The 60,948-nt window shown below is 40.2% G+C and overlaps 1 protein-coding gene across 1 annotated transcript; it reads right to left on the bottom strand.

Moving 5' to 3' along the window:
- Positions 1-15,749: 15,749 nt before the first annotated feature.
- On the bottom strand, positions 15,750-20,468 carry irx1a (iroquois homeobox 1a). The gene is made up of 4 exons (XM_083902036.1): positions 19,965-20,468; positions 17,506-18,592; positions 17,295-17,370; positions 15,750-16,305 (listed from the first exon to the last, which is right to left on the bottom strand). The coding sequence occupies exons 1-4, from the start codon at positions 20,205-20,207 to the stop codon at positions 16,230-16,232; spliced, it is 1,482 nt and encodes a 493-aa protein (XP_083758162.1). The 5' UTR covers positions 20,208-20,468; the 3' UTR covers positions 15,750-16,229.
- Positions 20,469-60,948: the final 40,480 nt, after the last annotated feature.

Here is a 60,948-nt window from a genome sequence, read left to right as displayed (position 1 = left end):
GTGGAATGCTTGAGAAGGGACCTTTCCCCTGTGCTGTGTTATTCTAACAAACAATGTCAATGAGATGGCATCCTACCTCTCACCAATTTGCATGGTTGTCAGAGGAGTGAAAGCCAGTTTTAAGGTACATCCTTTATGTGCCGGAGAAAGGATTAGGGCCAACCTCACAAAGGGGCTTTGATTTTCTTGCAAATATGTATAAGAAGTTTGGCTGAGAAAAGTGAGTTTTCAAAGCTGCAACTTTTCCAAAGCTCTCTCTCTCTCTCTCCCTCTCTACTAAAGACGAAACACAAGTGATGAAAGTTCTCCCTTTTGTAAAAAAAAAAAAACGATATTAATTCAATAGTATACGATGTTTGGACTTGGATGTTCATGTAAACTTTAACTTGAATAAAAAAATAGCAAACGGCAAAAACAAATTATCTTAATTTGTACTAGCTTTGTGGTGAATCGTATCCTTCAGTCTGAGGAAGCATAGCCCTATTTCAATTCCAACATAAATTTCCAAAGTTTTGTTTTAGCTGTAATTCATCTTGTGATGCATTCCAGCCCACTCTTTTTGTTTTGCGTGGTTTCAGCGACTCTGACTGAAAGCTCCTCACCACTTTGGTTCAATGATCGACCTGTTGATCCCACGTAAACACAAGGAGCACGCCATATGCACTTAGGGATGAGGTGAGAGTGCACACCTCATTAGCATGTATAAACTCCCCGAGTCAAGAGGTCGCCTTTGACCCCGAACACACAAATTCTCAAAACATGGCCGACACAAATGTGGTTAAGACATGTGCACTGTGCACTTCTGCTGGTGGTTGTCTTTTTTTTTTTTTTTTTTTTACATACGCAGTAATTATCCATAATGTCCAACTAATAGTTTTGGAGCAAAAAAGTATCCCAAACTGCCTGCTGTTTGACAAAAAGTATACAGACATTTCAAATTATATGTAGCATCACTGTACAGGTTAAACAAAAATGTGGGTAAACAGGCGAGACTGCATATATGCTGCATATATACATATATACATAGAATCTCTGTTACTACAAACAAGATTTGTGTGACCACGTAAGGCTGCACTGACACTTGCTAACAGCAGACTTACAGAAATCCCCCACTGTCCGAGGGCTGCTTCACAACTTTAAGTCACTAATCTATTGATGGCAACATGCTATCAGGATTTCCAACTCTTCCAGTTCACATTATAGGGTTTAAAAAAATATATATATATATATATATATATAAAAAAAACATTGCTTCATGCTTAAAAAAGATCACCGGAGAGGCGATGTCCCTTCGGTGACAGTCCAGCACAATGTGTTCCAGTTCACTTTCATCATGTTGTACCAGCTGAACATGGTGTAGCTTTCAGCCCTGCCCTGTGGGAAACCAGCCTGCCTTTTCTCTCGCTGTGTGTGTGTGTGTGTGTGTGTGATGCTGTTGAGCTTAGTTGTCCAAGCTCTCAGCGGCACAAACTCTCTGTCCTAGGGCCTCTAGCGTGGATTGGCCACCAAGACTCTGTGTGGTGTGCTCGGATGAATGCTACACTGATTCTCTACCAGAATGCGACCAGTGCAACCCCCTAAGGATGTCTGTTGGACCTCACTGTGCTGCCAAGAGAGGGGCACTTTCAACATTTCTTGTTGTATTTCGCCATCTTTCTTCCTGTCTTTTTAAAGTCAAACAAAGCAAGTATCAACCTGAAAGCCATGTGATGTGGGTAAATCACCCCCACACACCCATTATTGGTCGGTGAGCAATCCGGTTTCCTTGTACGGTCTACTTTCCCTCCATTTTAATTCCCTTTATTTTCTTATTTGTGGACATAATTACACAACAGATGCAGAGAGACCGTATGATGACAAATATTTAAAAATAAAAACGACGCCACTTGGCCTCACACAGAGTATGCACACTGTATCTCTTACCATCCATCAGTTAATGAGCTTCATGGCCTATACATGAGAACCTTCCACTTGAAAAGAGCTTGTTAAAATGCTCCCCCTCATATGCTTGTTTATAGGTCAAACCATGAAACATGATCGTATCCTCTAATAATGGTAATTCTTCTGTTTATATCACATGACAGAGTCGGCATTGACACTACAGCTGACTGGAACAGTAGTCAACCCCGTAAATTGCTCCCCTGTAATTGTTAGATTACAGTAAACTGCCTGAGACACTTGATAATGTAATCATACTTCAATGAGGTCTTGCAAATTAATTTCTGTTTTTTTTTTTTTTTCCTTTCCCCATCTTTACCCCTGAGTTCTTGTCGAAACAGCTGCCTGGCATATAATACGGTCCTCAGTGCCTTGTGTCAACAGGTTTTCGAAAATAACAATGTTCTCATTGTTTAGATAGGCCGCCGCTCCAGACGGCCCAAATCTTGAGTTGTTGATGTTCTTGAATACTTTATGATATGAATTCTCTCCCCCAAGGTGACTCAAGATGACCTAATAACAAGTGCCCTTCTTTTTTTGTAAATATGAATGACAAAATTCAAACGTTCAACTTGATCCTGCTTCTCTGCATTGTTGCTCTAGCACAATAAATCAAAGCACTACATAACATAAATGGAAACAGGCAAACTACACAAAAGAGTATGTTCTTAAAGCGTAAATGGTGTAATCTAATTAGATTTTTTTTTTTTTAATATCAATCCTTGCCTGTAAAATTATTTATACAAAACTACAGTATATTTGTGGTTTTGGAGTCAAGTTTAGTCTTTAATCAAAACTATAACCACTGTCTGCATTACTAAATTACATATTTTGTTTACTTTTAGCATTTGTGAATTTCTACAGAGACCATAAGCAGCTGTGGTCATTCTGCCACTTCACCAGTTATTACGCACGGGCCAAATGTTATCAAGCCCGGGGGACTCAAATTTAAACAAATGCCAGGTTTTCCATTCCAAGCAGTCTTAAGAAAAAGAGGATGTGAAAGTCAGAATTAAATATCTCCTTTCAGATGTCTGGTTTGTTTACATTTTGTTTCCTTGTGTATTCCTTTGGGGAAGCTTGGAAATGGTAATAATGTCAAGAAGTGCTATGTCTTTAGTGGCTCAGGCAAGAAAGAGCCTGCTCTCCAAATGTCCATGCAAAACCAACACTGTGCTGCGGGTGTTTGTACGCAAAGCCTAATCACTTCTGAAGCTGATACGTAGGTAAAATAAATGAGACTTCAAACAAAGTAAAATAGTCCTTGAGGGATGAAAACAAGCCACAAATGGAGTGTGACATATGCAATGTTTCACCTGTGAGAAACACCAGAGATTTGCGGCCTGTTTAACGTAAACTCACAGAGGTTGGATTGTTTGGTGTCAAATCTCGTAAGTTATTAGCTGATTCAGAGCAATGTGGAGTTCTTCTGAAACCTAAACTCAGTGCTACAATAACCTGACAGATGTAAACACCTATGGCACTGGATGAAAGTATAGAATGTGCCGGGTGGAGTTTTTTTTTTTTTGCTAATGAAACTCCAAATGTTAAGTTTTGCAAAAAAAAAAAAAAAAAAAATGTATGGGACTCTGTTTCTAACCTTTATGCTATAGAATAATTGATCAAATTAATATAAAGACATCTGCAACAAATGATCCCATGGGCTAGTTTTCACTGGACATATCAATTTTTGTTCTTAGTATAACCTATTCAAATCTCATGGGCCTTTTTTTTTTCGAGCTGTTAATGTGGTTCAGTAATACTTAAACTTATCATTGTCCTCCACGATAACTGACTGGGCTCAGCTTGAAGTGGTGTGGTGCGAAGCGACAGGCATGCAAGGACCCAACAATAGCACAGGTGCTGCACAGCGAAAGCAAGTGAGAGCTTTTTCTTTTTTTTTCTTTTTTTTGTCAAAGCAAGTCGAGTTGCTGCCTTTATTAGCAGTGAAATCAGTCCTCAGAAATGTCTGCATGAGCCAAACATTATCTGTTGGTGATTATCTCGCACCACTGCTGAGGTAGTGTGATCCAGTGTGCAGAATTGGCCCCAGGAGTCCTCCCTTTCTTTAAGAACTAATGTTTACAATCATTTAAGGGCGTCCGTGGAAAGCATACAGGAGACACTGGCGTATGTTTGTCCCCATTTGAGGATTGTGGTTAAGCTGAAGCTCATCTGGCAGCCTTATGGGCTGTTCATCCACTCTGAAGCTCCTGTTGTTCTTCCCCCTTATGTCCTCTATCACTTTGTCTTCTGCTCGATTATATTTTGTTTTTCCCTTCTTAATCATCATCTGATCATACTGATGAGTGTTTTTTTTTTTGTACTTTTCATATCATTGTGTTTGTTTCTCGACACATCCGCTCCCTTTTTTGTGAAGCCTCTCGTCAAATCAGTTGTCTCTAGTCGTACATGTCATCCGCTGGTATGTGCTGATGGCTGGGTTTTAGTAGGCCTTTCATGTGCGCATCATGTGTAGCACTGGCTGGAATGGGATGTAGCTGGAGTAAATCAATTTGTCATATGAGTTAAATCTGCTGAGTGCATAGGTTCATGAACAGGTTTTGTGGCTCATCTTCTGTCTCTCTCGCACATCATTGTTTCATTTGCTCCCAGTGGACCCAAAAATCCACTGCTGCATCATATTAAGAGAAAGCAGGAATATCAACATTGCTAATATCTTGCTTTTGAACTGGTCCTGTTCTGCATTTATACAAGTCCAGCTCAGTTCCCGAGCTACTTGTTTAACGACAGACAGACGCAATGGTCTGAAGTCACTTATACATGTGAAATACTGTGCATGAGGGAAGTCATATTATGTATTTCACTCTGAATTGATACGTTTGGGTTAAAAAAGAGAGCTAGAGAGAGAGTTACTGCTGATATCACTGCAGCGTATGCAAAAACGAGGGGAGTGCTATAAAGATGGTGATTGGAAATGTTTGTCGCTGAGACTCAGGCTTCCTGGAAATATATATCTGTCAGGCCGCCACAAATTTGTTAAATTTATCTTTCGTTTATGCATGTGAATGCAATGAAACAGGACAAGCAGTGTAATAAAGTGAAGGACACAGAAGTAGAAGCACTATGACAATGAAAGAATGCATTGGAAAGTGAGGGTGCTGTGGTTTGGATAGTGGGAAGGCATCTACATCTGTTTTCAACTTCACAGAACTCTGATTTAGTTTCAGCTCATGCAAAGATGTTTTTCAGTAACTTATCTCTTTTTTTTCTTTCTTTTTTTTTTTTTTCGCAAGAGTCTCTCTCACTTAACCATAACAGAAACTTTGGGTAAGCATTGGCCAAAATTATTTTTGTCACTTGTTTGCAACCCTAAACTTAGCTGTTCCTACTTTTCCGCTTCTAACAGAATTTCAAGCAGGTAAACTGTTGGAGTTTCCTTTTAAGTTCATTAATTTGCATCATGAGTCGCAGATGCTGCAGTCAAACAAAAGTCTATATCTATACCAAGTGAACTGATGAAAAAAGTTTGAGATGTATGTTTTTTAAAGAAAAATCCCCAGTGAATTTGAAGCTGAATAGCAATATAATAATATAATAATATTACAAACATTTAAGCAGCATCTTATATTGCATTATTTCTTTAAGATTAAGAGGGTTTCAGTCCTAAAAATCACTTCAGTGATGTTCAGGTCAATAGGTAGGAAAAAAAGAACAACTTTAAGGATGGGATGAATACTACGTTGTTTCAAAAGGGTTGTCTGGAAAAGCTAATTATTGTGACACAGCACTGTTTGATCTCACAGCAGGACTTAGCAAACACTGCTAATATCAGCACCAGGTAAGACAGTGACACACACACACACACTCAAGAGAAAACACAGCTGAGGAGGAAATAGTGTCCTGGGGTTTTTAGTTGGACCAATGTGTTTATTTTCCTCCCATGGTGCACCAGGGGCAAAGCAGCTTATAAACAGAGGGCCGGGGGTTCCTGTGGGGCTGTGTGTAATGTAGTGTATGTGTGTGTAATTGTTTGCAGCCATGTGTGCATATGTGGTTAGTAACATTATTGCGTCTCTAATGTATTGGCAAATTGTGAGTGCATTACTACGCACCCGCAGTTTTTGGGGTGTTAGGTTATCAATGCCTAAATCACCCCCTGTTTAAGTAAAAGATTGTATTTGGATATGAGGCCTATAGACAATACAAATAAATAGTAGAGAGGACCAAGAGTGAACTTGGGACCCGAGTGTTGGACAAACGTTTGGTTTCCCCCACTGTCTCTGCCTGCATCTGGATTATGAAGGGTAGATATACAGCTCTTCAGAGTGTGCCAATTAACAGCCACAGCAGCGGTCGGCTCACAGGAGGGCCCCTCATAAAGACTCACCCTATGGTGTAAGCCCTACCACTTCCAAGTGCTTTATCCGGGGCCGAGCCCATACACACAGCTGTTAAACTGGCAGGTTTTTAAGCAGCCCCAGCATCGCCAAAAGGGCCCAGGAGTTCATAAAGATTTTCTCAGCAAGTGCTTTCCCAAGGAAACAGAGAGTGAGAGAGATGAGAGGAAGGAGACAGAGCGAGAGGGAGGGAGGGTAAGCACGGAAGCCAGGCAATCAAGGGCCAGACCTTGCTCAGAGACACGATACAGCGATCACACTTTCTGCCTTCATCCCCCTCTATCCCCTTCTATCCCCCCTCTGTCCCTCTATCTATCCATCTCTTCTTCCTTTCTTAACTGCACTCATCTCTCTTTCTTTTTTCATGTGAAGAACCAGTGATTGGGATGGTAAGCAAGCCAATAACAAGCAGGGGGTATCCTGCTGAGTACTTGGAAGTTGGGTTAACTCCAATCGTCCAAGCCACTGCCACTCCTGCCTGCCACATACCAAGTGCTGGCATTTGAACAGCTTTGATACATATTTTAAAGGCTGCAGTGCATCAGAACTGTTCTAATCTTAGTTAAAAGCAAGGCACCATATACCTTTTTTTTTCCCCTCCTGGCACAGGGTCTGCAAATTACTGTGGAGGAAGGACACACAAGCTGTGCAAGGATCAACAGGCTTTTACAATTTTAAACAGGCAGATATGTATATACTCATTAGCCAAAATATATAGATTAATCCAACATAGAGGTCTTATACTTTCAGCACATTAACACAAACGTTGTATATTGTTGCTCGGGCTAGGTATGGAACCTCAATGTTCCAACAAGGTATCAAACGTCCTCTGTGTCACGTAATAACAGAAATGTGTTGTCAACCAAATGTGATATCAAAGTTCTGTATCTAAAGGGTTAATCCCATCAGCGTCAGTAAGCCAATAAGCGTGCAGCACGCTGTTGGACCAATATCTAACGACAGTGCTTGTGATTGGCTGTCTTGAGGTGTGCAGGAAGTTACTACCGGAGATGGTTTTGTTTTGAGAGGCTGAGAAAACAGCCGTAAGTTTTTTAACTGCCATGTGTAATGTGTATTTTTATTAAATCAAAAAAATGAATTAATACCCAGCCATAGTTGTTGCTGTGAATATTATTGTATACGTAAACAGTTCAACAATGGCCTGATAAGACGACTTGCTCATTTACTTAACAATAATTGATAATAACTTAGCATTTTTGCTGCAGAGCAGATGTCCAGTGAGTATAATATGCAGGTTTGTGAGTGCATTCAGAGTGTGTACCATAATGATTACATGCATTTGTGCGTGTGTATGTGTGCCCATACAGCCTAGGGTCCAGTGCCATTGTTCCTAGTGCTGACTGAAGCAGAGATAAAGTAGTAGAAACTGAGCTAACCACATGTTAGAGTGTATTGGCCACAGATGTGCCCACACAGATCACAGAGAAAACGTGATGGCATTTCCTCAAGATGTGGATGTGTATTTTTAAACTTTGATGTGAACATGATTTGCCATGAAAAATGCTTTGTTCATATGATTCACATGGTCTCAATAACAGAACTCATACATATTGTATGCCTATCCAGAAGTTCTTCTTTTTGTGTCTCAGCAGTGTATGTTCATCGCGGGACGTTTAGTAGAATGAGTTTTCTTCTAAAGAAAATTATGTATGTGGTTGAACATTACTTTGGCGGCAGGGATAACATGTCAGTGGCTGCGACAGTTGGTATCACAGCTACAACAACACAATGAGATACTTTTCGTTTTGAGGTCAGGTCTTGTGGCTCGGGCTCCTCTTAAACTAACACAATGTAGAGATTCGCACTAGGGGGCCCCCCACAGGTGGGAAACGGCATTGTTTGTCACAACTGTCGGAAAATAAATATATGCCATGGTAACGTGGTGTTATGCGTTTGTTTACGAGGCAACGATACCGGTGAACTCTGAAGCAGGACTTCTAATTTACAATCCGATAACATTATTTTCTTTTGACAGGGTATTAGAATTGAAAACTAACCCCCGGAAAAACAAAATAATGTCGGTGTTTTAGTTTGCGTAGGTTTCATTTTCAGCCCGGCTTAAATGACCTCTGGCTCATTGTATGCTCATTGTTTGAATTACTTGATTTATGGACGGGTGAGAGGACGAGATGAATTCAATAACGCGGCCTATTATAGCGGTAACAGGACCGGGTCGCTCTCGGTCGAGCGAACAACAGCGAGTGAAAAGCTGAACCAATATTCTCTCCCTTGTCCTGCGTTTTCCTATACTTAACCCTCTTCAGTTTTTATGCTGCCTCTGCCACGATATCCGCTCATGGAATCGTACCACCTGTATAATTTTGTCACTTTGTTTGCGTCCTCGTTCGGGGGTGGGTTATATGCCATAAAGTAGAAAGGTATAGTTCCTTTTGTTGCATGCCGATGCAGACCTGTTCAGACTTTGACTTCAGGTGCTCATTCACCCTGTTGTATAAGTTCATGTACCATCAAAATAATAATACTTGCTGGATGAAGTCCTCCACCGTTTCCCTTTAAGCTGTGCAGTTCAACAACTTTATGTGATTTAAAAAAAAAAGAAAGAAAAAGTGATCAAACAAGTATTAACATTCTAAGTCTGTCATGCACATGCTACATCTTAACACTCGAGATGGATATTTTTGTTGGAAATGGACCAACGCTTGTTTGTTCATGCGTAAATACTTTAATGATTCTCTTGTGGCCATGTAACTTTACTTTTTTTTTTTTCTCCAGAACTTTGAGTAATGGATAGATACGATACGAGGACATTGCATTATGTCATCTGCATTTCTGCCGTGCTGCTGAATGTTTAAGAGTCGCTGCAGACTTAACTTTGAATGATTTTCTGGGGGAAAAAAAGAGACAAAACCAGAATAGAATATCATCTTTTCATACACCATTTGTATGACATGTATTACAGCAGCCCAGTGGCTATTATGGTGGATCGCTTCACAGTTAATATTTGACATAAATAGCTTCTGTTGAAACTCAACATCCTGTGCCTGTCCTGTCCTGGCTGACATGACATGAGCTACTATACAAGGGAATGGCAGGTATGAAGAAAGACCCTCCAGTTCAGGTAAATGAGAAAGGTATCGCTGCTAGGTATCCGAGCTGTTGACTGGGCAGCTATGCTCAGTTCAGGTTTTGCGTGAAGTGATCGCTCCAACACATTGTGTTCTCGCGCTGCTCTTCTTCTGTTTCAGCTTTGGCAGGTGACCCAGCATTGGATGTACTGGCTGTTACACTTTAGGTGACAGTTTTTGACATTGTAATTGTCTGCTTTGGGCAAGGGGGTGGAGGCTGTAATAGAGCTCATGTTACCTTTCAGTAGAAATTATTGATAACTGGCTGTGAGAGGTGGTGTTGGTATCACTAACCTGGTTTGAGCAAGTCTTGATTGATGATGGTAATTTGGGTTTACATGACATCCTGGACCTATACCGTCAAAATGATCTGTTCGGCTGTCACGGATATTAAGAGAGAGAGGCTTTTCAATAAAACCCCTCATGCTTAAAATGTAACCGATAATGCAAATGTAATCAGACCTGTTTTTGTAACCAAATATAAACCTAACAGTTTGGTCCTCAATCATAATATGGCACGCAGCGACAAAATCAAAACAATATATGGAAGACAATGTGTGCCAAGAGTAGAAGACTAATATAATAATAATAATAATATTAATTCATTGAATTTAAGGGCACTTTTCTGGGCACTCAAGAACACCTTACATTACATGATTAAAAGAGCAGAAAATACAATACACATAAAAAGAATACAGGAAGTGAAAAATATAAATTACGTTTTAAAAACAACAAAAGAACTAAAAAAAAAACGCTGCTGCAATAATGCTGACAGAGAAAGTTGTGGGGTCAGAGGGAGAAGGCAATTCTGAAGAGGTGGGTCTTGAGTTTGGTAGTAGACAACAATGACAGGTTTAACCATTTAAAGTATAAAAAATATTAATTCACACACACACACGCGCAAACATACACATGCACATGTGTGTGTGTGTGTGTGTGTGTAGAGAGAGCGATATTTCACATTAGCAGAGACAAAGATGGGGAGCTTTTGCATTTGATATCACCTGCACTGCACATGTGCTGTGCGAGTTCAGAGAGAAACGGAGAAGCATCCTCTCTGCTAAATGGAAATTCCTGTGCTTCAGCCACAGCTGCAGTATGACACTTCAGATGGCCGTGCTTCCTTTGTACAGCCCCCTGGAATTAGCCCAAACCACAATGGCATCACATCAGAAAAGCAGACGGGAAAATCAGACTTTATTATCTGTCACTGAGGAAATATTTGTGCAGGGAGGAAAAAGGGGGCACGAGGCCCTTGGCATTTTTTTTACCTTGTCATCCTGCATTTTATTTCTGAAAACACACACACACACACATGGTTGTCTTTAAATAAGTGTCAGCTAACCCACCGTTACGATACCTGTGCTTAGGGATTGGCTTGGCACCCTGCTGAAATGTAAACACTGGTACACTTATCATTTCCCTTACCTTTTCTTTCAGTAAGGCAGGGCATGTTCCAATGGTAATTTTTTTTTTTTTTTTTACTTTTTTGTGTGCGTGTTCAGCATTGCAATGTCAAACTGCACCCATACTGAAGAAACATTTTTCAACTGGTTCTTGAAAAACAAACAAATAAAACAAAACAAAACAAAACAAAGCAAAACAAAACAAACAAACAAACAAAAAAATGCGCTAATGAAGAGAAGAACAGAATAAAACTTTCCGTCAAAATTGTGTTGTGGGGAGGGGATTCACTTCAAAGAGATCCCAGCACCAGTGATGTCTGTCTGATTTACGTTTTTCAAGTACATGGCAAATGTAAAAACCCCAATTTTGAGGAGTGAATAATTACAGAGAGGCAATGAATGACTATAAATACCCCCATCATTACTCGTCCCTCCTGAAGAACACGATCCATACTGAAGGATAATTAAGGCAAAATATTTCTGATCCTCCAACAGACTGTATCAGGAATGTGTGCACAAATACTAGTCCTAGTGTGTGTGTGTGTGAGAGAGAGAGAGAAAGAGAAAGAGAAAGAGGGAGAGATGAGGGGGTGATTCAAGAGTCACAAGGAAATTCTCCCCTAAATATTGTGTTCTGGTGAAGCTATGTTTGGGTGCATCACAAAAGTCAGGACAGACTAGATTTAATTGGTTAGTGAAATCATTAATGGAACAGAGGCAAAAGTTGAGCACAAGTGTGTGTGTGTGTGTGTGTGTGTTGGACCCTGTCAATGCCCTTTAAACAACTACAGACACGAGGAAATAACTTTGATCAACAAACATGTAGCAAACAAGAAGATTATAATGAACCTCCATGTTCAACCGGGGTCTCTCAAAATAGACCATTTCAACTGGGATAAATCCGATTTGAGGATAATATTTCGAGATTAGGCCAGCTAATTAGTGCCACACGATTGGCATGCTACTTTGACTCGGCTCCAAATAAGCATATTGTCCTCGTAGCGGAGAGGAGTGAAAGAGCTGTTCTGTGTTTCCCACTCCGAGTCAGAAAGAATATTCAACTGAGGAAAAACTCCACTGCTCTCCCCGCCTCGCTTTGTTATCTCTCCCTCTCTTTCTTGCCCGATCAAAACACAAGAATGTCGCTTTGAGTGGCCAAATGAAAGAGAACCAGACAAGAGCAAGAAACCATGTTTATTTCTAGTATATCTGTGAGCCAGGCCAGGTTTTTGTGTCAGTAGGGGTCTGCATGGGTTGTCGAGTTTGTCGTGTGTTGTTGTTGAACCGGCAGCGAGTCAGTCAGCCAGCCAGTTGTCAGGCAAGTACCAGTTCCTTGTTGCTATTTGTGTTTGTGTGTAGCCATGCCGAGAGCCTCTCTCCCTATGTTTCCCCCCTTTCCAACCAGATTCACCAGCCTCCTCCTGAAGCAAGAATCATGTCTTACAGCAGCAGCCTATTGCTGTTGTAATGAAAAGTCAGCGACCAAGGCGTCCGTCCCTTTCACTGCCATTGTGTCGCTGAAATAAGAAGCAGGAGCAAAGTAGTCGGCTAAACAGCAGAGTTTGATGGTGGCCCTGCTGTGGCTGATGCAGCCTGGCTCCAGTGACTTGTTTTTTTTTTTTTTTTGTGCTTGCTGCTTGTGAGTTTCCCCCAGCTGGGGCCAGGGCCGGGGCCCGGGATGGCTTTTTGTGTCGGTGTACGACCAGTGCTGTTCTCATGAAACTAGATAAATGGATTAGAAGGGTGCGTGTATGGGTGGGCATCTTTGAGAAAAGACAACGGAGATGTTGAGGGGAAGCAGAGGAGGAGGAGGAGGGTGAAGAAATGGGAAGAGGCAAAGACATTTGTGTTGTTGGACTACAAGGGGTCGAGTCGGTTGTAAGAATAGCCTGCTTCTGCCAAAAAAGACAAGACAGTGATAAACTTTCCTCCACATGCACTCACCTCTCTCCCCCTCACTCTCCCCTTTTCACACACACACACACACACAAACACACACGCACACAGACTGTCACAGTGCACAATTCCCCATTAAAATGAATGGACTGCCACAGTGTGACACATCTCAGTTGCAGGGGGAGATGGTACTTGCTCACCAACAAAAGACTGTGGTATTATGGGGGGGCCACAGCCTGTGACAGAATGCTAAATTGTTTTAGGGTCAACAACTTATTGTCTTTGCATGAGCCACAATTTACATATCTTCCCGAGGAGTTTTCAGCATGATGAAAAAAAAGCAGAACCTCTTATGCCTTTTCAGTGGACATTTGATTTTAATTTTATTTCTTTAAAACAATAAAAAGGAAACTTAAGTATTATCAGTATATATGTGTAATGTATATATATTGCTTTAATGCATGGTAATTATTTTCAATTGAAATGATCTTATCACTGTAATTACCACTAAGCATTATTTACTGTTTCTAACCAGATGCAGTGTTTTAAAAATCAGATAATATTGTGCTTTTACCTCTGTAATCCCAATGAGAATGGGTGTTTAGCTCTGTATTTACATTTAATTCATTTATCTACTTCTTCTTTTTTTTTTTTTTTCTCCCCACCCTTTTGATTTCATGGTCTTTATTTCCTTTCCTCCCCTGCTCTGTGGCCCAGGGCATGCGGGGAAGAAATGGCTGGAAGTGACAGCCTAATTATCAGCTCCAACTCCGCTCATTACCCATTAGACAATCCACTGTACATCCACTTACTAAATGAATAATTTTGTATATATTATGGGAACACAATATTATGGCCTGCAGCAAACGCCTTGGCGCTAACCTCACGCTGTTCCAGTACAAAAGAAATAAATGGGACAGAGGGAGGTTATTTAATTTTAGCCCAAATGGCAGCTCATGAGAGGATGTCATGTGCAAATGGAGCTCGGAGGGAGAAAGAGGAATATGAAATTGACACACCTGCCTTTTTTTTTCTTTTTTCTTTTTACGCTGCAGTATTATAATAATTATTGTGTGTAGGATAAGTGAAATTGACAAAAAAAAATCAGCCGGAGCCTCACGTGGTTTAATATTATTCTTGTAGACCCACCGGTGTCTTAATGACTAGGTCTGGAGCGCGTCTTATCAAAACACACCGCAATAGTCTGGACCAGAACGAAAGAAAAAAAGTGACAGTTATGTTAATACAGGAACAGTAATATTAAATGTCCTTCTTGGACAATTAGAGTGAAATCATGTGATTATTTTTTTTTGTTTGTTTACCCCCCCCCCCCCCCCTCGCTCGGTTTGCTCTGTCCACATTTGCATCAAATGACTTCCCCGCGCCTTGATGCTGTGGGCGACGTGTTAATGTAACTATAAAAGCGGAATGACCCCGCTCCGGTCAACAAAACCGTAAATGACCTTTTGTTAATTTTTCAACACATGCAGTCCTGCACTGCGTGACTGTTTTTTAGCGCAGGCCCACTTAAGTGACGCGGATTTATGCGGCTCACATTCACGCACACGCGCACACGCACGGGATCTAGTCCTCTAAATATATATATATATAAAAAAAAATCAGGTTTGCCCCTTTTGTACATTACTGCAACACTTTGCGCTTGTGCAATTGTTTGCAACGACTTAATTTTAAAGTTCTGCTGTTTTTTTTTTCTTCTTTTATTCCATTGTCCACGTCTATTCAACAAATCTGTTGCACATTGCTATTTGAAAATAAAGGATGATTTAGGCCCTCAACGAAAATCATATTTTGCTTTACGAGGTGAACTTGGTGTCATACTATTCCTCATCAATAAAGGGACGTCTACTTTTTGTTTATTTATATTCCTCTATAACTTGTGATATAGCACAGTTAAGTGCAATGGGCTTAAATCAAACTATACAACATTAACTGCACTCTGTGTGTGTGTGTGTGTGTGATGGTACTGTTAAAGCACACACTGTGATTTATAGCTCAGTGGAAGGTGAGAGCTATACTTCAAGATTAAGCGATCTATTTCTTTCCTATAGAGGTCGCTGTTATATTACAAAACACACGAGCAGGAGTCACTCTACAGGTTTAAGTAACTTAAATCATTCACTCATGCAGCAGCGCACACTTCGCTTTCATACAATGCATCCTACTTCACTCTAAATGTGTACAATTTGAATAAATGTGTTTTGTTGTATTAGTTAAAAACGAGTAATGGGAAAATAGCATGTTCAAATGGGTTTAGGCCCTGGATAAAGGTGTAAAAATCACAGTGACAATTTATGTGAGGTCATCAAAAATTGTATCTATTTTTTTTTTTTTTTACTTAAAAGTGTTCCTTCAAATCCAGATGTTTACATTAAAAGGGAAAGCAACGACAATCCCCACATAGTGTCCTGTGCACTTTCTTTTATTTAAACCCTATTAGGCAGTTGTGCTAAATCAATATTTAGTTTTTGGTCACTGATTGAGGAGCAAAGACGTTGCTTTTAATGATCACTATCAGCCTTGGAACAGACAGCACACCCCCCCCCCCCTCCCAAAAAAAAGAAGAAGAGAAAAAAAAAAAAACACTGACCCGCAGGCTCCACGGAGCCGACAATGTCAGCCTCCTCCTCCCCTTTTCCAAAAGAAAATATTAATAATTTATCTTCGAATCGACTTCTCTCTCTGACAGATTAGATTTTAACCATTCGATTTTGTTTGGACTGGGCGTTACCATATTATTACTTAATGACCTTCCCAGCTGCTCCTGTCCATTTTCTGTCACCAGCAACCATCTGGACACTTATTAGCACCTCAATGCTTCCACGCCGCTTTCCCCCCAAACTTGAATAAAATTAAGGCTGGCTGCACACTGCCAACACATATAGTTTTTGTCCCATTTCCACCACTAGTGAAATAAAATTAAATTACAAAAAAACTCCCACGATTTATTCACCATTATTTGTAAAAAATAATAGACGGAGGAAAAAAAAATATATAGACTGAAGATACTCAATGTTTTTCTCTATAATTTCATTTAGTTTATTAGGCAAAATATACGATCTGGACAAATTCCTTCAACGTTTTATATTTACAAATTTAAATCACTTGGTATTTACATGAAAGAAAGGACACCAAAAAACACAAGATAGAGACAAATAATAATAATTATAATAACAATAATTATTATTATTATAAAGTAAAAAGCCTACCAAAATGTCCCAGCCTGTCTGGGCAAAGTGGAGAGAGAGAGAGAGAGAGAGAGAGAGAGAGAGAGTAACAATATAGGCGCGATTATAGGCTACACAACAATAGAGGAAGTAATCCATCCATCCACAGGATATTACCAAATTACGCCATTTGTTCTTTACCGACTGAATGCTACGCTGCATTATTATTCTCATTGTCCTTTTCGGAGAGAGTGGGGGGAGCGTAAAGTCTCTTTTCTTTTTTTTTTCTATTTTTCTTTTCCTTTCAAAGCACGAAAAAAAAAAAAAATGTCTTGATCAAGCCGAGGAGAGAGCAGTGAGGACCCGTTGCGTGGCGTCTTGTGGACTCCTGGTGCTGGAAGGCAGAGATGATCTGGATAAAGAATAATACAGGAAGGTGCATGAATATCCCCTCCGTGTTTGGACAGCGGGTTTCAATATGAGGCTCAAGTGTCTGGCTGAAAATCTGCAGCAGTTCTGATTTGAAACAGACTTCCCCCTGAATTACAATAATAATAATAATAATAATAATAATAATAATAACACAATACATAATTTTAATTTATACAATACATTGTCGAATTTATGTTTAAAATATTTTAGTTGATTTGAGGGTAAAATACTGTAATTTTTAATCCCTTTTAAATATCTATGATTTATTATTATTGTTGTTTTTTTTATTATTATGTCAACGACTGTTGCATTTAAACAGTGAGTAATACTTGAAACAGGAGTATTTTTTCTCTCTCTCTCTTCTGTAAGAGCGCTCCCCTGGGCTCCGGGTCTCCCATGGGTCTTTAGGGAAAGCACACAGCCCAGACTGAGCCCGTTTTACTCGGTGACTTGATAAGTAGCCACACTCTCCCAAGAGGGGAGGAATTAAAGGGGGGTGTGGGATGGGAGTCAAGACCCCTGTCACCCGCAAAGCAAACTGTGTTTTATTTGTTTGTTTATTTTCAGCATCATTTAGTTTTTTTGTATGTAGAAGAAAAAAACAAAACAAACATTGCGTGACATAAAGTTTAAATGTACACACTGTAATACGATAAACAATTAGCTTAAGGTTTTGCATCCTCTATAATAATGTTTATTATTTTTTTTCCCCCCTTATAATTACTGGGAGTTACAATTTACAGTCAACACACTGGGCCTTCTCCCTGACAAGCATGCTCAGTTTTTAATTACTTATTCATTGTTGAATGAATAATTAGTGTCTATAAATCGCAGCAACTTCTTTTGAGGCGATGCAAATCAGCACATATTTATTTGTAGATTTATAAATAAATGAATAAATTGAGTGTAGTCATTTTCTCCCCCTCTAAAAAAAAAATAAGAATCAACATTAGACAGCAGTTATCTCACCTGTCGTGAATGGGTCGAAAGGAAGACTTCAAGGTCTGTGATGGAGGCGAAACAGACCGTGCACCGTTTTCATGGTCTGGAAAGAAAAGGAGCATAAAAACCACAAATGAGCACAGGACAATATTCAATATAATATTCAATTATACCATATACTATATAAATATATATATTAATATACAGACATATGGGTTGCTTGTTTGTAACGACCTACCTATATGTTTGGGACTGTGGTTCTCTGCCTGGGCCTTGCTGTCATTGCTGAGTGCTGCTGCAGCTGCTACCGGAGACACCACCACTGACGTCGGCTGCTGCTGCTGCTGCTGCTGCAAGTGGTGGTGCTGATGGTGCTGGTTCACCCCCAGAAACGACCTCACATTGAGCAGGGAGTTCTGGCCTAGAAAAGCCCCGTTCGTCCAGTTGTGGAACTTCCCAATCTGACAAGTGTACAGTCCGTGACTGGGCAGGAAGGCCGGGTGGGTTTGGATCTGGTGGTGTGGGGCCGATGGATGCGTGGTGGCTGCTGGGCCACCGGGGGACGTGGGTTTCTGGGAGGAACTATCAGGAGTCGTCGCGGTCTCGGCTAAAGACCATATCTTAGGCTTGTTGTTAGACGGCAGAGGAAAAGTCCCGGATCTGTCCGGAGAAAAAACTCGCGTTGTGTTGTTGTTGTTGCCGTCAGAGTTCTCCTTACTCCCTGGGTGAACTGGAACTGTGATCTTTGATTTATCAAAGGCCTCGTGGGCCTGCAGGGCGAAGGCCCGTCTTTTCTCCAAACTGTCCAAGTCTACACCTGCGCCCACACCGCCTCTGTGTTCCCTGCCCCCCTCTGTCGATTTATCGTCGTCGTCCTCGTTGCTTTGATCCCCGTCGTTGTCGTCGATTTTGTCTATGTCTATGCTCTCCAAATCAATCTCCTCCTCGTCTTCGTTCTTCTCCGCTTCGTCCCCGCTGCCGAACAAGTTGCCGTCCTCCCCGTCCTCTTTGCTCCTGCTCCCCCAGGTCACCTTGTTCTCCTTCTTGAGCCTCCTCCTGGCGTTGGCGAACCAGGTGGAGACCTGCGTCAGGGTCATTTTGGTGATGATGGCCAGCATGATCTTCTCGCCCTTGGTTGGGTACGGGTTCTTCCTGTGCTCGTTGAGCCAGGCTTTCAGGGTGCTGGTGCTCTCCCGGGTGGCGTTCTTGGGCCTGGCCGGGTCCCCGTACTGAAACTGACCATATGGATAGAAGGCCGGGGAGGTGTGGGCTGCAAAGCTGGCAGGGTGGACGCCGGGACTGTCCTTCAGATCATACTGGGATCCCTCGAAAAAGAAAAAGGACATTGTCTGATTACAATTGTGCCATTGTGATTTTTTTTTTCATTATTTAAATAATAATAATAAGTTATAAATTAGAAATAATAACAATTACTTTCTCAGTTTAGTTTCGCTGCGTTTAAATCTGACACAAATTAATGAAAAATAAACAAACCCTAAAGTGACAGTTGCACGTGAGCGTCTCAACTTACAAACTCGCACCAAGGCCTGAAACAACCATGCGTCTGCAGCAGCACACACACAGTGAAGCTGAGGCTTTTAATTAGTAAACATTATTCACTCGTGTCAGTCTAAGGAGACAAACAGTGAACAGGACAAGAGCGAGAGAGAGCCGCGTTCCATTCGTGTGAACGCGCAAACACATATACGCAAACAAAAAAAACTTTCTGCGTGCGTCTTACAAACTCCACTCAAGTTTTTTGTTTTTTTCTGTCGGAGCAGCTGGAAGGCCAAAGTTAAGTTTCCCTGTATCATTAATTAATCACATATGTTGTTTTCACTCGCCTTTGACACCTCAACACTCACACCCAGAGATAAAGTCAAGCAACGAACGCTCAGGGTTTTTGTTTTGGATGAGGTTTGCTTTTTGGTTTTGAAGCTGTGGCGCAGAAAAGCCTCCCTCTGCGGGGCCTGGCGCACACATTAGCCACTACATTAACACACTGCGACTTAATCATCATCACCAGGATTATTTTAGGTCAATAAATGTTCTTCATCAAGCAGCAGCAGCAGCAGCAGCAGCAGAGACCCCACGAGTAATTTACTGAGTGGATGACGGAATATGAGCCTAACCTCACTCATAGCAGAAGCTTTGGTTCCACACATGAGATTATTTATAACAATCTGGGGGGAATTATATAGCCAGTACACCGGACTGCGTATAAACTTTATTATTATTATTTTTAATGCTGCACGTGCTGACACGCAAATATATGGCACGTTCATTTCTTCTACTCTGAAATAAATCTAACGTTCCAATCGATCACAATTGAAATGATATATTATGTTTATTATTATACAGCCTGTATTCTTTATTGTCATTTTATTCAGGCCTGCATTGTCGTTTTGTTTTTGTTCGTGCTCTCTGGACAAACTTTTCACTTTGCAATCTCGGCTAAACACTCCACTAAACTGCCAGGAATCGAACACATTCAATTAAATTAAATTAGATACTGGACATTTAAAATAATCTGCCATGTTTAAAACATTACTGTGTAATATTCTATTGTTTTTGTTTAAAAACCGGCCAATGTGCCTATGGCTATTATTTGTTTTTTTTTCTAAAGGAACGCCAGGCATAAACACGTCTGTGCACGTCTTTAAACACACACTTATACATCTGGATATAAAGTCTTACCATTTGTGAGAAAAGAGCCAAATCCGCGCTTGTATAAGGTAAGAAAGCGCTGTAGTTGTGTGCGTACGGGTTGGCGTACATGCCCAACACTGACGTGACCGCCGCCGCGGTGGCGGAAGGACTTCCTCCGATTTCGGTGCTCCCTCCACGGGACGAAGGCGAAAGCACTCCCGGTCTGTCGCTCCCGTACACCGCCTGGGAGGCACTTAAGTACTGCGGGTAGCCGAGCTGCGGGAAAGACATCTCCTCCACCAAAATTGTCGCACAGCTGTATGGTCCGACAAACTGTGCTTTTAAAAAAAAAAAAAACAAAGTGTGTGAGTTGAGAGGGGGAGAAAAAGAAAAAAAAAAGGAAACCCAACAGGAGTGAAGGGGAGAGTGTTCAAGCCAAAGTCGCAGCTACTACAGACATACACAGAGGTGTTCGCAGTCAAAACAACCCGCTCTTAAATCTCTGCTTCCTCTCTTTTTCTCGCGCAAAGTCCGCTGGATGTGATCAGATCAACAATTGCGCTCCGACTGACGCGCCTGGCCCTGAGGTCTCCAGGCTGATCCCTCAGATACAATTTGAAGTTGATGCTTTGATTGGCATCCACTACTTGAGCCTGCAAGCTCCTCCTCGTTCAGAGCAATGTGGATAATGTGAATATAGAGTGAGCACATTGGCTGCATGGGGCCTCTCTCTCTCTCTCGCTCTCTCTCTCCTACTCACTCTCTCTCTCCCTCACTCTCTCTCTCTCTCCCCGTGTTTGGACTTATTGTATGTTAAATGTTCAAGCATTAGAGTCCATTCACCGAAGGCTTTGATTGTTGTATGACAACCTGTCTACACGATTTTACAGCTGTCCGACACAGGGGGAAGTAAACCCGTCAGAAGAAGGAACTTACTTTGAATAGATTTAAATAGCAGGGTAATTAAAGTGTGGGGAATGAATGGCTGTTCCTCACAGGATTTATTATTTGGTATCAACGCTGATGCTGGATTTATTTAATTCAGGTGTTCAGTTTTTTTTTTTTTTTTGTTTTTTTTTAAAGTACTTCAAGTGGAACTATTCTTCTTAATAATATATTGTTTTCACTTAAAGAACAAGTGAACACATTATTGTAATTGTTTGAAATTATCTAAACTTAAAACATATGTATATATATATAAAAAAACATATATATAAAAGCCCAAATGGATACATTAATAATCGTATATTTCGACTCGATAACTGCCATAGGCTGTAACTTTAAATTGTTAATTTAATGACGCTTTCTCTCCAAAGTCAAAACAGATTAGCGAAACTGTGCAAATCTCTGCCCAATGTTTAACAATTGTGGACGTTTTTATTGACTTCTATTTTGTTTTGATTTGATTTCTCATAAAGGTTTTATCAGCCAAGTTCTTCCTCCCCGTTTCGGTCCATCTGCGCGCGCGCGCTCTCTGTCTCTGTGTGTGTGTGTGTGTGTGTGTGTGTGTTATGTGTGTGTGTGTGTGTGTGTGTGTGTGTGTGTGTGTGAGAGAGAGAGAGAGCGTTGTCCTTTGAAACAACAGCGCCACTTCACGTTTCCATGTTTTGAGACCGGAAAAAGCCACAGACAAGTCCAACACCGATTAGGTCCCTGAACGCGCCACAAAGTGTTATCCACGTGCACTTCAAGCTTCTAATTTAGAAGTAAATGACGTGGCAGCACTTAAAGCACATAAACTCGGGCAAACAAAAGTGAGTGTGAAGAATAAAATTGGAAACCTTTCACAGAATGCTCTCCTCTGAAATCCACACCTAAATTATTGTTTTGCATTTTAAAATTATTTTATTTTTTCCTAATACACTGTATATATATTTTTAAATGATTTTAAATAAAAGTTTAATTTCAATAATAGAAAATAATAGCATCGCCTTTTCTGAAAGCAGTTTCTAGCTCAGAGGAAAACGGTGTGTACCCTCCTCTACTGTCCACTTCTGACCCAGCCGTGTGTCTCACCAGAGGAGGGGTGTCCATGTTTTAACATTTCTATTTCCATTTGATTTGATTCTTATATCGCCCACCTCCCGTGTCATTGTGGGGGGGCTGAGTGGGGTGGGGTTTTGGGGGAGGTGGTGGTGGTGGTGGTGGGGGGGGGGGGTGCTATTCTGTAGATCTAGATTTAATGCCTTAACGACTGGAGCCCAAGAAGTCAGTAGATTTTGATCTGCACCAGATGGCTCCGAGTGGATATTGCCGAGCACCGAGGATCTGTTAAAAAATATCTGTGGGGCACTGATGGTAATCTGGCTAACACATCATAAAGGAGGGGAGGAATGGCAATTGTGATAACCCGGTGGAAATGTGCGCAGGGAGCGACACATGACGGCTGCATGGAGGGTGAGGGGCGTTCAGGACACTGGAAATATAATAAAGGCACCCCAAAGTAAAAAAAAAAAAAAAAAAAAAAAGAGAATGTATGTATTCAATAATAATGATAATAACAAAAGTGATAACAATACATGCATGCGTAAATACAGTAAAAAATACACAATTCCTATTATAACAATCTTTTCCATTTCTTTTTCGAAGAACCAGTTGACTCCTGGTAAACAATGACAAGTGTTGAGGCCAGTAAACCATTACTGTTAACTGATTTATTGGGTCTTGTTAAACTCTCATTACCACCACAAGCTCCTCAGCTTCCACCCAGAGAGAGAGAGAGAGAGAGAGAGAGAGAGTGTGTGTGTGTGTGTGTGTGTGTGTGTGTGTGTGTGTGTGTGTGTGTGTGAGGGAAAGCATGGAAAACTTTGTTCCGGATCCTGTCGTTTCATTTTTTTTTTTCAGCTCGTCCACGTTCCCTTAAGTATTACGCCTCGAAACAGATGTGCTTTCGAAATTTGTGACGGTCCATGACGCGCACACGTGTTCTTACACACACGTGCACATATGCATACTGTATGTTATGTATATATGTATATGCATATATATATATATATTTTTTTTTTTTTAAATGTATGTTTATGTTTTTATCCAAAATCAACCATAGCTTTATCCTGTAAACATTTCAGGGGGCTCTCTTCTATCTAAAAAAAACCAACCAGGTGCAATGTATTTCATTAAAATAGTAGTAATATCCTAAGTAGCTTTTGCCAAAAAAATAAATAAAAATAAAAAAAATAAAACAAACAAATACAGAGGTAAATGTGTCTTATAATGTACACACACCCTCCTAATTGGAAATAAAAGTAGTATAATTTAATAAATTTTACACACAAACACGCACACACACACACAGAGGTTTGTGTAAATGTTATTTTTAGGACACTGACTTCCATTCATTTGGACAGCATAAACAAAGCATTTGTCCTAACCTAACCCTAACCAGTTAATGCCTAACCATAGCCCTAAACTTAATAAGTTCTTAAGAAATGAGATTCTACCTCATTAGGAGCAGGTTTTGGTCTCCACGAAGACTACTTGTACACACACATAGTGTTTTTGCTCCCTCAAATGTAAACTAATATCTGTTTATAAAGGGCAGTAAAGTCGGTTCAAAGGTGTCAAGCAGTGCTTTTTAAAACAATGTTTGTACTTAAAATTTTAATTATTTATTATTAGTTTTTTTTCTCAAAAAAGAAGCATGCACGACTGCCTTAGGTTAAACATGCAACCAGACATTAATGTTCTCTTAAATAAAAATGTTAAATTAATTTAGTTCCTAATGCTTGGGTAAGATGTCAGTCAAAGTTTTGTTTTCAAAACTTTGGTGTTTTGTCAGGACGATGAGTCTTCCAACGTGTTGCTGACTTGTTTGAATTCTTGCTGTGTTGTTGAACTTTGATATTTAAGATATGAGCCAACACATAGACCTGTGTGATTCCAAAAAACAAAAAAACAAAAAAAACAACTAAAAAAAAAAACATCAGTTGTGTTGACAATTGGCTACCACCAGCAGAGGTCAAGGGTGTCTCTGTGAACTAATAACTGTGGTGAAAGATACTCCTTTCCTGCCTCTGGGAGTGCCGAAGTTGAGGAAAGGTTAAGAATCTGCAGAATGTCCCTTTTGTGCTTTTCTGACAGATTATCAAATTAAGTGTTGAAACCAAAACTCAATTTCTCCCCGGAGAGAAGAGATTAGATGAATATCAGTGATATCAATAGACCATCATAACTGTTAGGCCCGGCTTCTACCTTTTAACATTACACACAGACGTACACGCACGCACACACGCACACACACTCACTCCGATGTACTCGCCAATCTGCGTCAGAGCGACTTAGCTATTTAGCTGTGAGTGAGAGCGAGAGAACCACTGGTGTTGCTGTGAGACATTTGATACACGGCACCACACCTATAGGTGAGGAAACTAGGTATTTCCTGGATAATAAAAGAGGTCTATTCTGGGTCTTAGAAGGTCAAGACGTTATATGCACTTGACAGCGATACACTTGGAGGGCTGGTGTTCCTCACTTCTGACATGACACAGGCTTCTTGACTTGAAAAAACTATTTTAAAGAACACTGCACATGTGTGGCCCCCCCATTTTTCAAATGATTTGATGCATGCATCGAAACAGGGATTGGCCCTCATCTTGGTCTATTTCTAAACTTTGCAGATTTCACCATTACATATGTTTTATTTCTTATTTATTCCACTGTATGGTGGATGCTATTGCGGTTGCTAAATTCAAGTTGTATTTGAGACAAAAGTATACTGTTTAGAGAAACTCATACACGTCTTTAGTCAGAAGTGACTGCTACCAGTTTAATGTGATAAATGATTGCCATGACCATTTCTTCACAAAACATTTGAATCCCTCATTTCACATTTACTATGCAAATGAGCGCACACAACTACTTATTTTTATTAATTTTTTTATTTTTATTTTTTAAATAAACATACAGCATACATAGAAAGTACAGCTTCACCCATTTAACCTGATACCTGATGCATACAGGTATGTGTTAAAGGACCTCGGTTAAATGTTTTAAGTAAATACAGTTCATGTCATGCTACTAGGCAGTTGTTTTTGTTAAAGCTCAGTTGCAGAGACGTTTGGCTTACACGTCATTATAATATTAAAGCTGATTGCACAATATAATATTGATATGAACATGCCATCGTCCAATTCATCTTGATCCCCTATGCAGGGGTGTCAAACTCAAATGACCTGAGGGCCACTGAGTGTCTATTTTGGCCAGTAGGGGGCTGGTGGGAAAAGTCCTACTTTTTGAGAAAAAAATATAAAAAATGATATTTATGATGACACTTTATGTAATTTCAAAATGAAAGTGTTTGTTTTGATATGGAAGGATACACACGTTCATAATATAAATGTGGTCATGAGGACAAATTAATCTATTAATAAGTCAACATACTGAAATAACTCATTAGAAATTGATATTAAGTGATGAACCAAACAAAATCGATAAGTTAGCTTATCTTTGCTACAAATTGCAGTTTTTCACAGAAAAAAAAATACCGTTCCATTCCTGGCACAAAGGAACGTGTATCCAAAACAATGACAATTAAAATGTGGACATTCTGCAGGAGGGGCTGTGTGTATGAATGCAAATGTCTGCAGCAGTCACTCTGGACATTCTCTGGAGATTATCCCTAGATTCTCCAGCCAACTCCCTTGTATAATCTCCAGGTAATGTCCAAGTGAACTCGTGTGAGAATGCAGCAGAAGAAACTCTACAGCAACTGAATGGGTGAGTGTCCGGCCCTCTGCATGCTCAAACCAGGCACAACAACTTGCCTCGATCCTCCTGAGATTCTATCCCTGTTTTGACAGTGTCGCACCCATTAAATCTCCAGCTCTGTTTGTCACATGTAAACAGTAAACTCTGGCTACTGGTGTCTTGCTACTGCTGTGCTTTAACGATGGTCACCAAACAATAATACACCTGGAATGTTCTATGTCATAATCTGGTAGACATTACATGTGTTTATTAAAGGGGACATATTATGTAAAATCAACTTTTTAAAAACCGGAAGTCTGCAAAGTCCACGAAAAGTTCTTGGCTCCACAGTGCAGCACAGAGTCCTACACAAACTTCCAGCCTCAGAGGATTTATCTGTCCAGTGGATACATGTTATGTATGACAACAATGTGCCTGCTAGAGCCTGCAAATGATCACTTTTCCAAATGCTAACTGCTGTTAGCTCCCAGTAGCCTCTGTGGCTGATGTAATTTCCTGTCCCTTAAGTTGCGTTTTACTTTTTTTTAAGGTGGACCTTTAAGGTGGACCTAACGAGATACTACTAAACGAAGCTTTCTGAACAGGGCTGTTTTGGCAGGGTGATTGAACTGCTGTGGTGCTTCATCCTTATGGTATTTTGACCAAAGCATGTCACAGATATGTTCATTAGGACACCAGGGAACTAGGTTAACTTGGAGAAATAGGGTATCCTTTAAGTTTTGTTCATGAGAGACAGGGTTGAATGAAGTTCTTTTGTGTAAAGTCACACTCAGCGTATACTGTTTTTGCTGCTGGAGCAACAACACTGCTACCACCCCGGTTGCTGAAGGCAAAAATTATACAAAAACAAGATCAAACACAAGCAGAGAAGGTGTTACCTCATCATGATCAAGTTTTATCATGATTTACTAGCTCACTTAAATAGATGCTGCACTGCTGCTGCATTGAAGTGCAGGAGAAACACAGTACTTCATTATTGTTGACAAGTTCCTTTTAACTCATTCTAGCTTCTGACTGCATACCATGCAAAAGACAAGAGCCAAGGATCTGACTTTTCTCCTCCCTTAGGGCATACTCAGGGGTGGGTAATGAACGAGTAGGCCCAGATTTTGATGTGGTTAGGGGCCAAGGGGAGAGAAATGTGAGAAGGGGTGTTAATTGTTTTGGCTCTTTACTGGGGAAACATATCAACATTAGATCTAATGGAGGTTAAAGACTCCCATTGCCAAAGGGGCTGGAGCTAATGAATAGCTATAGCTAGCCAATGAGAGAGAGAGCAATAGAGAGAGTTTTTGTGTGTGTGTGAGAGAGATGCAACACTGGTCTGTAAATATTTTAAACGCACCAAATTTAAAGATGTTTTTGACCTTTTAAGCACACAATACTTCTGTGAGAAACTCTATACTTAAAATCATAGTTTTAGAGAGGAAAGTATTTCCAGATCAAGTACAGCCATAATTATAGTTGGCCTATATTGAATAAGAATGCTGTTTAAGACCTGCTAGATTCACAGTTATTGTGCAAGTCAGCATGTATGACTGAATAAGCTCATTACAACTCTGGCAATTCACTAACTAATTCCATTACTTGGTATTAAATTTCCTCATGAAATAATCAGCTGATTTCTTGTGAGCCGGCAGGCTGCAAGCATAACACACTCCCCAGTTTATACCCTGTGCGTGCACATCCGCTCAGTTTAGTTGCACTCAGACACTCAGTGTAAATATGTGAGAAAGACTTTAGACAATGAGGACATTGAAATCAAAGTCTTCTCCTTGTCCCACATACAATTTCATGCTAAATCAGAATAAGAAGGGCTCAAACACTGGTTCGAAAAACAATACAGGAATATTCACAAGAGTTCCATATGTTTGTTTGCATCTTCAGAAATGATGTGTGTGTGTGAGTGTTAGGGGGGGGGGGGACGGGGTTGGATGGGAGCATGCAAATCTGCTTTCAGATGATACAATTGTCATGTTTATTTATCAACAGTGTTAAGTGATTTTTAAGGAAGGGCCTTTGAGGGGAAAAAGATTTTTGTACACTGAAGACTTCTTTTGAAATTGCACCCCTTGATAGTGGTTTAAAGGAGATACTTGCAGAAAAAATGATCAACAGACAGCATGACAAATGGAATTTTAATGAGGCTGTTTTTCTTTTTCATCTTTTATCATGTTGTGCCACTTTTTTGATTTAGTGCATCTTTGTACTAAGTCTTGATAGTACTCAAAACCTGCTGTTTTTATGTTGCTGGACTTGCTACCCAGGATGCATTGGCCCCTCGCTATGTTTAACACTGCTATCACCTTGATCAATGATCAGACTGACTTTGTTTTGGTTGCTTTGGGGCGTCACTCATACTTGCTTCCATACAGGAGTGTTTACATAGTTGTCAACACACACATGAAAAGAAAAGACAAATAAAACAATTGGAATAAATGCGGCAGTTCAGATTTTGCTTTTAGCTTTGCTGAATATTTAATTTGCATTTTACAGGAAGAAGTTTATATTTTAATCTTATTATACACTGTAAAAAAAGAAAACTTTCAAAATTGAGTTTACAGCCCAAGAAAAGATTGCGAGTTTTCTAAAAAGTTCCATCAACTAATATTATTTTGTTGGACACACTTGTAAGTTAGAGTTGTGCCAACTCAAAATTCAAAATGTTATTTTTTAATACATTTTTCACATTATCTGAACAAGATTAGTTATGCAAACTGTTTGAAAAGACAATTTTGAGTTGGCTTGATTGCATCAAGTTGCCTTGAAATTTGGAGTTTTGTCAACTTTTTTTTTAATAGTGTATTCATCGTACTGGCTGACAAGTAACTCCTCACTACCACACCCAGCCACTATTTCTCATACAATATTTTTTTCCTGACATGTGTGGGGCTACAGACTACTAATTGAATTTAGATTATTGGTGTCATCATGGCATCTGAGTAAGCTAACCAATGGCCCTGGCCTCTAGCCTTGTGTGCTATGGGGTCACAGATGAAAACAGCAGCCTGTCAAATTCACTTATGTAATAATGTATTGTAGACACACTGGTCTGGGCAGGGGACGGGGTGAGTCAGGGGGACAAACACCCCAAAAGAAAACAGGGTTCCAGATGGGCTGATAGACTGCTGATATACTAGATTAGCTCTTTGTGGACAACCATGACAAACCTGGAGACTATGAAACAGTATATGGCTGGATATGTTTGCAACAGAGATTATACTAATGTATTTTTATGTATAAGATTTGCTATAAATTACCGCTTAACGGAACACAACTTAACCCTGCTCCAAAACCCACAAGATGTTGGTAGGACATGTGATCCACTAACTACCACATTCATGACATTATTGTCTTGTGTTCAGACAGTACTGACAGTTAGCATTTTTACACTAACAGTTTCCCAATGAAGCTATTCTTATTATTTCTTTCCGTTTTCAGAGAAAGAACATACGGACGATGTGATTGAAATATGGGCCATTTTAACCAGAAATCACTTCCAATCCTAGCTGCTGCTGCTCTGTTAAAATTCCGGTGTCGTGACAAAATAATCACATCAGTGAGAGACAATTTCTATATTGCGATTTCTGTTGTGTTCACTTGCAAAATGATCACATAAAGAGAAAGTTATTCCACTCATCATCCATGCGCCGTCAGTTTCTGTGCATTCAGCTGAATGACAGCGGGGAAAGACCCATGCACCTCACTTCGATGGGGCACTTCGAAGCAACTGAGGTTTATTCAAAAAAAGTTGCTGAATCACTTTATATTATTATTTAGTTTATACATTTATCAAGGGTCTGCATTTACATGTCACACTTTGTCACACAAAACGTTTTCACAGCACATTTAGTTTGAAAGCGCGAATGGCAAGTGGTGAATGTCCAAGATTCATTCAGATGACCAGTAGTGTAACTTCTTCACACCTTCAGTGGAGGACACTTGAGGCCACATTATACTTCTCCGACTGCGTAATGCGTTATCCGACTGCGTAACCACGGAGACACCTCGAGTCTTCATAATTCTCCGTCATGGTGACGGATACGCACTGCAATTTCCCGCCCGATCAGTAGGGGTCGCTGCGCAAGGTTGTTGTGCTTTTGGCTACAGTGAGCAATGGCGTCCGAGAGAAAAAGGCTGTTGTTGAAACAGTGGCCGTTTCACACTTTTCTGTGTCACAGAGTGCAGTTTTAACATAATTTGAGGCGAGAAATTGGCCATTTAGAGTCTAAACATGTGCTGTGTGTATTAAGATATGACGTATTTATAGTTTGGCAGCGACGTTGTCGGCGGTGTTCAGCTCCGCCTCTGTGGACGCTCGGTGCGCACTGTGAGCCGGCACCGAGCAGCTTAGCTCTGCCTGTCCTGAGGACCAATCGCAGCTCTTGACTGCACGAAATATTTTTTACGTGTCCGTCACTCCGTCAAGGGACAACGGACACGTAAAAAATATTTCGTGCAGTCGGAGACGACGCAGAGACACTTCGACTGGCTCTGCGTCGACGCAGAGGGCTCTACGTAACCTACGCAGAGCACTTTACGCAGGAGTATAAATTGGGCTTTACAGCCACATTTCCACCATAGTTCATCAGAAACTATAGGGATTTGGAACCTTGGAGCAGGAACCAAATACAAATTATAGGTAAATGTTTTACTGCCCAAAAGGTCCCTGGTCAGGGGTAGGGTTTTCTGAAAGTTCCGGAACCCTAATGGTGAAGCTTGGAGTACTGAACGTACCTGGTTGTGCTCCAAGGTTTTTGTTGGCTTGTATCCTCACATTAAAAGCCTAGTATTTCTGATGTTTGGAATTATCTTTGTTTTCGGAGCTTGCATAACTGGAAACTCCTTCACATTTACTGTTGTTGTTTTGTTTGACAGAATGCACAGTATAGTGTGTGTGAGCTAACAGAGCTCCACAAACACACTCACACACAATCACAGACATTTTTAAAACAGTAGCTTCCTGGACTCCTGACATTTACTCAACTTTACCCAACAACAACTTAGATTTTGGATCATATTGAGAATCTAATTCCATGTACTATAAATGGACCATTTATTATATTTTACACATCCTTGCAAGGCTTTAGCCTCTGATGTATGAGTCTCTGATGTAAAGTATGTTGGTCAAACTATCTCTGTTTGGAAGATGCTAGATGATAAAGTGTGGTGATAAAGTGTGGTGATGGTGTTACTCAAGGTGAATGGCAGGTTGCACCATGGCTTTTTACATCACGTCCATGTTGAGGCATCATTGATCCCAGCTGAAAATGAAACCAATCTGGACAATGAAGTTCAATAAGAAGTGACTCCAATCTCAAAAGGGGCCAGCTGAACTGGCGCAGTGTAATGCTTTAGCATTAGTGGCACTCAGCTGTTTCTGCCAAACACTGGCCCACACCATGAAATCTCTTGTTAAGAAGAGAGAAATAGTGTTCCCTTGTAATTGAACCATTTTATTCCCCTTCCTCCTCCTTCTCCTTCCCCCTTTTTTTCCACCTTCTTTCCGTCTGTCTCATCTTGCTCGTCACCATTTGTTTTCCGTTCAGCTCGTCTTCACACACGCACGCACGCACACACACACCCACCCATACGCGCGCACACACTCCTTTTGTATGAGCAGCAGTACCCATCAAAATCTGGATCGATCCCCCAGTGTCATTGTGTGAGGAGGTTATTTATGTGGGCATCCAATCTGCACCTGCCATTGTGTTTGAGCAGGAGGGGAACATGGCCAGAGTTTGTTAACAGCAAAAGGGGAAACATCAAAGCCAAGCGAGGGAGAGAAAGGGGGAGAGGGAGCGGAGGGGATGAGCAGCCCCACGAGTATCCAGCTCACTGCCTCGTCTCTCGTGAAATGAGCACTTTCACAGTCAGTTAGTCTTTAAGTAATAGATATATTGAGTTCATCCCTTGTAACGTTAGACAACAAATTCATTATTATTTTTTCCCTTTCCTCTCACCCTTTCTCCTTCTCCCTCCTCCATGTCATCCCCTCGGTGTCGCTTTTCCCTCCACTCCCCATCAACGCCAGATTATGAAGGTTAAATAAACTCTGTGAAAATGAATGAATATTGCACACCAAACCAACTCCTCCCCGCCTACTCCAGCAGCAATCAAACCAGCACCTCCACCCTCAGTGCCTGGAAAAAAAAATAAAGAAAAACATCCAGGCCTGGCTATCTGGTGGCAGAATGAATGATCCTATTTATGTTAATGCATACATGAACGTTACACAGGTTTTTCCCCTGATAAGGCGATAGGTTAATGAAATGCTCATTTCATTTTACCAGTTGTTTTCTCTGTGAAGTTCCGATAAGTAGCAAACCAATGAAGCTTGTAATTACAATCTTACAGAAACCCGGCCAATCTGTGTATAAATCTCACCATCCAATTACAAGATGTAATAATTTTGCAGTCAAGCTGGTAATGAGGTCTAATACTCATGCATGTGATAATCCCCCCTGGATGCTGACTCTATCAGATGTTAGCTTTGTAATTATATGAGCTTGAGAAAAAAAAAAATCATTATTTCATGTTCAAGTAGAAAATGAGGTTGGTGGGAAGTTAATTTTCTCTATGCTCTGTGAAGCGTAGACAAGAATTTAATGATTTAATTACAGTTGTTAGCCCTTTTTTGCGAGAGGCTTAAATTGAGCTAAGCATTTTTCATAGCCCCTGACATCAAGAGCCGGGGAACATCAAAGATTTTGACAGCGCACACAGTGATGAGCAGGCCCAGTGGCCCTGCCATTTTTTTTTTTTTTTACTCTTCTTGATGGCCACAAGATCCTTTCCTCGCCCCCTTTCATTTATTTTCCTTTACTTTCCTCCTTTCCTAACCACTGCCCAGGAACAGCAGACCTGCTGGATAAAAGCAACATCAACAAATATTAACTGCTCTGGCTTTCACCACCGGCAGTTAATCCACTGTGTGTGAATTTGTCATATCAGATTACTATGACAGTCATGGTGCAGCACAGAATGGAAAGCATCCTCCTCCATCCTCAAAAGGACAATATAGTTTTACTCCCCACCTTGTTTGAATTTCAAATAGCCTATGAGTGGTGTCTGTCCTTTTCTGATTTCCATACAGCCTTAATATGAGAGAGAGAAACTGTAAATGTGGTCCTCTGAGTAATCCCTAGAAAGAGGAATGGCTGCTTTAGGTAGTTGAAAAAGTGCTTTATAGTAAAATGTCTGTGCGTGTGTGGACTCGTGCGTATATATGTCTTTATTTACATGAGAGAATAGTGAAGTTACAATGGATATGTGAAAATACTTATAGTTTTTGTAACACACAATTTGACCCAAGAAAGTGCAACAGACGTGTGAATAAGTATGTTTTAGTAAACATATAAGACTTTGCCAATGCCAAAAAAAAAAAACATTAGCTGGTATTGAGCATGAGCAAACACCACAATGATACCATTAGAAACTTTCTTTATTAGAAACAAACATATTAATGTTACAAATTGCATGGTTGATTGCCATGCAATTTGACGCTGTGGACTCTGTTTCAAACTCTGCTTAAACACTAAGAAAATGAAACACGAATAAAACTAATGAGAATGTTAATTCAGTCAAACAGTTATGCAATGTTAAGTTTAAAGTCGCAGGAGATTAAAACATCCAAAAATGTACATGCTCAAAACTGTCAAAGTTGAAATGTGTTATCGTCTTTCTCGATAAAAAAATAAATATATATATATATATATTTATATATATATGTACATATATATGTAGAAATATATATATATATATGTACGTATATATGTACACACATATATATATTTATGTTCATATGTATATATGTATATGTATATATATACCTAAAATGACTGAACTAATAATCAAGTGATCGGTTAAATGACCAATAGTCTCAACCATACCTTTGATCCTGATTTGCTCCTAAAATGCCCGGAACATATATGTAATAACAATAAAAAATACTAGTATTCCTCATCATCTCCCTTCATCTCTCTCTCTCTCTCTCTCTCTCTCTCTCTCTCTCCCCCTCTCTCCATCTTTCTCCCTTGTCCAGAAGTGTACACCTCCTCTGTGACCTTTTTTAATCCCCCCTAGCCCTCCGAGTCCTTTTGGCCATGTCCTGTTAAACAACGTGTTGTGGTGTTGTGACCCCCAATTGTGGGCAGCTTCACGGCAGGTTTTGCAGGCCTTTTTTTTTTCTGCTCTGCTGTCCAGTCTGCCTCCATCTGCCACTGCCTCGCCGCAGTCCCACTGGGGGAGAAGGGGCTAATTCTGCAGTCAATTAGCAGAAGGGCCGCTTTTGTTCTCTTGCTGGCTCCCATGGGCCCTATCTGCTTCACTGCTCGCTTACTCTTGCTCTGTTTTCAATGCTTCTCACTTTTGGTCTAATTTATTTGTTCTCTATCTCTCTTTGGCCGTGTAATTATTTTTTTCCCCCTCATTTCATCGCATCCCTCTCTCTTTTTCTTTGCGTCTTCATTCCATCGTATCCTCGACATGTCTCTCGTTCCACTTTCTGGTGTCTGGTATGGATTCTTTGAGGTATTAAGTGTCGTGCTCGCCATATTTCTCCACACAGCCCACCCTCGCTGAGTGACCTCAGTGACATTGTTGGCCAAACGGTGTCTCTGGCAATCATGAGCCATAAAAGAGATGGAATTATAGGTAAATATTCCCAGACAGATTTTGATGCATTGTATCGTAAACATTTGTCATTAGTCTAAATGGCGACCATTAAACAGCAGGCTGTGTATTAAGTTAATGGGTGTATATAGATTTATGTGTTGCGTTCTTCCAAAATAGTGTTTATACTGCAAACAAGTATACATTGCATCCAATTAAAGCAGCGGAATTTGCTTCTTTTTGTAATGACATCAAACAACTTCCACTTGGGTCATCTCTACGTTCACTACCATAGTGGGAGAGTTATCATCATGGAGTTCACCCTGTATGGGCAAAATATAAGTATTTTATATATTATTAGATTACACTATATGGCAGCATGTTGCTGTAGATAAAGAACACTTTTAAACATATAGTACATTATGTCAAAGCGACCCAGAACCTACTCAATGCTGCACCATCACCTTCTCTCCTCAAAACAGTTAAATATTAAAAGCATTCTAAGGCGATTCCCTCTATACTTTCACTGACTGACTTTAAGGAAACGATGCACTGCCACCAAGTGCATCCTCGTGCCACTGATGCAGATGACACAGCCTTTATTTTCAATCTCCATTAATAGTCTATGATCTTACTGTGATGTGTGCCAGTAGAATGTGTGCAGGCTGTTTACATAAATTGACAAGGATGCCAAAAGGCATGCTGTGATTTTTCAAAAAAATATTTTAGCCCCCAGTAGACATGATAAAAATGGTATTTGTTAATTAGATGGTATCGGGACGACTCTGTTTACTTCTTTCATATTCATTTATTATGTTTTCTTTGCCCAGCCGTGAAAAGGCATTTGACTTACACAACTACATTATTCTATTTGTGTGTTATATCCCATGGGACAGTACATTATTTGTTTATTTCTTGAGTAGGAAAATCTTAGAGGAAATACATCGCAAGTATAACACCCGAGGATGATGTCTTTCTTTTTTCTTCTTCTTCTTCTTTATGCATCCCTTTCTTTATGTCTCTCGTGTTTGCATGTGCTCCAAGGAGATCAAACCATGGTACAGTTGACTATATTAATTACATGCAAAGATGATAAACAAGACTTATAACAGAAGAGAGCATTCAGTTTATCCTTTTTGGTCAGTCTACAGTTTAATCATTTGTTGATAACAAGATCTCAAAGTTTTTTTTTTTAGTTTTTTTTTAAACAGCCTTCACATTGAAATTCATGATTCTGAAAATAACATGAAGCAAGAAAAATGCATAGATTAACCAGTCTATCTCAAGTAATGAACTCCCTGCATGAAAACTGAGATCAGTACTTAGCTGTCACGACCATTTTGGTTGAGGTGATTGCCATTTTGCTCTGACTGACAAACAGTGATTTGAAGAGTTGTATTGACTCAATATCTTGACAGAACATGGACTAAATTATTCTTTATGTATCGTATGCAAATGTACCAGCTAGCTATTTAAAGACATGACCTATTGCTATTGTCAAAAAATGGAGTGTAATTTTCACTCCTTTTGCGAAGCTGAAAGAATAAACTTGCCACAAACCCTCTCAATACATGAACACAGAGACACCTGCCATTATATATTTGTGCACTGACGATGTTATGGTATTAGGCAGCAATTTCTGGCCTGCAAGGGACTCAGAGTTAACACAGTGCTTGTTCTCTCATTCAACGAGGGTGGAACAAAACTATGTGAGAAAAGAATCTTCAATTTAGTGAGCACAACCTGAGTCATTATTAGATATGACAGGTGAACCCGATGAAATTTTATTCCCAATTTGAAAGCCAAATTATTATCAGGCCGACATGATTTTCTTGTGCTCGGACCATTCTAATTCTGGGTCAAAACATCGGTAAATGTATTTAAAAGCCATAATAGCATATTACCATGCAGTCCTCCTTCACTCCCCCCCTGCACGGAACCTGTTAATCTGGAACTTCGATTTGCATGTAAATGTGGTCAACTTTCATATCATCAAAATACATGAGGCCTATAGCATCGGCAGGCCAGAGAGCCATGTTGTGTGTTTGTGTGTGTATATACATAAAAATAAGACCTGCAAGCTTGCATATGAATGTATGCACTTGTGCTCATATATGCATATGCAATTACAGATGTATGTGTGCGTGTGTGTTTGCATGTGACAAAGTATGTATATATGTGTGTGTTTGTGTTTGTGCTCCATTGTGTGTGTGTGTGTGTGTGTGTGTGTGCGTGCGTGTTGGATGGGGGGAGAGTTTGGTGCTGAAATAATGCAGGTTTGATGTGCAATTACAGGCATATATTATGGAATTCAAAGAGGTCAGAGTGGCATGGCATAGAGGGTAACGACTAGATATCAAGAGATAAAAAGGAAAAACATATCAATATTGCAATTGCAAGTGTGTGTGTGTGGGTTCTTGTATGTTTGGCGAGTAAAGGCCAACATGGTTTATATATATACATATATATATAAACGTGTGTGTGTGTGTATATTTATGTGTATGTATGTATATATATATATATATATATATATATATATATATATATATATATATACATATGTGTGTGTGTATATTTATGTGTATATATATATATATGTGTGTGTGTATATTTATGTGTATATATATATATATATATATATATATATATATATATATATATATATATATATATATATATATATAAACATTGATTTTATCTTACTCTTGACCACAATTATGATATCATTCACAGCCTCCTGGCTTTTTCACCCACTGCTTCATTCTAAAAAAGAAGCCGCAGTGAAAAAATTGGAACACTCTTTCTATTTACAGTATCCCATTAAGCCCTCACTGCAACCTCACATTGCACTGCATTTTAGGATGCTTTTAATTAATGGGAAAGGTTGGCTACATGTCAGTATTTGAAACCTGGCCCCTTATATTGTATCCATTCGCCTCTGCCCACAGCCAGCCAAACCACTGCCTATCCTCCATGTGATGGATGGATGGATGGATGGATGGATGGATGGATGGATGGATTGAAAGGGGAAGGGGTTAAGAGGAGAATCATTGTGAGGAGTAGGCAGAGTAAAAGAGGAGATCAAGAGATAGTGAACGTTATGACAAGGGAGTGTGAGAGGGAGAGAGAAAAGTAGATGGTAAAAGTGGTTGAGGAGGTGGGAGCAAAGGGAGAGATGGGAGAGCAATCCAGGAAGCTTTAATTGGTCCCTCTATCCATGAATTCATCACTATTTCATGTGATGTTTAACCTTTGTGAAGCTCAGTCACCTCAGGCCTTTACAGCTGTTTGATACAGCAAAGAACATAATTCATTTCATAGTATCTTTGTTTTATTCCCGGGTCCCCGCTCAACAGCAGTGTTCACCATATCAATAATAATACCTTTAACAAGGCAAATTATATGTGTAAGGTACTTTACTGTTATGTCTGCTTCTGGGGGGAAAATACATTGTCCAAATAAAAACAAACAAACAAAAAAAGAGATTAATGATTGCATATCCCCTTAAATTAAGTTTTAGGGGTAGTTTTACTATTACTGCATCCGTCTCAACAGTTTTGATTGCATCTATAGGGACGTCATCTTTTTTCTTAGTATTGTATCTCAATGGACAGGTGACAGGGTGGAGAGGTAGAAAGACAGTTCCAGAAAAGCTAGTGAGTTAAGGGCAGAGAAAAGGAGGGGCAAAGGGAAAAAAATTGAGAGAGAGAGCATATAAGGAGGGAAACCTACTTCCATCATTATCCTATAAAATATAATTTGATTGGCTGCTCGGTGGCAGGAGCCCCTGGTGGTTGCAGCTCTGTCGTCAGGCTAAGGAGAGAAACACACAGATTTTTCACTTTTTCTGTCAAAACCAGCTTTGCCCAAATGGTATCATTTTAAATGCCATGACAGTGGAGGGTGGAAGGGAGTGTTATGGGCCTAAGGGTATACATAGACCCCATATGCTAGTGACACTGATACAAGTGTAATTCTAGACTATTAGAGTGACACAGGAGATCTTCCCAGCCCCAGCCACACACACACACGGCTGAAAGGGGTGAAGGAGAAGTGCAATGTGTAACAGGCTGTCATGCCATGAAAATTTAAGAAATTCTTTAACCTGGCCTTGCCTGAGCCCCCCCCCACCTTTGAATATTTTATAATGCCAAAATGATTTATTAACTTAAGACAGGTACAGCTCAGCAGGGCCAGGTAGAGCCACAGGGACAACAGCAGGGTAAGACCCATAGGGTGCCACACAAAAGACGGAGTAAGAGGGATGAGTTTTGCCTTCTTTGGTGGTGGATTTTTTTATTTTTTTTTCAATAATATTTGCTTTTTTCTTGATGGTAGTGGGAGGATTGCCTGCATAGAGGCTTGACAGGATCTCCGCAGAACATATTTAAGTAACATTAAACGTCCATGTCACTTTAAGAGCATACTGTATTCAGAATGTTAAATTGCTGTCAGGCAGCCTTTTTCAGACGGGGAACTGAAGTTATAGCTCTTGTAAGATCTCATTTGCACCCGTTGCACTCTTTTACAAAATCAGATATTTTAGCTTGCTGGTTTGTTTGTTTTACCTTCATCAATCAAAATGAACGTTGGGATGTAGTGAGATGATGTATTTGACATCATGGATCAACTCTGAGATGACTGAAAAAGGGAATTCCTGCTCTGACTGACTGACAGTGGGGGAGAGAACATGTTAACTAGCTTCATCTTTTGGACTCTATGGGTGTTAAAGGTCCCATATTATACCCTATTTCTCCAAGTTAACCTAGTTTCCTGGTGTCATAATGAACATGTCTGTGACATACTTTGGTCAAAATACCATAAGGATGAAGCACCACAGCAGTTCAATCACCCTGCTAAAACAGCCCTGTTCAGAACACTCTGTTTAGTAGTATCTTTTTAGGTCCACCTTAAAAAAAAGTAAAACAAAGGTAAGGGACAGGAATTGACATCAGCCACAGAGGCTACTGGGAGCTAACAGTGGTTAGCATTTGGAAAAGTGATAATTTGCAGGCTCTAGCAGGCACATTGCCGTCATATATAACATGTATCCACTGGACAGATAAATCCTCTGAGGCTGGAAGTTTGTGTAGAACTCTGTGCTGCACTGTGGAGCCAAGAATAGAACTTTTTGTGGACTTTGCGGACTTCCGGTTTTTAGATATTGTTGCCCTCGCCAGCACTCTTGCGTGTTTTTCGGACAAAGCTGTGCTCCGCTAGACAACAATTCAAGGAATTTAGCTCAATGAGTGACTCAATGAGTCCCAATGAGTGTGGAAGTCAACATTGCGTGTTTTATCTCCTGTACTGTAAGGAGGACCACAAAAACATGAGTGAGTCATAGTCCCAAATATATTTATTAAAAGTTGATTTTGCATAACATGAGACCTTTAATAGTGGTGTTGAGATTAGCTAACTGTTTTCTACACCAGGTTGGGTTGCAGAGACAAAGTGGTGACACATATAGCACAAATATCTGCATTAACATACTGTACATTCAACTAACAATTAGACACACCGGCATCGATTAAAAAAAATAAACCAAACAGTACTATGCCTGTTCTAAACCACACACAGTATCACACACTTTAATTAATTGAACTCATACATCTTGTCATTAAATTATCCAGCAGCTTGGACGTATTCATAGACAAAAAGGCTCCTTTGACTAGCAGATTGAGATAAAGGGTTGAAATAATGAGATATCATCTGCATCACTTAAGTCCATCAGGCCTGATTTCCCTAAAAAACAAAATAGTGTACACATGGAGCTAATCTCCTCCTTTAATTTATTAATTTCCCATCCAGAGATTTAGCACCACGCTAATCAGGCATACTCGCGCACCTATTCAAGCATGAATCCTAGCCCCCTCCTTTCACACACAGAGATTAAAAGGTGTTATGAGCCATGGACTGCTGAACAAAGAGGAACTGACTGTAAGTAGATAAAGAGTAAACTCATAAGAAGATACAGCTCTTAGGATAATGAGGCTGCTGGGACTTTATTCAATGAGCGTTCTCTACCTTTACCTCACTGCTGAATTTGTTACATCGGAAGAGCAAAGCTTCATCTGCTACACCACAGACAGAACTGTTAACTGATGTGCACCAACTTAGAAATGGAACTGCATGTTGTTTCAATGCAGGCCACAACAAATGTGCTTAATTCACTTACTTACTTGTTTCTTCTCATCTGTCTGGACAAATACAGAACATGTACTCCAAGAAAGCCTCTGATATCTATTTTTTCTAAAATGCAAAAATGTCGGTAAACGCAAATTTTGATCAACATCTACTGGCCTGTTTTGGCAAAGTTAAACAGAGAGTCCCACAGACACATCTACACAGATGCCCGTACTGGTCCTCTGTCTGTTCCGACCACCCCATCCTGGTTTTTGCCCCTATACGGTTAAATGCTGAAATCAAATATACAGTACTCATGAGTATGTGTGAAATTGGGCCGGAATCTGGCAAATTCAACCCCGATACAGGGGTGATAATATGATATACTGGGATACTACAAGCAAGGGGAAATTGTGTTTTTATTTCAAGAAAAACTCTCATTGTCAAAATAATGTTGCCATGAACTATATACAATATTATATTTTAGACAGTGTGTACAATTATGTATATTAATGTACTTTCTCTTTGTATACATGAGAAGTAAATAGGGTTTCTTTTCATTGTGGAAAAGAAAAAAAAAAATCAGCATCTGACTGGAGTTGGTTGAGCAGCTGAACTTGACATATTGCTAACTGACAATTAAAGCTCTTGGCTCCAAATGTAGAGAATAACACTGCTTCAAAAAGACAAATTCTCATACTCGCTTAAATGCTTACAAACTCCGCTCTTAGTTGTCCATTGTATTAATGACCAATTATTTGCACCAGTTGCAGCATAATAGTTTTTAAGGAGAGAGGCATTTGCCTGTCTCAAGTGCTCTAATTGGCAAAACTTGTCGCTCTCAGAGATTTGCTCCGTCTTTGTTAAACTGTCAGATTTAAAGAGATAGAGAGTCGGACACAGTAAGATGGAGAGTGAGCAACAACCCTTTACTGGAATGAGATGTCTGCAGTCAGACAGTTTGTTTTTTAGTTTTTTTTTTTATCCCTGGTCTCCCCACTGGCCTCTTTGCTGGTATCGTACATCTCAGAACAGTCAAATGTTGACTGTTGAATTAATACTTTGTCATTAATTAATTAAGTCACAACACTCCCAAAAATATAGTTAATGAGAAGAAAAGTGAAATGTGAAAAACGAACAAGGTGTTGTGTAATTTATTGGGAAACGCATCACATCTTCTTTTCTTGATATGCACTTATGATACATCTCACCTCATACATCAAATAACTGTGTTGTCTTATTTTAAAAGTATGCATGGTGCAGCATTTTTTTTTTCTTTCTTTAAAGATTAGATGATTTCTTTCTAACTTGAAACAGATGTTAAACATTTGAGCTTATCATACCGGGCCCCTTCCATAAAGAAATGGTGCGTATCTAACACTTGGAGCAAAAGAAGAGAAGAGAAGAGAAGAGAAGGGACTGGACATGCCATTAGAAAACTGCACAGACCACCAAAGGCCCAGAGAGCACAGCTAATATGACACACCAAAGCCTAATCTTCTTAGTGGGGTAGGATAAAATGAGGATCCATTACGGAATCAACCTCCAACCCAACCCTCTCTCCCCCATATTACCACCACCTCTACTCCATCTCTTCTTCCTCCAATCGCCCGAACCCCCCCCCCCCCCCCCCGCCCCACCACCACCACCATCTCCCTTTAGAGCCAATGCTAGCATCGATAGCCAGCAGTGAGACAATTGGCTGACTTTGGGCCCTAATCAGGTATTAGCCACTAAAGCTGTAAGGGAAGGCTGCTAATCTCCATACTCGCTTCATGTGTATAGGCAAGGGCCCAGCAGCTTGTTTTCCTCTGGCCCAGGCCGAGATCAAAGATGCCAGCTAGTAATCAGATTAAAGTAGAGAGGAGAGGGCGAGAGGGAACAGGGTGCAAAGGTCCCTGATCTTTCAAACCTTCCTCCACCTTTTTAAAAGCATTTGGCATAATCATGAAGGCAAAGAGGCGACTGCAACCCCCCCCAACAAAAAACACATCTTACCACAAATGAAACAACAACATAATGCTGAAAAGGTGAAACAACAAGGTTGTTGTTGATTATAGCTTGCAGCTAATAGTACATTGCTACACAGTCGTTAATGTGTGAATCACAGTGTCTTTGATAGGATAAAGAGTTAATAAATAGATGAGTTTGACAAAATACCTACAAACAGGTCATTCATCAGATGCATCAATTTGAACTTGTCCACTGTTTATTGATTGTATCATATTTAGTTGGTAATATGTCAACAAAGGCTACGTATTCTCACATTCGCATGCAAGTGGGTACCACTTCTTCACCAGTCCTAAACATTTTTCGAGCACTAGCTTCAAGACTGTGCAGATGAACCAATCTGTGTCACTGCTGGTGTGAGCTGCACTTTAGAGGAGACGGGTTATCAAAGCACATGGCTCGCTTCCCAAAAGCTTTACAGGTTCTGGTACTATAAAGCAGTTTTCAGTCCAGGTCATTTGTAGCCTCAAATAAATAACGCGTTCACTTCCATGCCAAGTATTGTTTTATTCATTGACAACAACGGGGCACCTCGCTTTGACAGTTTTTTTAAGGCCACTACTTTACACTCTTGCTCTCACTTACTCAGGCATAAATAGAGATAGATATGCTCCTGTGAAGTGCATGGCTATTGTTATTGACTGGGTTTACGTTGAGTTCACACTTTTCCATGATGGATTCTGGGGTGGAGGTGCTCCTTTAATTGTGAAAGCAGCTGCTTGAGTGGAACAGAAAGTGTCAGGGGAGTTCTGCCATGTCGCCTCTTGAGTATGGCCAAGGGCCATACACACGCACACACAGAGTTATATGTATATTACTATCAGTTTTAATCTATTTAAAATAATTGTATAAAACAAAGGTGTCATTGGGTGTCATATTATTAGTTTTTTCACATTTTTTTTACCCTTTGGCCATGAGCTTAAGATTCACGTTTCTCTGTGCATTGCTCCTTTTTGGACATTTTTATTTACAGTACCTTAAAACTAATAGCCTAGCTTAGCACAAAATAGTACTGCATGATCATTAAAAAAAAATAAGCTTAAGCTCACCAATATGCACACAATCCCTGCAGTCTCCATGGAGGACAGCCTGTCCTTAGCGAAGCAGACAAATGTTAATTCCCTTCAGTGAGCACAGGTCTGACCTCCAGACTTCTTGAGGAGAGCACACACACACACACACACACATACACACACACACACACACACACACACACACACACACACACACACACACACACACACACACACGCACGCACACACAGAGCCCTCTCAGAAGGTCACAGAGCAGATGACACCAGCCTGTTCCCTGTTTCACTTCGATTGGCCCATCTTTTCTCCTTCATTACCGCACACAGCTGTGAATAAGAGTCTGTGTGTGTATGCATGTGTGTGTGTGTGTGTCCCCAGTCTCTGAAATGGCTAAGTGCTGTTGGTGCAGTTTTTATCTGCGAGGCCACTGCAGAGACTCAAGGGAACAGACCAGGGCTATCTCTCTCTCTACCGGCCCTGAAAATTGATATTGAACATGGAGGAGGAGTAGGGAGGAAATCTCACATGCTGGTAGCAATTAGCTAAAAAGGGATTTGCAACACTGTGATTCATCACACCAGAGATCGAAGTCATTTAAAGACTGTTTCTTTTTCCTTTCTCCACTCCCTACTCGTCCACCTCCTCTCAGGCTGTGCCTCCTTGAGCCTACTTACACGACAGTGTGAGATTTCCGATTCAACGTTTCTTTTTCCCCACTCAAAACCGGCACTGTGCGGATGCACAAACATGCTCTTTGATTTGACGCACTGTGTGTACATACCTAACACCGCGGTGCTAAACTGACGCAAGGCAACTGTTGGTTCGCTTTGAGAGTTGGCAACGCAGCGTGACACACTGTCAACGGCATTAGGAGGGAAACGCATACGCTGAAAGGAGAAAAAACAGTGCAGGTTGAACATACTTTCTAACACCAACTTGAGGCTTTTTATTAATGGCACTCGGAGCCTATTGAGCTTTGTTTACTCTCTGTCCTTCGCAAATACTTTGACCAAACTGCCAACTTCAGGAAATGAGGTTGAAGTAGTAAAGCACACTCTTGTCACTACAGTGTCAAAGTTCATGTTACAGTGAGAAAGAACAGCCACATTCACCTCTCCTTGCTATCTTAAAAGCAGAATGTTTTGAGTGATAGAGAAGGTCTATTTTGCCTATTTAAGCACAGCTTAATGAAACTCACACTCCCTTGACTGACAGAATGAGTGTAGACTTGTTTGGGCCCTGGCAATGAGGTCAAAACATCTCACCAGATAGCATAGATACGCAACTTTAAGTTTGTTTGCATATTTAAATATGTTTTACAGGTGTTGAAGAACACCTTATTACTTATTTCATGGACCAAATCAAAAATAATTAGAATCAAATACATTTTGGTGTTTTATAAAAAATATATTTTAGGTGCAACAACAAGTTTGAATACAGTGCATATAATAATTTAAAAAATAATGCCCTGCTAATCTTGGTTAAAATATTATTGCATACTTCACTCAAAGGTCTTCAGTTTGTGTACTTAGAGTTCTGGGATAAGTCCCATTTCCATGATAATACCATGACAAAACAACGGTAATTATGCAACTGTGACCAGTATAAATGGAAACAGAATGTAGAACATTTGTTGTACTATAAATAACAGTAGACAGGGGATGTGTGCAGTGCTAAGATCAATTTCCAAATGTGACTTTGGGGTGATGTCGACTCCTGCAGCGACCTTTCAAATCCACCAGCACCACCATACACTCAATGTGAAAACTATTTCTGCATGTCTACTCTGTCCATGTTAAGAGGAAGTTGAGGTCGATTGACATAAAGGACATCTGTTAAAGGATGTTTCTTTATTTTCCTGAACCTAACTAACCAGGTTTAATCAGCCCATAACCAACCCATGACCCTTCCTCAAAAATAGTGGTATTATAATTCCAAAAGTACGTTACACTTGTTTGAACCTGTAACCATAATGGAAAAGGTCAGTTGTTGGTACCTGTTGGTACATTGTTGTGGATATATGGGGACAAGTTTACTTGTTGCCACCTGCCAATGTAGAGAACATGGTAGCTCAGTGGAGACTCACTTCTCTTCTAGTTGACACAAATCCCTCTGTGTTAGTTGGCATGTTGAAAAGACAGAGAGGCGCGGGGAACTATTCCTGGACCAGATGTTGAGTATGTGATTTCCACAGGCTATACAGCGCCATATCCACACACTTTGAAAAAGTTTACAGGGAAAACTTTACTATCTCGGAAGTCTACGGAAGGACAGCATAAAGGCAACTGTCAAAAAGAGATGTGTGACAGATTGGAGACAACCAATGAACGTACAGCAAATGATAGCAGAAGAAATCATATGAGTTAGTAATGAGAAATTATTGGTTTTAGTGTGATATTACAAACCAATTTACACCTGTAAGTTTAAAAAAAAAATGTTTTTGTCATGGTAATAATTGTTTTTTAAGTCACGTCCTTCCTTCTATGACCATTGGAGTCTATTGAGTAAGTCGTGATGGTCAGGTTGAAGAGGATTGTTTCTATCATAACAGAAGTATCACTTACTGACTTCCCTTTGCAGACACACATTCCTCATAACGCTCATAGATCCAATAGGGAAGCATTGCAGCCAGTAAACCTCCACAGTTTAAAACTCAAGCTGGAGCCATTAACAGAGCTGGAGAAGACGGATGAGTTAATGTGCCATGCACGCAAGCTTACACAATGGCTTTCGAATAATGACAGATTGCCTGACCGTATCCCATTTTATGTTAAACTCATTTTTGCTGTTCAATTTCACAAGTGTATTTTTGTCGGGCTGTGCTGCATTGTCCTCAACTGGGGATGGGGTGTTGGTGTGCGCTCTGAAACTCACTATCCCGCCCTCTGGTAATGATGCCCCACTCTAGTCTATTGTATTGTTTTCTGCATAATCAGGATGCTAGTCAAGGGTTTGGGTGACACAGCCATCTGTCAAGTTCATTTGCTGCGCAAAATACAGAGAAATAATGGCCGATCCTGCGGGAGCCTATCTGTTATCAAATAGGAGAGGTGCCCCTTGTTTATGGCGCTGCTCCACCTTATGACAGAATGGGATTGTGTTAGTATGCTTACATGAATACAAGTACACACAGATGAATGTGAATTACATATACTTCCCCAGCATAAGCCTATGGAGACACTCAGGACATATATACGCTATGTGCCTGGCATGTACTCAAATGTACTGTTCTGCATGCTTAGCTTGATCAGCTCATCTCACTCGATAGTAGCTCTGTAGGCATCCCGTGTTATCAAATCTATAATTCACTTAACACTGTGAGCTGTTGTCCATCTGGAGCTCTGCGCCAGCTGTTTGTCTGACAACTCAAAGTGTATGTGATTGGAGAGTGGCATGTGTTTGTTGGCATTCAGCGCAAAGACACATATAATAGTCATTTGCAGCTTTGTGTTTGTGCATGTGTCTACCAGTGTCTACAGTATAATTTTACCTTACTGTCCTGGTACCATGCCTTATATGCACCAGTGCCACATGAACATGAAGCACGCACAGCTCCCATATCAATGTTAAATACATGGGGTAAAACTTAAATGAACACTGGGGATGACTTTTTAAGTAAATGCAGAACAATTATATAAAATTGCACAACTGAGCTAATGTTGAGATTTTATCCTCATTTTGTAGTGGGACAATACCACACCAAGCAAATGACAGACTTCTCAAAACTGCTTAACTTAAATCAAGTAGTTTCACATTATAAAGTATTACATGTAATGTCCAGGAAGTATATGTTAATTAGAGTCAGAGTTGTAATTTGACCTTAATTGTCGATGCATTAAAATCCTCGAAAAAGTTAATTATGCTTCACCAAAAAGGAAACTACAAGTTTTCAGCGAAATTTAAATAGCCTAAATGCATTTAATTAGCTGGCTCAAAGGTATTCAACAAATTATGCATATCGGACACCTCCGTGGAGAGGAATTTATGCTTTCAACAGCATAATTACATGTTGGAAGAAAAATGACAAAAAAAACATTTCGCAGATGTTGAAGGTGCAGTACAGAAACCAGTGGGTAAAGAGTTGTTGCTGGTTTGCTGTGAACAACATACACGTGTATACAAATGTGTAAAAAAAAAAAACAGTTTCAAAGTAAAACTACATTTCACATTGTAAGGGAGACCGAAAGATTAAAGCACAGTTGTAGGTTTCAGATCACATCGATGTTAACTTCAAATAAGCAAGCAACCCCAGAGGAGCGAAATTCGAAAGAACCACAAAAACTGCACAGTAGGAACACTGATCGGAGGGCAGGTTCTTGTCAGCACCTCAGCCTGTTTGCTTTCTTTGGCAAAGTATTGATTCAGCTTTGCTCTGAAGCAACCAGGCCCACTGGCATTTCGATGGTCATCAAACACAAGCACGCCGAGTGTACGTGCTTGGCAAGGGTAGAGGTTTCAGAGAGTTGTCAGGTAAAAATGTCATCTTTGAGTCTCGCACGGGGGGAAACTTCATGTTGACAGTGAGCTGTGATAGATAATCTCTGTAAAATCATGTTTACATTATGTCTTGTTACAGCTCTGTTTGTCCACGTAGCCTACAGGAGTAACACTTCACATTTGTGATGAAAACTGAACGAAACAAAAACCACAAAATATTCTCTTTAATACACATTATTATAGGCAATCCTATTTGTTTTACATATTAGTTGACATCTAGCATTGCTAATATGTTTGTGATATATGCATATATATGCAAAACATATTCATTAAATATATAAATGTAAACAATATTACTTGATACATATTTCATATTTGGATATTATACATATATTTTGTCATGTTCACAGGCTGTTGGTGTGAGCTGTGTGAAACATTAAATTAATTTCACTTTGCTGAATTCTAAACAAGGGAGAACGTTTGAATGAAAGGAACGTTATCATTTTTAATCTTAACCTTCCCAGTTTCCGTCATTGTTCCATGGTTTCATGCTGTGTGCCCCTCGTTTCCTTTCTACTCCCCACCTAACCCATTATATTCCATAGCTTGTGTGAAAAGGGTATTCTCAAATCATTCAAAGGCAACTATCTGTGTTTGACACTGGGGAGCATCATCGTCATCACAAGCAGCCGCTAATGGCTCTCTCTGGATCCAGCAAAAAACGCTCCACAGCTCAGCCTAGTGCAGCATAGAGCAGCAGGGCCAAATGCTGTGGGCACTACAGTGCTGCAGCCAGGGCCAAATTTTACCCTAATGAATTTAGACCTTGCCAGGTTATTGCAAAAGGCAGCCACGGCCATCCAATACCCTCTCCTAGATGATCTGAAGCGACTCCCGTGGTCACCGTTCCTGCCAGGGAGCCCAGTGCCATGTGGAAATGAGGGTAGGGGGACGGGGGTTGGTGGGGTGTTACGGGGGTGGCTGTTTTTGTCTTTGGCACCAGTCTGCTGAGCTCACGCGTTCATTCCTGCACACACATGGGGATCGACTACATCCAAACACGGGCATGCACGTATCCACACTCATCGACACGTGTGTCGTGCAAACAGACGAAAATGGGGCAACTTCATGTGCAATGTAGCTCTCATCCACATACAAAGCGATTCAAACAGCAGCACACAAGCTGTAATGAAGCCTGTAGAAAATAACACGACATCCTGTTTTTTTTCCAGAGTTCAAATTTGGAGAGAATGCATGATTTTCCTCAGTCATGCACAATGAACATATTGATTTTCTTTCCGTCTAAATTGCTTGGAAGCTTTTGCATGTTGTACATGGAGCTCTAGTCCAGTCCACACTGAAGTGCATTGCTTTTATGGGTATTGGGAGCGATAGGAGAGGCTGGTAGATGGGCTAGAAATGTGTTTGTTAGCACTAATTTCTGCAAGCATTTTCCTTGTTAAAACGCAGATTTTAAGCAGATGCATATTTAGAAACCAGATTTGTGTAATGAAGGCAAATACTGAATGATTCAAAATCACAGGCCCTATATGGGGGAAAAAGTAGGAATCTAACATGACTTTATTGAAACACAAATAGCTGCCACCGTAACAGTATTAGTATCCTCCTAATTTATTGGAACTGTTCTCTAATTTCCACGTATCTCTACATGTCCACCTTTCTTTTAGTCCTCTCCCCCCACCTGTATTTTCCTTCATCCCTCTGTAACAACTCTCCACCATCTCCTGCACACACATACACCCCATTCTTTTCCCCATGTCCAATATGCTCAAGGCCCTCCAGCTGTGTTACAGGTAGCGAAAGTCTCCTTCAATTAGACATAATCATCACTCACGGTCAATGACTGCGCTAAAGGCTAACTTCCAGTCTATGAGGGGGCCTTCGCATCTAATGCACTGATTCAGCTTGTCTCGGCCAACTTCTCTGTCTGCTGAAACCAAAGCAATTTATTCGTCGCCCAAGGCTCTTTTGGCAACAGCCAGTTGAGCAAGCTAACAGAGAGACAGATAGAGAGACATGGGGGGGAGGAGGGGAGAGAGAGAGAGAGAGAGCATGAAGAAGGGGGGAAGCTGTAAGGAGGACTCTCTCGTTTTCTCTCTCTCTCTCTCTCTGAGATACAATTTAATCAGAGACATCTGTGTGCAGGCAGGCAGCTTTTCCTTGGAGGAGACTTAGATGGAGTCTTAGTTAGGAGGCTGTGTTTGAAGTGCAGGGGAATTATCACTTTCTTCCAATAACAGCTCCAGTGATGGAGAGAGAAACAGAGAGCATAAAAAAGGAAACAACCAAAAAAAATCTAGTTAATCTGTTTCATCCCAGAGTGCTGGAGTTTTCTCCAGACACACGAGAACCAAATCCAATCATAAGACGGGAAAAGGCACACAGCTGACCAATCAAATTACCACCACGCTGGCCAAACCGACAAGGCCAGAGTAAATTATATACGTTTAGAGCACATAATATGTGTGCCTCTTGATGTACCAAATCATCAGCAATGGTTAAAATGAGGCACAATGTCGTCCTAAATTATTACAACTTAACAACAGGCTGCGTTCTAAGAAAGAATAATAAATTAAAGTGTTCAGCATAATACACGACTATACGATGACTAATAGCAGGCATCTGTGTCATTTTTAATGTTCCATTTTATTTCCTGAACAACTCATCACTCAAGCCTCCAATCTTAATTGCTATGAATCGCAACTCAGAAATACAACATGACGTCTACTCTTGTTTTTTGTTTTTTTTCCTTTGGCCAACATCCGCGCGCAGAGTGGCCAACCTGTGAAGAGACGTAATCTGGGTGAAGTCTGAGAGGGAAGTGATAACGGCATAAGGGTGGGGCAAGAAGGTTAAAAAGAAAGATAGTTCTTGTCATCATATGCTTTGCTAAAGGGCAAGAGATGTGTGGAAGCTCGCTGTATGTGTCTGTCTGACGCGCCTGTGTGCAAATGATTCTGTGTGTGTTTGTATGTGTTTGTGTGTGTGTGTTTGTGCATGCTGTCATCCCTCCTTGGTATCTTAAAATAGTCAAGTGATGGAAGCTCGACAGAGATAGAAACCCTGAGCAGTTTGGAGTCACAGTTCAACAAGGCTGAGTGTCGCCAGACAGTGCCGTCATCACTGTCACATCAAAGGAATGGACTTCTTCTTCGACAAATCTTGGTTGATAAACCCCATGAGAACTAGAGGAATTACGTAAATCAGTAAAAATGTACAGCCACATAAGGCACTTTTTTCTTTTTTTTTCTTTAAAGGTTCCATATTATGCAAATATCAACTTTTTGATAATTTTAATACTTATATTAGGACTCTGGAGGTCCTACCAGTCACCAAAGTGTGAGAAAAAGATGACTCACTCATGTTTTTGTGGTCCTCCTCAGTCTAAGTACAGGAGATAAAACACGCGATGTTGATTTTCGCACTCCTTGGTACGACACAAGGTGCAAAATTCCTGGGATTGCTGGAAGCTCCACTTTGTCCGTAAAACACACAATAGTGCTGGCGAGGGCAATGATATTCGAAAAACCGGAAGTCCACAAAGTCCGTGAAAAGTTCTATTCTTGGCTCTACAGTGCAGCACAGAGTTCTACACAAACTTCCAGCCTCAGAGGATTTATCTGTCCATTGGATACATGTTATATATGACGGCAATGTGCCTGCTAGAGCCTGAAAATGATCACTTTTCCAAATGCTAACTGCTGTTAGCTCCCAGTAGCCTCTGTGGCTGATGTCATTTCCTGTCCCTCAAGTTTCCTTTTTTTTTTTTCCCTTTTTTTTTGTTCAAGAGATGCTACTAAACAGAGCGTTCTGAACAGGGCTGTTTTGACAGGGTGACTGCTGTGGTGCTCCATCATGGTATTCTGACCAAAGCATGTCACAGTTCATTAGGACACCAGGGAACTAGGTTTAATTGGAGAAATAAGATATAATATGGGATCTTTAAGTGTTCTCTGGAGTGTGGCCTCAAAAAAAATGTCATGAATGTTCGCGTAGTGTATTATGAGTATTGAAACAATGACTTATTGAGAACACAGGTTATTTTCTTAAAAGATCTAAATAAAAATAAAAGCAATAACTCAAATACCTTCCAACATATACGAACCTGTTAATAAGCTGAAAGGCCCATTTAAAATGTAGAGTCTGATCCTGTGAAAGTGAAGGCTGCTTCGGGGCGCAGATGAGTTACAAAGTGAGTGGTAAATCAATCAGGCAGATTGTTACATTCACTTGAATCATAATAGACACATGCCAAACAATGATGAGGTTCTCTGTTTCTCTCTCTCACACACACACACACACACACACACAAACACAAACACACAGTTTGTGATTACAGCTTGAGAAAGTAGTAATTTTGTCCAAGATTACAATCTATCAGGCAGCCTGGGGCCAGACTCTGAGAAGTGTCGGTCTAAATGACACTTTAATAAGATGCCGTCAAACACACAAAAGGTACAGGCACACATGCAGGTACATGCTCATGTATGCTTACTAGTAGCTATGTTACACACACATGGACACACACAAACAATCACAGCTAGACATGCTCATTTAACTGCGAACACAACATTTGCAGAAAAAGGCTTGTGCACTTAATGCATTCTTGCATGCGTTAATGCATGTGCGCACACACACACACACACACACACTGAAAAGATGGCATCTAGACTGATTACTTTTATCACTCTCAGTGTGTCAGCAATGCATCATTTCAGGTGAACGCTATCCTCGCGCTCTCTCCCCCGCTCGACAGTGGATAAATGCAAATGAAGTTGTGGTGAATCTCTGACCTCATGCAGCAAAATGAAAAGTGTTTCTTTGTTTCCCGTGGATTTTTCAGGCACTCGCCCTACACTGGAGTCTCTCAGCAGCCTCATTTTTCATGTCCAACGACAGACTTGATTAAATAAGCAGTTGTTGCTTGAGCTACTTAACCTCTTTTTCTTATCAAAGAGCAAAGGTCGCCTGCACAAGTACTTCCAACAAGTTAAATTTAGCCGACCAATTGATGCCGGCTGAAAATGGAATAAAGTCACTCCTCAACAAGTGTGAAGGCATGTGGTCTAATTCTTAAAATTAATATTAGGCCTATGTTTCAATGCACACATCGACATCCAGTAATTTCAACCTCAGAAAACAAAAGAAAAACAATCCGCCAAGCAATTACTGTGAAAGACAATTTATCAAGCTCAGACTTCAAAAGTGTTCCTTCGCCTACACCAGCGCATGTTTTACATATTTTGCCTTGCCTAACAACCAGTTGTTAGATTTGTAATGTTAATGTGTCATTTCAATTCAATCACTTTTACACATAGCATAGTTGACAGTGCCAAAGAGGCATGTGGTTCAAAAATAAGTGCGGTGTGTGTGTGTGGAGCAGTGAATAGCACGTCTTATCTTTAAGCAGGAAATAAACTTGGTAACGTATCACCTGAGCAAAGAAGTACAAGAATATGTTTTGAATGCAAAAAAAATACAAGAACTTATCTTATCATGCATGCTTGCTAGTCCACTTTCTATGCTTCAATAAGACTGCGGCAAGTAAAATCAATTCAGCCTCAAGAAGTTCAAATATTTACCCCGCAGGGATAGACGGACCAAAACAGGTCCAATGAAAACTTGCTAATGACTAAAAGAATACTCACACTAAGGAAAATATCAGGTTAGTGATATGATGTAGGAAATGTTTTCATTTCTTCCCTGCAGCTGACATCTGCGCAACTATCCACTCGGTGAGCAATCAAAGCTAAACTTGAACCCACAATTTGATCACAATGAACTGATTTGATTTGGTATAAAGGCCTGTCTTATGTGGCCTGAGTCAGCCCCAAGCATTAAACAGTCACAAATCCAAATAACCATTCCCAAAATCCAAACTTCTGTTTGACACCACGGGTGAATAATGAGCTCTTGCAATCAGACTAGACTTTTTTTATTTATTTTTTTCACGTCAGCAGGGAGGCACAGGGATAATAGACTAGGCTCAGCTGCCAGTAAAGGCAAGCATTTGTTTTGTCCTGGAGTGTGAACTCCTTGGCAAAAAAAAAGCGCTGTTTTCTCAAAGGAGACAAGAGAACCATAGCAGCAAAGTTATTTCCAGTTTAATTTGTCTCACTTTTGGATCAAAGCAACACGGCGCTTACATGTAGGACTACATGTGTTATGAGGCGAGTTGAATAGGGCCATTAAAAGTGCAGATGAAATAGATGGCGTACGTTTCATGCGAGCGCTTGTACGGCGAAGCAACAGATGCTATAAAATGTATGGCAGCATTTTGTTTTCATTAGCTTGGCACTGAGCAAATAAACTTGAGCGTGTTCGCGATGAATCTTAATCTGCTAAAAAGTATATAAATCACCAATAAGTGAAAATCACTCACACTGTGAGGCTTGGGTTTCCTATGGAGCACATGCACACTCACACAGATGCAGTTTAATAGCCCTAAAATACAGATATATAGAAACACACACCACCACCTCCTCCACCACCACATATTATTTTTTTTCTCCCAATCTTTTCTTTTGCTGTCAGGAGGATACAGGGAGGCCCGGACTCTCTCGCTTTATCTTTTTCTCTCGCTCCTTTCTTCTGTCTCACCACCACTCAGATATTCATGGCCACATCTGGGACAGTTTAATGAGTTAATGCCAGTTAATTACTCACTGCGGTGCGGCTGACCGACCAAACTCTGCAGCTCTCGTGCTCTCTCTCTCTCTCTCTCCCTCCCTCCCTCTCGCTCTCTTCTTCGCCACTGATTAATGGCAAAAAGAGAATAACACAGAGAGAAAGAGGAGCAATCAGTATACTGCCATCATCAACATTATTGGTGACTGGCTGCATTAAAGCTGGGAGAGAGAAAAGGCTTTGGAATGTGCACGTGCACATGTGCTAATGTGTGTTTTGGACTGCCCAGACAGGAGACTGTTTTACCACTAATTGAATAGAGATTATTCCATTATCAAGCAGTTTGTTTGGGCGAGGAACGCTGTTACTTATCAGCTGTGAAAACCACATAGACATGGCAGCGGTCCAGTGGAAGAAAGATACACACAGATATAGAGATGTGTACGGTCTGTGGTTTTGACACAAGCCAGTCTTGATTATGACCACAACTAAGTTCGCAGTTATTCACACACAAACGAACGACGATGGTATCAAACGTCAGGGTGACGTGACACCTTTTTTTTTTTTGATTCACTGATTAGTGATCACCATTTTAATTGCATTAAAAAATAAGACCTGGTATAAAAGCACACAGTGCAAACTGTTTATTCAACTCCATTGTCTTGTCATCCCAGAGCGGGAAAGAAAACACACAAGCACAGCTATTAAAGTTTGGATGGAATTTGCCACTCCACTTAACAGACGCTTTGGTATCTTACAGTGACTCCACTCCCTGCACGCACAAATGAAACTGTATTAAGATTTATGATAAGAAAACAAAAGGATCGAGCAAAGAAGAGCCGGATAAAACACTGTTTTTCTCTTTTTTTTTCCCCCTGTCTTGCAATTTGTCTTTGGGTTCCAGACCCAGTAATTTATCACCTTTGGTTTTACAGCCATCGATTTCACCCCTAGTGACCTTTTGCTCCCAGCAGTAGCCTTTTAGTCAGTGTCGGTGTGTGTGTGTGTGTGTGTTTGTGTGTGTGTGTGTGTGCGTGCACAAAGAGTGTGTTCATAAATATCAGTGCGAGTATTGGAGAGTGTGCGTGCAAATGTGTGTGTTTATGTGTTGTGCTGGTTGCAGTCTGAACAATCTAGGACAGAGACTTTTTTGTTTTTTTCTTATTTCAGATAGAAAGGTCAGTTGTAGTGTTAAAAGTATGGTCTACACAACAATATACTCAGAGGCTGTGGGTATGTGTGAGTGAGTGAGAGGAGGGAGATTACATGGACTAATGCGCGTACTTGCTTCGAAATGTATCACATCAAAACGGATTTTTGCAACCGCATCAGACCGGGTGTAAATTTACGTCTGAAAGTCGTTCGGGGAATGTGTGTAAAACATTGGAAGTGGGAGGGGCTTATGAAAATGAAAATCAGCTTTCACTAGGTGACTCTTTGTCGTGTTTCACATACATGAATGAAACTTGGTACAAATGTTAATCATGTCGGGACGGTCCAAAAAGTCAATAACGACTTTGCCGTAAGTCCTACAGGAAGGGCGCCATCTTGGGCTGAACGGCCATTTTTGGGCGTTGTTGGCGAATTTGCACCAATGCTACAAAATCTATCTAGTCCTACAGTTTTTGGGCGATCACCTTCAAACTTGGTGACGTCGCTGTGGACATGAGGAACAAATTGGAAGTTTTTGTTTTGTTTTTAAATACCACATGTATGAGATACGGGGTGAAAGACAACACAACTTTATGATGCAAGGTCCGCTCCCAACCAAACTTGCTATCAGTGATGATGGGTAGTTGCTGAAGACAACTATGAAAAAATTGTCAATTTTGAAAACAGCGCCTCCTGGTGGTGACAGAAAACATACAGAAAAAAAGTTTCTTTAAGATTTTGGGAATAACTTTTACAGAGATCATCGTATCACACTCAAAATTACTGACAACACTCAAAACACGTTAGATGATACCTGTACAATATGGTGACGAATCGTTTAACGGCGTTGCCATGGCAATGATGGAAAGTCTTAAGCTGTTCATTATGTCACAAGTCAGAAAAATAAAATAAGCAGGTAATAGTTTTAATGCTTATTCTGTACAGTGACCTATGGTTTATTGTGAGGAACCTCAAATACATGTATTATTTTTATAATATTTCTGTGATGACAGAGACTGTGTGTGTCATGTGCATGTGTCGGTGGGTTTGTGTTTTTGTACCCATCGAGTGTACGGTCTGACTCATATTTGTTTGTCGGGGGGTGGTTGCTCCACTCAATTTACTTGGCACTGGTGGGTGTATGGTTATAACTTTAAGTTGACACTCTCATTTTACCTCCGAAGAGAAGTTGTTGGGAAGAGAAAGAAACTAGGGACGCAGTGGGAAGGTGAGAGGGAGTGCAGGTGGAAAAGAGAATTGGACGGAGGGGAAACGGATGCAAAATAAATTATGAAAAAAAAAAATACAATTACAGAAATGTCTGATCCTTTGTAAGCCGCTTGGATGCTTGTACTTATCATCTTGCACATCTTGGTTCAGATTTCTAAAAACACTGTAAATTAAGGACAAATTGGTTTTTTGCACTACTATGATGAGTCTTATCTGTGTTGTATATATGTAAATTTATGGGTGTGTATTTTTATTCTAGGTTATAACTACTTTATGAGACAGTGGGAACATAATGTGAGATGCAACAATGGGTTAAAACAAAACAAAGACTTTAAGAAAGGAGATAAATGACCCCCATAGCCTCCTTTGTGGATCAGGAAAACAAAGAAATGTTCAAATAAAATTTACAATTGCAAAGAGTGGCTGTAAATTTCACTAAACATTAACTTCAATATGTAGTCATTATTAGAGCTGCGTATGACAAAACAGGAAGTTTCACTATCTCCTCACTCTTTAGTGATCCCCTCATCAGCAAATACTTGTGACTTTTGTTGAAAGAAGGTCAAACCAGTATTTCAAATTAAACAAGCTGTGTGACACTTGAGCAGCAGCCAAACTAAGACCAAAAGCTGACTTTATTGGCGAGAACAGCACTGTTGTTAACTGCAGGCAACATGGGAGAGGCTGAACTTCCAAGAATGTCTTCGCGCTTAGATTCAGAATGATTTATTTTATGTCATAACCTGAAATGTAAACATTTCAACACAGGTGGCCGCTAGAAAGGGGAAAGGCAGTTTGTTTTTCCTTCCTTTTATTGTCAGTTAAAGGGAAAAAAAAAGTCTCTAATCTCTTTATTTGAGAGATATTTTAAAACAAAAACAGTTGAATATCATTTTTATTTTTTTATTTTTTTAAACGGCACAGTACAGGTCTTGCAGTCATGGAAAGCTGCATAAAGCATCTTCAAATATATTAAAGCTCAGTCAGTGAGCTGTGATTTGTAGTGTAATGGCCCAGAAATGACCTCTCTCATATTTATTAAAGATAAGCAAGGGAGTGTCAGGATAAGACAGGAGTTAGTGCTCAGATCTGATACACTTGTTATTATGTTTTACATTAATGCGATAACTCAATGATAAACACAAGTCACATAATATGCGTGCTTAAACGGTGACATGGAGAAGTGGCACTTTCGCTGCTCTTTGATGGTGCAACCCTCTCTTTGATGTGTCGCACTGCCTATGTTGTGTTCAGGTGTATAGATGAAAAGCTCCAAGTAAAGGCAAAGGCCACAACCAGGTAACCATTGCAAATTCAGAATGTTTAATACACCATAGATTGAGCATAGAATGACAGTGGCATTTGTGGTATAAAAAAAAAATATATATTAATAATAATACATTATATTTGAAGGCGCCTTTCAAGACACTCATGGTCTTGAAAAATACTGTCCAATATACACTATACCAGGGGTGTCAAACTAATTTTAGTGCACGGGCTGGAGCAGTAAATAGTATAACAACAAGGACTCCAAAATGTTCCCTTTGTTTTATATTTAATGAACATTTAATCTTCTTTTAGCAAAACATATTATGAACAACCTAAAATGTCTTGAGAAAAATATAACAATATTCTGGCTAATTTTACCATTTACACATTGTGCATAACAACTTCTACAAAGGCACAAAACATTTTGCCACAGGCATCAGGAAGTGAAACATAAAGTATTTGACATTATGATTAGATTTTAATCTTTTTCATCATGATCCTAATCAAAATTCATCCTGCGGGCCGGATTGGACCCTCTCGTGTGCCGGTTCTGGCTCGCGGGCCGTACGTTTGACACCCCTGCACTATACTGTCAAGGCCATTTCTACATTGTTAGTATGTTTGCAAATATTGCATATACTCATATTAGAATGCTGATATTATCCTTGTATTATGATCTGTTTATTGTTTTGCCTTTACTGAGATGTATCTAAATATAGATGTCAACCTTTCTCTAACTTGTGGTGCAAAAGCAAGCTTCTCAAATGTCCTCAAAGCGCTGTGTAGCATGCACTCACACACAAACGCTTTCAAATGGGTTCAGGACAAAGGAATGTGTTAGACATAAACAATACCTGTTAAACGTGCACTTATGTCAGGCCATTTTTTTTGTAGGATTAATTATATATAAATTAAAAAAAAAAGTACTGCTACCCGTTTCTGTGTTGGCTGTCGGAGGTCATGTGGAATCCCCACTGTGTCGAGGTTAAACAATGCAGTGTCAGATAGTGAGACAAGATAATTATAGCTGTGAGACGGTGTGAACTCAGGGCGCGCACACAGAGAACCCCTTATTAAGAGCTGTGAAATTAGGTGTCAAATAACCACAATGTGTGAATACCGTCTTATCTGTCCATTTTGGTGCTCCTCAAAATAATTAGCGAATTACATTTTGGGGAGAACATCATTCAGAAACCACTACTAAAGACCAAACTGCTGAAGACTGAGAGAACACTAGTTGGTTGAATGCTGTGTTCTGTGTCACTGCCCCACCGCCCTTTAGGTATTCTTCAGTTCTCCGTTTCATCAGTCAACGTAAAGTATTTCTGACATCAACGTTGTCAAAAGTAATCCACAAATCAATCACTTAATTAATTATCTTGGTGAATAATTGATTGCATTTCACAACACACTTTTTTCTGATTTTTTTTTTTTTTAAACATGGCGTTGGGGGAAAACCATGGGGCACTAAAATATACTGTACATCGCTTTAATCAGACTTTTGATCTTCAGTACAATTCTGCGATAAGTCAATTAAAACTAGGCCTGCCAAAGATGAATTATGCAATAAGTTTATTAAAACATTTATCAGCTTGCCTTATTATAAATGGATGACTTCCAGTGGAAGACAGGCAGATGAGACGAACAAGTCATCAGATTGGCTTTTTCTCCATCTCTCTTATTCAGCTTGGTTGTTTACCATTATGCATGAGGATTGTTTTTGATTATGTAGTCCTATATAGCCTGCTTCTTTTTTTTTTTCTTTTTTTTTTGTGCTATTAGATCGGCGGCATCCAGTTCACTTATAGTGAAAGCGATGTGGTGGTTTCTGACATTGTGAAATGGCAGCTAGACAGCTGAAAAGTCATCCTGTCCTTCATCATCTGTTTTTATCTCCACATATTTTTCCTGTTTACTTATCAGTAACTGACAAATCCAGATTTGGCCCCAGCAACTGTGAGGCTTGGTACTGTCCTTGGGGCATGTAAGGTGTCAGGGAGCATGCAAATGCCTCGCAAATACCTTGAGGACTTGTCAGTGAAAAGTGCTACCACCAAATCAATCTCATGAGACATAGATATATATATTTAAACAATGGGAATATTGTCACTGCATATAGGCAGGTCTTAACATGTATTTTTTTTGGCCTTCTCTTAGGTGATGCTACGAGGCAAAAAGGAGTGATTTCACAGAAGGAAGTCGCGACAGATTCCTCCAGCAAACAACGCACACGTCTTCAGTGCTCAAGGTACAACAGAAATCCGTGAGGTTAGAGGCTGCTGTGACTTAATTAAAAGGTTCAAGTGAAGACAAAAATTGGGAGAGAGCAGATGAAAACAAACATAGGGACAATTGTTTTGTAAGAGTTTCCCCCGCTGCCTCTGTTTATGTGATTCTTCTGGGCATTTTGGAACCTGTTGACACAGATTACTCAGGTGGAGGCCTGAGGGGCTGGCTGAGGGCACTAAGCCGGGCCAGTGTGCACATCTCAGCGCTTCTCTGGAATAGCTGCCAGCTCCGTCTGCTCAGCTGTGATAATGGAGCCTCCATTCCCCTCTCTGTGTTGTGGGGAAATGTTTCCATTAGCCTTTGACAAGAAAAATCCTCTCTGCAATTTAGTCCATCTTTTATGTCCATCTTGTTTCTTCCAGCATGCAGATTTTCTGCCTGCCTCATCCATGCCTTCCTTTCTTTCGTGCTTGCTTGTTTGCTGCCTGCTACCTCCCTCAAGCGCTGCTGGGATGCTGGGTTGAGATAAAGAAAAGGCCCCGCTCTGAGCAGGTTCAAGTGTTTTGCTTTTTTTTTATGTCAAT

The sequence above is a fragment of the Microchirus variegatus genome (genome assembly GCF_963457635.1).
Source record: "Microchirus variegatus genome assembly, chromosome: 1".
Taxonomy (NCBI): Eukaryota; Metazoa; Chordata; class Actinopteri; order Pleuronectiformes; family Soleidae; genus Microchirus; species Microchirus variegatus.
Note: the sequence above shows the minus strand (reverse complement) of the source record. Positions and strands in the feature narration are given on the sequence as shown.

Excerpts from the sequence above, each read along its gene's own strand:
- irx1a (XM_083902036.1), bottom strand. The coding sequence starts at position 20,207 with ATGTCTTTCCCGCAGCTCGGCTACCCGCAGTACTTAAGTGCCTCCCAG. Across the intron at positions 17,371-17,505 it reads CCACAGTCCCAAACATATAG|ACCATGAAAACGGTGCACGG; the intron begins GTAGGTCGTTAC and ends TTTTCTTTCCAG. Across the intron at positions 16,306-17,294 it reads TTTCGACCCATTCACGACAG|ATCATCTCTGCCTTCCAGCA; the intron begins GTGAGATAACTG and ends TTCTTTATCCAG.